Source organism: Stegodyphus dumicola, chromosome 5 (genome assembly GCF_044657685.1).
Source record: "Stegodyphus dumicola isolate Sdum_Otavi_A_Nest chromosome 5, ASM4465768v1".
Taxonomy (NCBI): Eukaryota; Metazoa; Arthropoda; class Arachnida; order Araneae; family Eresidae; genus Stegodyphus; species Stegodyphus dumicola.
In genome coordinates, this window is record NC_140772.1 from 55,552,178 (window position 1) to 55,619,583 (window position 67,406).

A 67,406-nucleotide genomic window follows, 5' to 3' on the forward strand; every position below is an offset into this window, starting at 1 on the left:
GCTTTTACTACTTAGATTGATATTGTGTCTTTGCAAACGTATGAGTTCTGGGAAAACACCAGCATCGACATCGAACAGTCTCCAGACCTACCCGGTCTTCAATTTTTAGAAGCAAAACCCTACAACCGTTCCCTCCCCGTCAAGTACTTATCTATTTTGGAGAATAGTCTTTACGGTTGTATCACAAGTCAGGCCTTAATGGGACTCTTTCAATAACTGACAAGAGTAGGGATCAATATCACCTGCTCCAAGCCAGTAAACTGACCATGCATCAAAGAATCGAATGAATCATTTTTTGTTTGTATTTTCACCAAACTTGCATTGTGATTACATTTAGAAGTTGTTAATTTGCCTAATATTGCAAAAGGTTGGGATAATTTTTAATTTTAACCCGTTATGTTGTGTGTTTACAGTTTCACAGAATTTATTATCATTGTAAAGAGGTTTACCCAAGCGAATATGGTTTGCAATTAGACTCCCTTACATTTTCTGCTATCTGAGGTTAAAAATAGAATGTGATTTCCGAGTTGATCATGCAACTTATTAGACTGAAACTTTCCTAAAAATTAGCATTTCATAGGACGAAAAAGCACGAAGACTAAAAGCTAATGTTCTTAATCTAGAGGCCCTTGGTGACATTTTCACGACCAGTCAACACATTTTCCGTTAATTCGCATCATTATGATATTAAATATTATGACAATCATTTGTTGAAATTTTATGATTTTAATGGTTTTTAATCCTTTTCCACATTACTTTGGTTACCATTAAAATGAGGAATGCATCTGAAAATTTATACCTTATATTTAATTTAATATATTTATAAATTTATATCATTGTATTGTCGTTGTTAGTATACTTTATTTTCACAATTATATTTTATTTTTCTTTAGCTTCTATAACGATGACTGAAGTTTCAGTGTTTCTCCAGTAATAAATTGGTTCGCACATTGATTACAGACATGTTGTTTAAAAACATAAAATTTAAGGGGAGGAAAACCTTGTAAGAAAATGCAGATCAAATTTTTCTCACTGTGAGTCAAATTTTTATGCCTATTTGAGTCATGTAAATTATGTCAGACCTTGTATTGATTGATATTAAATCTGACGCTGGGTCAGGCAGAGAATCTCACAAATTCTAAAAAGTGTATTAATTATATACACTTTTTAGCAATGATGTATATGTTCATTGCTTTTGATCAATATCAGCATTTATATCTGATAACTTTTCATGAAAATTCTGCAGTAACCCTTTACTAGCTTTTAAACAAATGAATGCAGCTTATACATGTTGTGCTCTCAAGTACTTCGGAATTTATTAATTATTGTGTTCTTAAAATTATTTAAAATATTTCACATTTTTTTCATGAAATACGTCCGACATGGAAACAGGCTTCCATTCGATAATGGCATCGATATTTAAAAATGCATTTAGCCCTCGTGTGCTTTGCCATTAATTATTATGGTAAAAAATATAAGAAATTTGTTACTCACTAGTTTTCTCATATTTTGTTGCAATTTATGTAATTTAAAATTATAGATGGGTACGAAGAGTATGATTTTCCCAAACGTTTTTAATGAAACTGCTTTGCATATTTGAGGCGGAGCGGTGGCTTTGGAATAAAATTGTTTCTTTTGTTGTTATTCCCTGCAAAAACGTTCTGGATATTAGTTTAGATATGTGCTTTAGAAGCTGTGCGACGATGATTCTGCTCTTGATGTAAAGTAGAGGGAATTTTAAAGAAATTCTAAAAGTTCTTTTCTAAGGATGCATTCTTATTATTAAGCGTAAATGCACATACTTCAAGAAAAACCAAATTAAGAAATTATAGGTTTCAAGATTTTAAAATATTTAAAAAAGTGATTTTCGCTTAAAAAAGCTGAATTATTCAGGGGAGCTTTTCAAAATCTACACAAGAAGGATTTATCAGTTAAAGTTTTAAATAACCGTAAATCCTTTCTACAAACTTAAAATGCTAAAGCGTATATGTTAATCATTTATATAGTTTTCTCAGGGAAATGTCTAGATTTTTAAATTTTCACGAAGATTCACCTGATTCCTTCTCTTGATTCGGCCCACCAGCGGCCGAGCGGTAAAGTCGCTGAACACTGGTAGTTCGGTCCGAGGTTCGAATCCCGCGAACGGGCTGGCTGCATGGGCGTTTTCGTGGTTTTCCCTATGTGTAATGTGTATACGAGCCAGTTTTCCTTAGAAAGTCCTCCACGAAAGGCATCCCTCCCTTTAGGCAGATAGCCCTCGAGGCTTTGCCAAAATCACACACACACACACACCTTCTCTTGATTCGAGCTGATTCAAACTTGTAATATTCAGCAGTTTTACCCCTTGGCTGATGGTGGATCCTCTCATTATACAAATGTTGATTGAAAAAAATAAATTTAGGCACATATTCTTGTTACGAAATGCGGATCGATTTTTTAACACTCAGAATCAGTTTTCCTTAGTCGTGGAGGAAATCTCTCAAATACTTCAATTTTGTTTCTAGCCAAATGAATGGTGTTCTACTTATCAATTTTTATAATTTTTCTCTGAGAACGTTATAAGAAAGTCTGTGATAACACTTTATTAACTATTAAACAAATGAACGCTGCTTATGCAGGTTGAACTCTCAAATGCTTCAGAAATTTAGCTTTTCAAATTTGAAAGTATTTCAAATTTCTTCATGACATATGACATGGAACCAATTCGATGATGTCAAGGATCTTTAACCCCTTGCCAGTGTTGCCGGAGTACAGATGGGCGACTACTGTGGGCAGTATTTGTGCTGCCCTTAACTGACTTCGGTCACTAGATAAATTAGTGTTTCTATTTCGTAAAGATAGAATTGACTTAATAAGCACTTTTAGGATATTCAATTAAGACGTAATGCACTATTTTCATAACAGTTAGCGCTTATTGGTCCTACGTCTTCACCGATTTCATTTGGGGGAAGGCCTCGGCTTGTTCAACAGCTCAGCTAAACACAGACACGTGTTGGGAATAAAAGTTTCGCGTTCAGACATTTAGTTTCGACTCTTATTTCGGTTGTTTTTGCGTTAATTTGATACCAAAATTTGTCTTATTTTGCAATATCTGATTCAAACGTCGCTGAAGAATATAGTTTAGCTCCTTCTGGATCGGAGGACGATATATCTACAGACGATCATACGGAAAGTGATGGTCATAGTGATATTTTTTACTGTAGAAATTGGAAGCCGTTTTTTTAGATAAACTTCCTTCTGTCTCTGGAAGGTTTCCGTTCAGGCCAACACAAGTAGGTGCAGTAGTTGATACCTCAAATATTTCACACAAGAAAGGGAATATAATGAGTTGTTTTTTTATAACAATTTTTGCACTTTTTTACCACAGAAATTAATAGATATGCCCAACAATGCATTCAAAGCCGAACTCTAAAATAAAACAGCAGAGCAAAAATGTGGGTTCCAACGAATGAAAACGAAATAAAAATTTATCTTTCCTTGCATATTTTTTTGAGAAATCTCAAGAAAGCCTCTTTGGTAATATTTATAAATAGAATTCCTTCTATATTAAAATATTTATAGGTTTTAGAACTGAAATTTGCAGTTTAGTGAACAAACAACACTCTATTTTTGTACAAGAATTATTGTACTAAAAACAAATGTTGATATTTGGAGCCACATTTATTTGTTTGTTTTTATCGTACGTTAGCTGTTTCTCATTTCCTATACACGTAAATATACAAATCCATTATAATGTAAACTTATCAGCCAGGTTTTAATAAAAATATATGCTTGAAAATTCGGTGTAGCGGATTTTTATATTGCGACATATCGACGATTTTTTGTTCGAGCATTAGTTGGTTTTTAGAATATTCACGATTTACTGAATAAAAGAAATCAAGAAACTTTAAATGCAAGTTTTTAACGTGATCAAGCTACTGACTTCACAAAAGTCGACATCATGGAACTTGACTTCTAAGATCTTTTCCTTGTTGCGCAGTCTTCCTATGTATCTATACGAATCTTCTAATTATGAAATTGTGAAAGATGCGTTAATGGTAACAATGCTAACTCCGACTCGTATAGACCATAAGCTTTCCCAAACTGTGGAGGATAGTTATAAATGTTGATCATAATTATAACGGAATTATATCATCCTCCCATTATGCTTAACATGTAACTCACGCAATAATCTGTAAATTTATTTAGCTGACTGATGTCAGAAATTTTTTTAATATTTTCTGTTGATTCGCCTTTTGCCATAAATATAGGGAAGTCAGTCGAGACAGCCTCGGTTTCGTGCTCGAATCCTGAAGAAGGCATGGATGCTCGTTAAGTATATAGACTACTTGCATAACAGAGGGAACAGAACACTATTGTTTAAATTGGTTTTGTTTAGTTAATTATATCACAGTAGGGCTACCTAAGTGAAAGTACGCGTTCGTGGAAGACATTCTAAGGGAATCTGACTCATATACATGTTATTCTTAGGTAAAACCTAGTAAACGCCTATGCAGCCAGCCTGTTCGCCTGGAACTAACTCAGGTCGAAACTGCTAGTTTTCAGTGATTATACCGCTCGACCGCTGATGGGCGCTAAATGCTGTCGAAGCGAATGTCTTCGAAAGAGGATCCAATGTCCCATCATCGGACATGGGATGAGAGAGCTTTCCACCCTTTCCCTGAAATATTCTTCAGCAAAACAGGAGTAGAATTTGACCTTTATCGCGATTGAAATTCGCGCAGTCTGGTATTCCTTTGACAATGTTCTCGGTAATAAGAAAAAGCTGTAGGTTTGCGTATATCAAAACTTTAAAATATATTGAACTTTTCTATTACGATATATTAAAATATATCCTAATAGAAAAGATTGCAAACTTATCGAAAAACGAGCTCAAAAATTCTCTTAGTATTTTTGGGTTTCGCAGATTTTAGAGAATACCTGAGATTTCGCGAATGTAATTTCCTTTCACGGTCAAAAAATTCACAAATTTCCGATATATTTTTCATTATATTTTACTTTGCATCTTATATTCTGAGTCATACATTATCCTTAAAAGCATTTAAAACTTATATTCATTAAACTTACCGGATAATATATTTTAAATTTTATCTACTCTAATTCTGAACATTAACTCTGTTCAACCTTTGTCTTTGTTTTGAATAACAGAATTTACTCTTAATTGTTAACTCTCACGCAGACACCAATTTGTTCGAAACATATCGTGACTAATTTCATTTCCTGAGCTTTTCAAGTAACGACAACCATTCATTTCCATCTGGAATCTGGTGTTCAAAAATGAAAGCAAAGGAATTGTGTGCTTCGGACAAGCATAAAAGAATTTCATATTTACAGTGTTTATGAGTACTATTTATAACTTTCACTAACACTTGCATTTTGAGGTAGTTCTATCCTTCTTTGCTCATGCCACAGTTTTGGCACACCTCATATCAGAAAGTTATGCAAATGTATAAATATACCTTATATCAGAAAGTTATACAAACTTAACAATATGAGAAAACAGCCTCACCTTGGTCATTCTATCTTTATGCCACCCAACCGGAATATCGGCTAATTGCCTGGTGCGGCATGGGCCACTGTAAATATGTGGCGAGACGAAAGTCCTCTCCAGAAGTTTTTGGTAGTGGAAAAGAGATGGGAGACACTCAGACCTTTTCAAGGTATGCTACTTTACCATTTTGGCCGGAACTGAAGAAAGCTATACTGTCAACTGTATGAAACGCAACGTTGTTTGCAAACTAGGCTCCCATGCAGCTCGCGCTATCTCAGGTGAATATAATGAATTGGGTTTCTGAGCTGAGGGTGCAACATAGTAGCCACGATCTTCTAGACTAAACGTCTGCTAAAATTTAGCATTTCACAGCAGCAAAGGCACTAATCGTATATTTCAGTGGCCGGAAATTCGGAAGTCGTCGAAGCACTCTTACGCGGTCATTGAATACATTTTGGATTCAATTAACTAGAATTGTTATGATATTAGTTATTACGGCAAGCCTTTAGAGACATTTTAAGATTTTACTGGTTGCAAGTCCAATTTTACATTATTTTCATGATAATTAAAAACGAACAGGAGTAACTTCTTTGAAAATCTACAAACTCGGATATAAATCTTATTCAAAGGTTTGAAGTTACAGATTTGATTGCTTACACAAAATTGTATTGCAGTCATTGGTAACATATTTTAATTTCAAAATTATGCTTTTCTTGCAGCTTGAATAAAGAAGATTCAAGTCTCGAAATTTAAAAGAAAAAGACTAGTAATCAAATGCAGATCAACGTTTTTCCACAGGCAAGGGAATCAATTTTGCTGCCTATTAAGTCATGTAAATTGTACGAGACTTGTAGAGATTAATATAAACATATTGCTGCGTGCGTACGTGTTCGTTACGAAATGAATGCACAAGTCCGATGAAAAATAAACAAAAATTTATTATCATCACAACAAATATGATTAAATGTCCTCAAATAATAGTGCAGTATTACAATATCTCACAGTAGTTATCTTCTAACTACTCAAACGTTTAAAGAGAACTTAATTCAAAACAGCTAAAGAAAGCTAATCCGCGAATTCGCTACAGTCAAGAAGAGCAGTTTTCTAAACAACAACAACAAACTAAGTATCTATTACGAACTGAGAGGTTTTCCTCCTTTTATACAATTTTAAAATCGCGCGCGATAATTTTCTAGTACTTTCTCGAAATATAAAAAAACATGTGTATTGGTACATGCACGCGCACTTATATTTTCAATTTTCCGGCTTAGCTTTCTTTTAATAATCGTCACGCGCTGCACTGCGCGGGAAATAAAACCATTTAATTTACAATTCAACTAACATAAGCTATTTAAATATCAAATCCGTAACACTTCCCCCTTCCGGAGGACTGCACGTCCCGGGCAGTACAATCCCTGGACAGGAATCTAAACTTACAACTGTGGCATAAATGCAATAATAAGCATTACATTACAATAATAAACAACATGAACAATAAATGCAATAAATAAAACAAATTAAATGCTATCAAATACAAATCAAACACTAAATACACATTTAGAAACAAAAAGGACCATGGTCTTACACTATTTACAATTATTTACATTACGTACTATAGCCATAGTAATGAGCTAACCTGTCGTAATGAAAGACTTTAGGTTTTGTGTTCGAAGACATACGGATCCGAACCACGACGTCATTCAGTCTGTTCAGCACTGTATATGGACCATCCGAAGGTGACTGTAATTTAGGACTGACTCCTTTTCGTTGAATCGGGTTGGTTCCACAACCCCACCTTGTCTCCTTTGTTGGATTTATGTCTAGAGGCGCTCGTGTTGTACCTGGACTTCCCTTTCTCCGTCGCCAGGTTGACTCGCTTTCGTGCGGAACGGTGCATCACTTCAAAACGGGCCTGGACATCTTGGATATATTCCTCAGGCGATGAAGGCGCATCCGTATGGCGATCAAACAGGCGGTCACAAGGCAGACGAATGTCACTACCGAAGAGCATTTGTGATGGGGAAAAGCTGGTAGTCTCGCGTTTCTTTTTGACCCTAGGCCCACCAGCGGCCGAGCGGTAAAGACGCTGAACACTGGTAGTTCGGTCCGAGGTTCGAATCCCGCGAACGGGCTGGCTGCATGGGCATTTTCGTGGTTTTCCCCATGTGTAACGTGTATACGAGCCAGTTTCCCTTAGAAAGTCCTCCACGAAAGACATCCCTCCCCTTAGGCAGATAGCCCTAGTGTGCTTTGCCATAATTAAATACACCACACACCACTTTTTGACCCTAGTATGATTTCAGCAGCTTCCCGAGCTGGGTCTTTCGGACAAGGCGTCCGCATTTCCAGGTGAGGATCCCTTCTGAGGATGGATAGTCATGTCACCAGATGCTGAAAGCGGTTTGTTGTTTTAGAAGTCTAAGGAAAAATTGTATTTTCTTAAAAAGTCCAATCCGAGTATGCATGGATCTGTAATATCCGCCACATATGCCGTGTGATGCTAGGCGGCACTTCCCAACGTGATGTTCACGTTTAACTTTCCAGCTATCTCGATCTTGTCACCAGACGCAGTCTGAAGGGTAACACAGGATGGCGTCCAAATAAGTTTATCTTTAAACTGTTCAGCTACATCTTTCCTAATGGTGGTAACATTAGCTCCTGTGTCAGTGATCATATTGTAAGCAACTCCATCGATGTGCCCATTGATGGGCAGTCCGTTACTGTTGCCACTCACTATAGAAATCTTGAGCGCTTTAAAACAAGGTAAATTATCTGGCAACCTCCGTTCCTCGATATGGCCATTCATTTGTTTCCTGCGTCGTTGCTGGGAAATGATCTTATTTTCCATACCCTAAGGTGTTCTGCAATTCTTTCGTACGTGGGGTTCAGCTCCACAGTACCAGCACTTTTGTTTCTTGTCACTCCTTTTCCGTTCCATGACATTTAATTGCCTGTTTAACCCGCCTTTCTTATTTTCGATGCTTTGGGGTGTTCTGCAGTTCCTTCCTATGTGGCCTTCAATACCGCAGTTCCAGCACTTTAGGGCTGATTTCTTCGCACTAGTATTCCATCTCAAGGCATTCACTGGTGTTATAAAATCATCCGCTTTATTATCCGTGCCCTGGGGTGTTCTGCAATGCCGTCGTATGTGCCCTTCAATACTACATTTCCAACATCTTATAGCCACGTTGTTCTCACTCCTACTCCCTATCAAAGCGTTGACTTCTCTGGCTAATTCATCTAAACGAGCCATCAGTTCATCCTGTGGCTCGTGGACTCGCACAGCTCTGACTGGGTAGCGATGTCTACGAGTTACATGCTGGGCTGCCTCCAATTTCACGGCGTACAACAGAGCGCCTTTTTACATCTTTAACATCCGCCATTCGCCGAGCTTTCTGTATTTCGGGATCCCGGATGTCATCGATAAAAGATTGCAGCGACAGGATTTCTCTTGTTTCTGTCAGGCACTCCGAAAAGGCGTGATGTGACACCCTTTCAACATCCGTGGCGAGCTCTTGAAGTGTTTCGGTTGGCTTCTGTTGGTGGGATTTTAATTGAAGCCTACTGTAGTCTTTCAGGCATTTCTCCCCAAAGCACAGCTCTAGTGCGCCGGATAGAGCTTCGAAGTCTAATCTCTGGTTTTCAGGAAGCGTCTTCAGGATATCCGCTGCGTCTGCTCTCAGGGAAGCGGCGAGATGACAAGCCTTAGCTTGGGAATCTCATCCATTCGCATCCGCAACTATAGAAAATTGGGTCTTATACACTTGCCAGGATGCCTTCCCATCATATGTGGATACCTTCAGAAATGGACGAGCAGGCATCGGTTAAGAATTTAAAATCATCACTCTTGCTCCCTGCTGTCCCTACGAATTTCCTTAAAGTATACACTTCTTTCGCAACGGCTGAAACCCTATCATCAATTTGTTGTTCGATGGCAAAAACTCTTTCTTCTACATGTTCTTTTACTGAAGAAACTCTTTCTTTTATTTCTACTTTCACCGAAGAAACTCTTTCTTCAATTTGATCTTTTACCGAAGAAACGTTTTCTTCAATTTGTCCAACTTTATTTTCAACTGCGTCAATTCTGCCGTCCATAACCTCTAATTTGTTTTCTAGTACGCTAGTAATTTCTCTTTTTATTTCGTCATGACCTGCTTCAGTCTTCTCTTGAACGGATTTCATCTCGTCTCTAACGGATTTCATCTCTTCCTTAACGGATTTTTGAACAGCATCCATTTTCTCTTTAATTACTTCTTTAAAAATGTTTGGTCAGCTTCCATCTTTTCTTGGAACGCAGCAAAAGCACTGATGAGCAGCCTCAATTGTTCTTCCATCGCTTTTGTTTTTGGCATTCAAACCTCACTCCTGACACCAAAAATTGTTGCGTCCGTACGGGTTCGTTACGAAATGAATGCACAAGTCCCATGAAAAATGAACAAAAATTTATTATTATCACAACGAATATGATTAAATGTCCTGAAATAATCGTGCAGTATCACAATATATCACAGTAGTTATCTTCTAACTACTCAAACGTTCAAGAGAACTTAATTCAAAACAGCTAAAGAAAGCTAATCCGCGAATTTGCTACAGTCAAGAAGAGCAGTTTTCTAAACAACAACAAAGTAACTACTACGAACTGGGTTTTCCTCCTTTTATACGGTTGTAAAATCATGTGCGAGAATTTTCTAGTACTTTCTCGAAATCAAAAAAAGATATTTATTGTTACATGCACGCGCTCTTGTATTTTCAGTTTTCCGGCTTAGCTTTCTTTTAATATTCGTCACGCGCTGCACTGCGCGGGAAATAAAACCATTTAATTTACAATTCAACTAACATAAGCTATTTAAATACCAAATCCGTAACACTATTATAACTGAGACATGGAGGAAATCTCACAATACTACCTTTCAGTTTCTAAACAAATGTATAATATTCTCTTTCATTGCTACCGATGAATATTAGCGACTTTTTAAGAAAATCTGCGAAAACATTAAAGAAATGAATGCAGCCCGTGAAATTACGCCTATTAATAAAAAAAAAATATATTTCCAACTTGTTACTTACTAGTTTTTTCATATACTCTTGCGGTATATGTGTTTTTAAATGACGGCTATCTACAGAGCGAAAGTGAATAATTTTACTTTTCTTTTAAATAAAACTGCCTGCCTATTTCAGGCTTAGTGGTGGCTGGGGGATAATTTGCAATTTCTTTGTTTTTACTGTTGGGTTTTGTATTTAAATTGCGTTTACCCGTTGTTGTTTCCCAGAAATGCAGTTTGAAATTATCCCGTTAACGCCCGGTGATCTAATTATGGATCAGTTGCTTTTTGCCTGCTCAATGAGAATAGTATCTTTGAATCACTTCTTGTCATTGTCTGGTTTCATTGCACATGTGGCCACCCCTAAAGTGGTACTTCAAAGCGCAGCTTTCCATTTTGTATGCAACGGGGGAACGTAAAAGTTAGTTATATACATTTTCAAAACCTCCGTAATTGTCCTACATTATTTAAATTAGAAACATAACTGTTCTTATAATTAATGTTTTAGATTAAACATGCTGATGTATAAATAGATCGCGGATGTTAATGGTGATGATGGTGAAATGATTATTCCATCGGTAAAAGACTTGTCAGGTAATGAAGAAATTTGTTTACCAGAGGAAGGAATAGAGGTAAAAAACAATGTGAATCAAAAAACATAAATGATTTTAGACCTAATATTATGGAGCATCTTCCATCTACATATAGCGTCAGTACTGAAAATGAAAATAAAAAACAAGTTAGGTTGAAATTATCAAAAAAAAAGTGCTTGAAAAAATTAAAACTGGAGCCAAAAGCTATTTGGACAGAAATAACTCTATTTATGCTTTTAACGAAGAAGGTAATTTCTAGTGAAAACCTTGAGAGCATTTCAAATCTTTAGAAAATTAGAATCTACATGAAATTTGTTAAGAATTTTTACTTCCCGAATTTTACGAATGTATAATAAATGAAACAAAAAGATATAAGACAGAGGGGAACAATAAACCAGAGTTTACAGTAACAAATGAAAGGTTTTAATGGTTTCTTGATTTTCTCCGGCTACTTTACTTTATGTAGTTAACATGATTACTGGTCAAAGGAAGATGTTATGGTACCGATAATAAAAAACGCAGTGCCTCGAAATAAATATTTAGAATTTAAATCTCTAATCCATTTTGCCAACTATAATTTTGCATGAATGCAGAAATCAGACAAGACAGTTACAAGACCGACCAGACAGACAAGACAAGACAATCAGACAAGACAAGACAGACCAGACAAGTAAGAACATTAATCACTGTTTTCAAAAATTTGGAATTTTCGATAAATTTATGTCTGTTGATGAAATTATGATTAGATATTACGGTTATCATGTTTTTAAAACAATTTTTTAATTCCAAACCCCTACGGTTTCGCTATAAATTTTGGGTCATGCTTGGAGTAGGCTAGTGTTATAACTTTGATTGTATTGTGATACGGAGAGTTTTGAGAATACTTCGAACGAACCGCTTGGAACACGAGCGGCGAAAAAAAAACGTGCTGCAACCAGTATTTGATCCCAATAGCATCATCAAATTTTTGACAATATTTTTTAAATTCTTATCATGCTGCTGCGAAGTATTCAGAACCACGGGCACAGTTAAAAACAACAGAACTGCTTCTTACTCTTTAATGGCTGATAAGACATTAGAATCATTGAATATTGCATTTCTGTCGTAGTTGTCATTGAATGTGCATTGTCTTGGATCCTTATGGAAAACTCTTCTCTCTCGTCACTTTTGAGAACATTTCAAATACTTTGGCCTTGTTGCCTTTTGGTACTTCTCTCCGTTTCTCCTTTACTCTCCTTTACTCCGTTTTCTCTTCGGAGATAGTCTCCACGTCCAGAATTATACCTGTCATGTGTCCTCGGGCTTGAAATCAAGAACCGGCAACGTTGTGCTGTGCAATAGTTCGATTATTATTTTAGTCTTAGTCTAACTTCATTTTTCGAACTTTTATATATGTCATGTCCCTAAGGGGATTCATTTAGGAATCTGGAAAGAGAAGGAGTAGTGCATCTCACGTTGCATGCACGAAAACTAGCCAGTGTCATATGAGTAACTTATATCCAGGTTAACGCGATCAACAAGAGCAATTTGCGTCTATACTGTATGTCAAAATAAGTTATCGGAGTACCGTGCGCAATTTCCTACCCATATTGCATTGAATTTTGCATCACATTCAATTAATAAATTATTCTACATTAAAGTAGATTATTTTGACAAGGCAAAGTACGCTAAGTCCATTATTCTAAGGGAAGAGGTGCTGTCAAGGACCAATTTCTAAAAACAACGGTTTACACATAGAGAAAACCGGCAATAAAGCTCCGTGGGAAACATTAGCTTCGATTCGAAATCAGAACAATTTACCAGTATTTTATGATCTTTGTCACTCGACAATGAGTGAGCACTACTTGCCAGCAATTCCTTTTCATATATACCACAATCCGCGCTATATTTTACCCATCAAAGCCATAATGCAACTGATGAACCTTTCATTGCAAAATACGGTAAATAATTTCAAAACCATGGCATACGAGAAAAATATCTAAGTAATGAACATAAATAGGAAAATTGCATAAATAATTAACTTGATGTAAACTACACATATATATTGTATTTTTTTAATAATTAATAATAATTTATATAAATTATAGGCTCATTGGTATATGGCGCTAAATCAGAGTGGAGTTAAGTTATGGGATCGCTAGAAAAAACCAATGACAATTTTTTTTATTGTTAAAAAAGATTTCCTTTCATTAAATAGCGGTGTAAATACCAGACATTAAAAATATTCATTAAATTAAAAGCGCTACATATTGGATGCACACAGAACCGATTATAGGTTGATAAAATTTATTTTACCCAATGAAATATTTTAGAGTTCTGGAAGTTTTCACAAAAATACTGGTAAGTCTCATTTAGTATCGCAGAGCAGAAGAGCAGTTACACTTGAGACTGCTAATAACATTAAGCATAAAGTAATGGAAAGTGGATCTAAAAGGCGAAATTTTGTCGGATATCTCAACACTCCGAATTCAGCTCTGAACTAAAACTACGACTCAGAACTCAAATCAGGCCGGAACTAACAATTAGTGAGAGCTAATGCTGTCTCCGGTTTTATATAGTTTTCATCCTGCCGCCGTGAAATCTCTTGTAAATTCCATTTCTCCAAATTACTGGAAAGTATATTCGGTTACGTTACATCTACAGCTGCATATATAAGATCAATTACAGTTATTCACTTCCAATAGCCCATTAGCGGTTCAGCCGGTCGGAGCAAAGTCTCTCCAAATCGTCGCCAATTTTTGCGACTATTGACGATTTCTCGGTAACTTTAAAGACAAAAATTAACTTGCAAAATTATCGTGAGCTTGGCGATATCTTGCCAATTTAGGGAGATAACCATTTACTCAGTGTTAAATAGACTTGCCCTGTATTGTTTTTTTTTTTCGGCAAAGCATCTTCGCTTTCGAACATTTCATATTACTTTACACAACAAATATGAAAATTCACATATAATGTCACTAAAATTGCTTACGTAATTTATAAATTCGTAAAAATATTGATTTTAATGCTACATACAAGATAAAACATGGTCCGTTGGACACCGCTGTCGTGTTGACCGGTAATCAATTTCGCAACACATATAATCGCAAACTGAAATAAGATCTTAAAACATGAGAACGGATATATTAAATTGTATTTTACACTGAGCTATGTATTTCCTGGAAAAAAGAGAAGTTCGCAAACATACGAAGTGGATACAATTTACATGTAATTTCTTCCATATAATTAATAAGATACAGCCAAAAAGCGCATTGTTCATGCAGGCGTAAAAATTTTCTTCAAAGCTCTAGCTAGAACTCTTGTTCCTACGAACTTGGGACTTTTCAGAACACCCAGTAAGATTCGGGACACTTATGTCAGGGACATACGAAAGAGGTTATTTAAAAAATTCTGTTCTCACTTGCATTAAATGTGTAGTAAATGAAAGTGCATTTACTGCAGAAATACTTTGCGGCGAACGGCACACAGAAAAACAGAACTACGAATCTAAAAGTTACATATAACATTCTCAACAACCACCACTTTACCTTATTTTAGTAAAACAGGTATTTCAAAACCTTTTCAGAATGCCACAATAATTTCGCTGGCGGCCGAAATAATTAAATCTTTTATAACACACTTGCTTAAGGAGAAACTGGTAGATTAAAAATTTTCAATTAGATTAAACTTTCAATTTTTCTGAACGGAATTGAATTATCCATGATTAGGGCGTTCCAATATGGAATTTTCTCCTTTCATACTGTTGCGATTTAAGACGATCGTATAAAATGTTAAATTTGAACTTTTTGTAAAATAAACTTGATGTACAATCTATTGAAAAAGAAATTTCTAGATTTCCAATTGGTAATTTTATGCTTTAATTGTTGAATTTCGAGTGTTTGTAGTAAAATTCGAGTTTTACGAATTAAATAATTTCTTATTAGGTTGAATTAATTAGAAATTAAGTTTTTTTTGTGTCTCTGGAAAGAAGTATTTATTCGTGTATATTTATTTTAAAGAGATTATTCTTTTTATTTTTTCACTTAATTCTTAATATGTTGGGATACAGTCTGTGAACCAGTGCCTCAAGTAAACTTTATGTAAATATGTAAAGTGAAAAAGAAGTATCTAATTAACTGTAATGGTTTAATAGTGAAATGTTAAGTTTGATTTAAAGAACTCTTCCTTTTTAAAAGAGCCAGTGCAATTGGTCACAAAGGCAAAATACTTGCGCATTATTTTAAATAAACGACTCACTTGGTCTAACCATATTAAAAATGGGAAAATCAATGCCATCGGATTCCTGTGTAGATTTCTTCCAGTCATAGAATAATACTCTAATCTCAGTCTGCAAACCAAGATACACATCTACACTACCTCCATTCGTCCAATACTCTGCTAGGCAGCTCCTGCATGGAATACGGCCACTCAAAATCAATTATACCAACTGCAAGTCATACACAATAAATTTTTTCGTATAATTACACATTACCACTATCTTATACGAAATAAACTTTTTCACAGACACTTAAAACTAGAGACTCTCCCCGAATACATCAAAAGATCCAATGAAAAATTCTTCACCAAAGCCAATCAATTATTCTTCATTATATTTCATATTTTTCATTATTAATCATTCTTCAATTATTTTTTTTTCTTCAATCTTCAAAGAAAACTTTGAAGATTGAAGCCTCCGGCCATTAGCAGCTCATACTTTCGTGGGTGGAGACAACAATTTTATCACTTGGCTCCTCAATTGGCAGCGATCTATACTTCCAATCCATCTGTTTATTGCTCTGTTGTTTCTAAGCTGTTTAGAAGTAGTTCTTTGGAAGTTGTATTGACTGAAGTTGTGTTGTATTGTACGAAGATGTGTTGCATTAATTGTGTTATATTTGCGTAGACCTGATTGCTGTAGAATTGTTGAATTGAAGCTGTGTTGTAGTTTTCGTACTATTGATTGCTGTAGAACTGTTGTATTGTAGTATAGTCATTGAAATCAGTTTTAGTATATTGTATTTCTCTTCTAGTTGTCATTGAACGTGCATTGTCTTGGATCCTTATGGAAAATTCTTCTCTCTCGTCACTTTTGAGAACATTTCAGATACATTGGCCTTCTACCTTTTTGGTACTTCTCTCCATTTCCTTTACTCCGTTTTCTCTTCAGAGATAGTCTTCACGTCCAGAATTATGCATGTCATGTGACCTAGGACTTGAAGTCAAGAACCGGCAACGCTGTGCTGTGCAATAGTTCAATTATAATTTTAGTCTAAGTCCAACATCAATTTTCGAACTTTTACATATGTCAGGACCATAAGGAGATTCATTCAGGAATCTGCAGAGAACAGGAGTAGTGCACCTCGCGCTGCATGCCAGAAAACCAACCAAAGTTTCAAATGAGTAAGTTATATCCGGGTTAACGCGATCAAAAAGCGCAATTTGTGTCTAGACTTTATGTCAAAATAAGTTATCGGAGTACCGTGCGCAATTTCCTACCCATATTGCATTAAATTTTGCGTCCCATTGAATTAATAAATTATTCTACATCAAAGTAGATTATTTTGACAAGGCAAAGCACGCTATGTCCATTATTCTAAGGGGAGAGGTGCCGTCAAGGACGAATTTCAAAAACCAACGCTTTACACATGGGGAAAACCGACAATAAACCTGGATGTTATGCATGGGGAACATCAGCCTGGATTCGAAATCAGACCAAAAATGACCAATATTTTATAGTCTTTATCACTCGACATTGAATGAGCACTACTTGCCAACAATTCGTTTTCATATATTCCATTCCGTGTTATATTTTACCCATCAAAGCCATAATGCAACTGATGAACCTCTCATTGCACAATACGGTAAATAATTTCAAAACCATGCATATCAGAAAAAATATCTAAGTAATGAGCATAAATAGGAAAATTGCATGAATAGTTAACTCGATGCAAACTATATATATATATTGCATTTTTATAATAATTAATAATAATTTATATAATTCATAGGCTCATTGGCATATGGCGCCAAATCAGCGTGGAGTTAATTTATGGAATCGCTAAAAAACACGAATGACAAAAAATATTTCTTATATTTAAAAAAAAAAAAAAAAAGATTTCCTTTCATTAAATAGCGGTGTAAATACCAGACATTAAAATATTCATTAAATTAAAAAAGCTACGTATTGGATGCACGCAGAACCGATGATAGATTGATAAAATTTACTCGTATTTTACCCAATGAAATATTTTAGAGTTCTTGACGTTTTCACAAAAATGCAGGTAAGCCTCATTAGTATTACACAGCAGAAGAGCAGTAACACTTGACACTACTATGAACGTTAAGTATAACGCAATGGAAAGCGCATCTAAAAGACAAAATTCTGTCGGATAACTCCGTACTCCGAATTCAGCTCTGAACTACGACTCAGAACTGAGTTACAGCTCAGGTCTGAACTAACCATTACTGAGAGCTTATCCTCTCTCCAGTTTTAGAAAGTTTTCACCCGGCCGCTGAGAAATTTTTAGTAAAGGCCACTTTTCGAAATTACTGGAAGGTATATTCGGTTAAAGTTACATCTACAGCCTCACATACTATTAGATAAATTACAGTTACTCACAATACCCCATTAGCGGTTCAGCCATCGCACCAAAATCTCTCCAAATCGTCGCCAGTTTTGGCAACTATTGACGATTTCTCGGGAACCTTAACGACAAAAATTAACTTCCCAAACCATCGTGAGCTTGGCGATATCTTGCCAATTTAGGGAGATACCATTTACTCAGTCTTAAACAGACTTGCCCTGTATTGTTATTTTTTCGGAAGAGGATCTTCGCTTTGGAACATTTCATTTTACATTACACAACAAATATGAAAATTCACATATAATTTCACTAAAATTATTTACATATGTAAAAAATTCGCAAAAATATTGATTTTAATGCTACATACAATATATAATATGGTGCGTTGGATACGGATGTTGTGTTGACCGGTAATCAATTTCGCAACACTTATAATCGCAAACTGAAATAAGATCTTAAAACACACATGTGTGAGAATGGAGGTATTATTGTATTTTACACTGAGCTATGTGTTTCCTGGAAAAAAGCGAAGTCCGCAAACATACGAAGTGGATACAATTTATATATAATTTCTCCCGAGCTATTAAGAAGATACGACCAAAAAGCGCATTCTTCACGCAGGCTTAAAATTTTCTTCAAATCTCTAGCTAGAATTCTTGTTCCTGCGAACATGAGAATTTTCCAGAACACCCAGTAAGATTCGGCACACTTATGGGAGGATTCGGGACACTTATGGACATCGGGAACATGTTATTTGTTTGATGAACATGAACATCTTCTCACTTGCATTAAATATGTAGTAAATGAAAGTGCATTTATTTCAGAAACATTTTGGAACAAACGGCAGATGGAACAACACAACTGCGAATCTAATACGAGTAATTACAGCTTACATTCTCGACAACCACCCCTTTACCTGAATCTGGTAAAACATTTGTTGCAAAATTTCTTCAGTCCATGCAAGAAATTAAATTGAGAGAGGCATAATTAAATATTTTATAACCCATTCGCTTAAGGAGAAACTGGTAGATAAAATTTCGGTAGTATGTTTTTCTAAAATAAGTGTATTTGATCACTTTATGACGCATTTTTCTTCGAATCGATGCCTGTTACCAAAAATACTACGAACAAATGGAAAACCCAAAAGAAAGGTCAAAACTTAATGTAAAACTTAAATCCTAAATTTCTCAGTTTTTGCTGTGTGCAAGATTCATTAAAGTTTATCAGATGTATATTTTAGAACTACCAGCTATCAATGAAGATTATTTTATGAATATCGGTAAATATCTATTTCCTTAGATAGAGAAGCGAAATATTTGTAAGACTTTCTAATGCGCAGGCGAATAAATTCTTCTTTAATATTTTCATATCTAAATAACTTGGACTCAATTTATATGTCCTCCAATGGTGCGGATAATTACTATCCAATGAAACTGACAGATATTGGATATAACGCTACTAGTAAACATTCTCCTCTGTCGGAGACAGACTAGCAACAATATTTTCTTCTAATACAAAACAGGGGTTTTACACATTTTAAAAACGATTTCGATAAAGACTGACAAAAAGCAAATGCTTATAAATAAAAGGTTTGGGTATCAGTTTATTATTTCAGATAGGAAACATCTTCTGCTATTTTAAAATTTATTCTTATTTCAAAATGCGCACGCAAACCAGTTGTGGACTGAATGATACATTTGTGTGCTTTCGGAAGAGAAATACTCCCATACCTTAATCTGAAAATATCGGTAATTTTACAGACTCCTCTCTGATGTTTTAAAATTTAACTTCAAATAACAACTACTATTAACATTGATTAAGAAATTTCCCCTTTCTAATTAAATTTTATTCGAAACTTTTAAATTTGTACGACTTGTAATTCCATCTTTTTTGTGTAAGCGTAAAAGATTAATATGGATAATTTTTGTTGCAACGCGAAAAATATTTCTTGGAAAGCCATTTTTTTGGCTAATTGTAAAACAGTGGTGGATAAAATACGACTAACCAAAGGAAAAGGCAATGTGGAAAAACTAAAAAAAATAAAGCCCAAGGTAATATGGAATTCGTAAATGCCTTCAAGAGTCGAAGACTCTTAATTAAATCGCTCCTGTACAACGGTGTTTCAGACATCAGGGCATGGACATTATAAGATATAGACTAACCCAATGGGCGGGGCGCGCGTCACCGACATGTCGGCAAGAAAGAGTAGGGACGATCTGGTTTACTTTAACATCGAAACCTATGGGGTTTGTTATCACATAACCCTTTTTAATTATTAAATGTGATACGTTGTATATTGATGAGGTTATGAAAGCCACAGTTTTTTCCAAATAGGATTTAATATATCTCATTAAAGCACTTTTTACTGCAATTGGCGCATTTTTTTCACGCGTAATTTTTGTACAAACATATTTACTTTGGTAAAACGGTAAAAACTCTAAGCACAAAATTTATGAACTTAATTTTGCGTACAAATAACGTAAAATTAAATAAGATTGATAGTACGTGATCGTTGAAATAGATAAGGTAAAATTAAACAAAATCTGATATACACTGGTGTGCAAAAATTAAGGACGAAACGGTTTTTTCAATATAACTTTGTACAAAAAATTTCCAAATCAACACATTTAATACCGTAAGATCCCCAATACGTAAGGACATGAGTAATGTAAGCAACACTTACTAAAAGAGAAATCAGAGGGATAAAAAGAAGCTTTATTGAAAAAGTAGCATGGAGCGCAATGCGACTGAAGACCGAAACATCCCTGTGATGGGTGTCCAACAAGAAACATCCGGTCTTTAATAGGGGATATGATCTCCCCTGACTGCTAGGCAGGTTTCACAGCGTCTGCCCATGCTGAGAATGAGGGTGTCAATAAGTTGTTGAGGCATTGCTGCCGTCTTGCAGCGCCAATCGAAGCTCCCGAATCGTTACTGGTGGTAAGGTACGAGCTGCTAAGCGTCTGCCTAGAAAATCCCATACATGCTCGATGGGATTGAAATCCGGAGATCGTGCCGGCCAATCCATACGTTCAATATCCTCATGAAAGGAACTGCGGACCCATAGCGCCTCTAAAAAGACGCACATATGGAAAAAGAATCTCGTTACAATAACGGGTCCCGTTGACTGAACCTGCGTCGAAGATGTGAAGGTCTGTACGACTACCAAGCATGATGCCTCCCCAAACGAGAACACCTCCACCTCCATACCTGTCCCTTTCAATGATGTTCGAGGGATGATTGCGGCTTCCCCGCTCTCTCCAGATGAGTATGCGATGAGATTCGCTACTCAGACTGAATCTGCTTTCATCTGTAAAGAGTACTCGTCCCCATTCATTGTCTCTCCAATTCCGGTGTTCCCGGCACCACAGAGAACGCCTTCTCCGATGGGTAGGCGTTAGAGGTACACACCGTACAGGGCGTCGTGCAAACAGACCACCACCGTGCAGTCTTCTGGCCACGGTAAAACGCGATATCGGTCGTCCAGTCGCCTGTGTCGTGTGTCTAGCGATTTCTCCCGCTGTCTGCCGCCTGTTTCTTCTGGCCTGTAAGGGAATATACCGGTCATCTGCGGGTGTGGTTCCTCGTGGACGACCCCAGGACTAAACCCCAGGATAGCTGTTCCTGTAGTTTGAAATTGTCTCCAAAGTCGTGAAACGATGTTGTGAGCAATTCCGAACTCTGCAGCCACACTTTTCACACTGCGGCCTTCCTCCAACTTCCCAATGATTCGACCTCGGGCAAAAGCATCCAGATGTCGTCTAACAGATTGATTATTCGCCATTTCTCGCTGAGGCAGCAACTCGGTGTGATTTTAACTGCTATACGGCGTGCAATCTCTTTGCCACCGACAACATGCTTTATACTACTCAGACACTCCCCCATTACGTCTGCCTGCATATCTGCGCATGTGCTACCGTACATCACCTTACTTAATCTCCTGATTGGTCTTTCTGTCCGCTCTGCCTCTTCGTTCAGCTGATATGCTAATTTTTCGACTTCGTCCTTAATTTTTGCACACCAGTGTATATTTATTCATCATATTTTCTGTACTTTTCAGTATAATTAAAAAAACTTAGAGGGACTCCGTCTTCACGGATTTAAACATAAGATTTAGGTTTAAAAATTTCATTACAAATTTTGCTATAGTAATAAATCGTGAATACTGAATGAAATATACAGGAAATAAGCATGAGTTAAGTAAATAAACACGCGAAGGAAGGTATGAAAAGGAACAGAGCCATGAGCAACCGTTTTTCTGCTGTGACGTCATGCCGTCGTACTCAGACCTTTTGTAAATGTCTCGAAGGTATTGGTTCTGCCTCTTGAAGGCCATGTTAGTTGCTTTCATTCTCTAGCAGTTAGAATTCTGCGGCGTTGAGTTAATCTTGTCATTAGGCGTGTTTACTGCGAGCTCGAGTCAGAGCCATCTTGCGTGATAGTTAAACTTTTATGCCGTTAAGTTCAATTTAAGTTCTTCATTACCTTTTGGGCCCACCAGCGGCCGAGGGGTAAAGTCGCTGAACACTGGTAGTTCATTTCGAGGTTCGAATCCCGCGAACAGGCTGGCTGCATGGGCGTTTTCGTGGTTTTCCCATGTGTAACGTATATACGAGCCAGTTTCCCTTAGTCCTCCACGAAGGCATCTCTCCCCTTAGACAGATAGCCCTCGAGGCTTTGCCATAATCACACACACACACACACACACACATTACCTTTGGTTTAATCCAAAAGTGTTGGCTTTTGTAAGCACGAGTTGGTGTCAACGGTTACACTTTATTTGACTTTCCTATACACCCTTCTCTTGACTTTGTAATACATTAAAAGCTTGGCGATAATTCACCAAACAGTTTTCAACGTTACGTATATTTTATGATAGATAAGAATGCACGATGTTGCAATGCATAAAAAATAAACATTGCTTCTATAAAGGTTAAAAAATTGTAGACTGCTGAAACAGATTGCTTTCACAATGAGTTTGGTTTTCAGGAAAAGGGATTCCAGTATTTGATAGAAAGCGATTTCCCAGGTATTGGTCGATAATGGCATTTTCTGGCTAAATTTGTCTGTCTCTTTGCCATCTTATATAGAGAACGCTGCTCATCAATCCATGTCTCATTCAAGATCTGAACTTCATCCCATAAATATAACAGTTAGCCTTCTTTAACCATCTTTTTGTTTTCAGATATTCAATACATTATTTTCCGACATTACTAATAACAGTATAAATACTAAACATCGGATAATCAACTTATACTTGAATGATAAACAATTTCCTTTCGAAAGACACCAAACGAAAATCGCATTCTGTGAAAACGATAAACCTGACGTGATTCGTATTTATATATGAAACATTATCACTTCTGAATTTGTTTCATCCTTGTTGACTTTCTTAAAAAACTAGGCTCACGCGGTTCATTTCCTGAACTAGCGACGATGCAGAGTTTCTGTTAATCCTGTTAGCAATTTCAACAGTCTACCGCTAGATGGCGCCATGATATTAAAAGATATTCAAAGCTAAAATACTAAAAAAATAACGAGAGATAAGGAATGCAACCACGGCGGCAGACGATATTAATGACTCATGCACTTTTTAAAAGAGCAGTAGAATAAAGTATTGTAATGATGTTGGTTGTGAATTTCTGCCCTGTTAAATAATAACGCAAAATCAAAATGATACGCATAGTGGATGTAATAGAAAAATTTTGACGCTAACAATCCCTAGTTATGCGTAGTCACGAACTACACGGATAAACTCGTATCGAAATGTTTCTTCGCCCATATCACTGCGCTCAGGCACTTCCTTCTGACTCGGATCCCATTGGCTCGCCATGCACCTCCTATGATTGCAAGAGAAACTGACACAAGAGAAATATTTAGCAGAGAGTTCTATCCATTGGGATAAAAAGAGAGAAAATGATGCGACACGGAAACCTAAGGTCAGTTCCTCACATTTTCTTAACCGGACATACAAGCTCCTACCTCCGTGATAAATTCGAGAAATTTATGCAAAATTTGTTTCAGCAATTGTAAGGTTTTCGAGTATGAAAATTAATTTTTCGCAGATAGGATGATAATTTTTCAATTCAATTTTTAATCTTTTCTGTAATAACAATTTTTTCCCCGTATATAACCTTTCAGCTTGTATTTTCTATTACATTAATTTTCTAAAAGTAACACTTTTCTAGAAGTTATTAAATTCTTACTCAGTATTAAAAAAAAATTATAAAAATTTTAAATGATTAGGTTTGATGGATAATGAAGAATAGGAACATGTACCTCGAAAAATCAGTCTTAAGGGGGAAAAAGTCAGCATTTTTACGGAAAAAATTAATAAATTAATTTAACTAGATAGTGAAAGTTATGTATTTCTTCATCATCGTATGCGTCTTTGATTCTTTTTTTTCGGCCAATTTTAATACTTTGCATCGCATTTTTAATAATACTTATCATTCACCCTCTCCGTCGTCTCCACGCCTTTCGAACTGTTGTTTTTTCATTTTCATAAACTGGAAGGGTGGATTGATTAGTTAACTATGTAGTACTTTAGTAGTTTAAGTATGAGATATCGTTACAGTTCTTCATTGAAGCATAAAACAACATCTAAGCCTCCAAAGCCTAAGGCCCATATCAAACGGCGTTTGTTTCACACGAACATCTGTTTCGGACAATTTTTCTGCCTGGTTTACTATTGAAAGAAAGACGCGAGACTTTTTCCTTCCTTTCAAAAAAAATTGCAGGTTGTTCGTTTTCAACCAATCAGCTATCAGCTTCGAATGCTATCAGCTTGTTTGTAATGGGGACCAGTTTCTCCTGCGTTAACCCCAAAGCGATCTGTGTTGATTGGCTGTTGTGACAAAGCAGAAAAATTGTTCCAAACAGTTGTTCTTCGGAAACAAACCGACGTGTGATAGCAGCCTAACGCGTTAAGCCGCTGAACACTGGTAATTCGGTTTGGAATTCGAATCCTGACGAACGGGCTAGCTTCTTGGGCGTTTTCGCATTTTCCCCGTCTGTAACGTACAGACGAGCCAGTTTCTCTTAGAAAGTTCTCCAAGGAGACATTCCTCCCCTTAGGCAGCTAGCCCTCGAGTGCTTTGCCATAATGAAATAAACCAAAACTAAAGCTTAATATTGTTAACTAACGATAAATTCTGTTCAACAATGAGTTAAATTTATGCCATAAAAACGTGTTTCGTGCTATGAGACCAAAAACATTTTTCATTGCATCAACTCTAGGTCTCACTTTCTTTTTCTCGAAAAACGTGTTACTGTTTTTATTTTACGAAGTTCGTAAATTTTCAAAATTGATTTTGTTGCTCCTTCATTTGCAGAAAAAAAAATTGGGCGAATCTTGCGTGCAAGCTATCCAGTGAAAAAAATTACTCAATTATGTCTTCGAAAATGAAGTCTTTTATTTCTTAAACAAATGTCTTCCACATTGATTTGATTTAGGGTAGAATAATGTCAAGTTTCTTTCATACTGCCTGGCATCGTTTGTTTGAATAGCTTGTTTAACATATGCGATCTTAGGCTCTGTATTTTAAATTTCTGCATATTAATTATTTAACTTATGAGTTTGTCGTAACCGGTTAGTTTGAAACTGCTTAGATGTTAACCCGAATACGAAGATTATACTGCAATTTTTAGTGATTTTTAATTTTGAGATTTTAACTGCGAAATCTTCTTTAATGTATTAAATTATAATTTGAAATTTTCAGAATACAGTTTTTATTAGCACAAAGGGGCCTTAGATACAATGGGCTATTAATCTCAAAACGGCATTTTGCCTCATTCCACTTTTTTGCATTGACTCTCTTTTTAAATTGTTGCCACCAAGTATTATCCCCATATATTTAAAGGAAATAAATAATGCATAAATGCTTGCCTCTGCATAAATGCTTGCATCTGCATAAATGCGCGAATGTTTCTTGCATTGTGAAAAAACAACGGCATCTAGATCCATTAAATTTTGAATAAGGTAGTCCTCCAACCGAACATGGGCACTTGGAAACCCAAATTTTGAATTTTGAATTTGTTTTATTATCTATTTTAGATTTTGTGACACTCAAACGAATTTTTGATGAATAAACTCAAAAATTTGAAAGCGATCAATGGCAAAACGGTACGGAAAATGACGTTTTATCTTCCGCGAACGAGACTGTCTATCCGAAATTCTAAAGATATGCTGTTTTGCTGTTTTTAAATATTTTGTGGTATTGCTGTTGAATTGAATTTTATGTGGTTTAAATGCTGAGAATATGATATTTAATAAACAAAGGCCACACACAAACCGTTGAAAAACGCCCTTTTTGGCATAATATAAAATCTGAAAGCTTTCAGATTTTTTTTTTTATTTTTATTTAACGCTTACAAGATATGTTTATTATTCTCAGTAAGCAGATTTTACGTCTGATCAAAATATATATCAAAATATACCTATTACTACATAAGGTACGGAAGCCTCGCGCGCAAGTCATCCAAAAAAAAAAAAAAAAAAAAAAATCCACAACCTCGTTTTGAATAATGAAATTGTTACTTTCCTTTTAAATAAGTGAACATGTCTCGATTTACGCAATAATTTATGATGAAATAATGAAATTGTTACTTTTCTTTTAAGTAATTGAACATGTCTTGATTTGGCAATAATTTATGAGGAAATAATATTGTAGTTAAAGTTTTGCTTACCATTTGCATCGGTAATAATAGTTCGTGTTAAATATGCGATGACTGCTTTAAATTTTGAAACCCGCGGTAGGGTTACTTCTTAACTTGATTGATTTTAAAAAAATTGTAAATTTTATATTTTGAAAATTTGTAAATTTTATATTTTTAAAATTTGTAAATATAATTCTAAATTTTTGAAACATTAACTAAAAACTCTTTGATATACTATTCTTTAACGTGGAATTTTCAGATGCGAGTCCAATTTATTTATTTATTTAATCTATCATGATAAGTAAATGACATCATCAAGTAAATGCTGTCAGATGACTGAGTTTCATCTCACAATATATTATTACTTTAAAATATTCTGAAGCATATTCTTGTAGCAGTACCAATTCGTTTCAAGAAATGTTCTTTCACATGCCCGCATTTTAAATAAAAAGCTTATAAAACGTTAACCGAGTTATCTTAAATTATACATTACATTTAATTGCAAAATGATAAAGTAGTCAAAGCACATATGAATGTCAATTTGGTGAATTCGCAATTAATAAAATATAATTCAGAATAATTTTAAACTAATAAAAAGATCTAACTAAAAATCTAACTCTTGAACTGTAAATCTAACTCTTGAACGTTTGTTGAAATATATGTAATAATGAGAAATACTCAAGAGAAGTAATAACAATAACTCCGTTCGTGAAACTCGTCTTTAAATGCCATGTCAACTAGTGCTTCAAAGTAATTCCCAAAATTTATAAACTTTCATTTCTTCAATTGACTGGCGTTGCATAACGAAGACAAAATAAATTGTTTTTTTTAATGTAATAGTATAGATTAAAATCGATGTCAGCTTTTCAGAATTACTTATAGTTTACTAATAACTCATAATTAATATAACATTCAGTTTAACCGCATTATAATACCATCTGTTATTTCTCAAATTTTCATTTTCCATGTCAAGCCAAGAAAACAGTATGATTAAATATATTCATTAAACTCTATTTATAGGTCGTAATTAGTTGAGAAAAAAATGAAATATGAAAAAGTATTTCTTAATGCTAATCTTACATAACAATATTTTAAAGTTTGTTTACGTTTTCGTGTTTTTGTTTGCGTATTTTTAATGTTGTCTTTCTTTAATTTGTCGCAATTCGTTTTGTGATAAATTAAAATATTTGTTAAATATTATGCATTAGATGGTCTAAAACAGTGTTTCTTAACTGGGTTTACTCCAAGAACCGGTAAGATATTTTGGTACATTCTTGCAGACCGGTAAGTTTAATAATTCGACCCATTGGCACATTTTTGGACAGATAGCTGGATATTTCGCGGATCGGCAAATATTTCTTACGGACCGGCACCGGTTCGCAGACTGGCGGTTGAGAAAGACTGGTCTAAAAGACTTTTTAAAAAAATGCTTCAATTCAATTGCTATTATTGGATTCATGTTTCTGACCTATAATTTAACAGAATCTTAAAACATTGCTTCAATTTTCATGCATTTCACAGTAATGTCATTTGCAGAAGGCTTTGATAGTTAGTAATTGAGGACACTTTTCATTATTTCTTTTATTTTCGAATTTCTTATCGTTTGGTGCTTTTTAAAAATATCTTCAAGGAATAAATGTACACCGTTTTACTTTTAGGTGTTAAATAGATTCCTTTCTTCTAAACATCCATGTATACTATCTCTTTACTGACTGTTAACTAGATTGAACTTCTATGCGATGAGGGTTGTATAAAGCCTGTTAACATTAAAATCTCTAAATTAACTTGCCCTATGAAAATTTGCTTTAAATGCAGAACATTTTCTAATAATTTGTCTTTAAATTTTATTCTTTTCATTTTGAAACAATCAAGACAATCAGATACGTCATGCCAGTTCCAAGTAAACTAACACCTTTATAATTAGTTATCTTAAAACAAAAATTAGTAAACCACAAGAGTTATATAAGAAGTTATCGCTCTTATCCCTTAAAATTGTGCCCTGTCTAACTAATTCTCAGATTAAATTTAAATGTTACCTTAGAGCGCAGATTATGCGGATCAAAAGATGAACGTGATATGTCTAATATCAAATAGGTCGTATTTATTTCGACTCTTCAGATTGAAATTTGAAGATAAGCAAAATCCTGCGATTTCACAGAAATATTCCTCCTGACTTTTTTTACTTTCTGGTGAAAGAAAAATTCATCACCATACTATAAATGTATCTTATGAGAAATATGTGTACATCGTGCATGTCAGCCTACCTAAATAAAAAAAAATAACCTCTGTTTATTACAGGTCTTCCATGCGTTCCAGAATTTCAATACGTGAATAGTAGTTACCCTAGTTAATATATATATATATCATTACAACGAAAGAGAATTGCGCTAGAATTTTTACATAGAAGACATTTGCTCTATCTATTCTCTTCTCTTATTAAAGAATGAAGAATGTGTATGTTTGTATATTCCGCGTGTTGTGCAAAACCAGCGAAACCTTAGAGCTACCAAATTTCGAACACACGTAATCCCCCACGCAAACGTGTGCTCCTCGAAGTTTGAATTTTGGATTTAAAATGTTTTTTCTTACTTTGTGCTAATTTAAGAAACTTTTCATTCAAAATTCAAAGTTTTGTTTTGAAACTCTGCAAAGCGTAAGCTGTTTACGTTTCAAATTTAATCAGAAAACTCAGAGATATAAAATAAGTGTGTTGCCCCCTGGCAAAAGACAGTATATCGCATTGTGAACGGCGACACCTAGAGCTACACAATTTTGAACACGCATAACATTCCAACTGAACATATACACATTAAGTCAGAATTCTGAATTTAGTTTTTTGTTCTTTTTAATTTCGTTTCTCTGCGAATTTAAGGAAGTTTAGATCAAAATTTCAACGATATACGAGCTTTGTGTTACCACTTGTCAAAGCGTAAAATATTTATGTTGCAAGTGCAATCATAAAACTCAAGGATGTCTAAGAAATATATTACCTCTCCGCAAAACGCGATATATTTGTTCGCACAATCAACAAATTCAGCCGTTTAAAAGGAATGTAATAGAGCTTTCTTCGGAATATACCTTTATATTCTTATTTATTCATATATGCGTGAAATAGAGGATTTAGATATGTGTTTAATATCCATACATTAATGAAATCACGTCTGCAAAAACTTCACCTGAATCATTCCGCGTGTTATAGGCAAGGTGGCGAAACATACCTACAAACAGAAAAAGATTTATTTATCATAGATAACTGTTCAGTATAATATTAATATTGATAGCAATCCGTTCATTCAGAGCAGCATTTATAAAATGCATTTAGAATAACCCTAAATGTGTATGCACACTCGAATACATTAAATCGTTTTCTTGGGGAAAACTTCTTTTTAATCCGTAAATTTTCTGATTAAGTTTGAGAAACATAAATATCTTAAGATTCGCCAAATGGCAACAAAACTGAACCATTGAAATAAATAACCAGCTAAAGCTTTTAACACTTACAAATATATTCTTTGCAATTTCAAACTCAAAATACAAATAATATGACTTAAATATTGATTAATTAAATAATACGAACACACTTAGATAAATCGTGACACAACAGTCGAGATTAAAATAAATAAAAATATTCTAGTTAATGTACTAGAAGTCAAAGTCGTTTCACCATTCTTAATCTAATTAACAGTAACAAAAGCTTTCTCTTATAACTTCTTTCTCAATAATAATAATTTTGATGGCAAAAATAGGATTCAAAAGCTAGAGCTTTCGTCTTAAGTAGTAGTGGATTTTCTCACATAATACATTTATGCGTAAATCATTCATTAATTAATTCAATAAAGCATTACAAGAGTTGAAACAGATGACCCGATAAAGCTACTAGGGCCATATGCCTAAGAGTAGGAATGCCTTCGATGGAGGACTGGCAAAGGGAAACTGGTTCGTTTTCACGTTACCCATAAGCAAAACCACGAAAACGAAACATGCGGCCAGCCTTTTGGCCTGAGATCGATAAGCAAAGCCAGGTCAAACGACCAACATTCAGCGGCCTTAATTATTCGGTCACTAGCGCAGCAAAGGCAAGAGTTAAAACATAAGATGTTAAATGGTAAATTTTGTTACTGATCTTACAATAAGAATGATAAAAATAATTAAATTTTATGATCTTAATTTTTTTATTAATTGATCTTAATTTATAAGGCTTTACTTTTACTATTACAGCTATATTCGTCACTTTCTACCAGAATGCAATCTAGTTAATATATAAAAGCGCTGAGTTCTTGGGTTTGAGACACATGATTTGTCTGATATTGCTAACAGTTACTATGTTGCATCTCACTGCTACTTAATTGTCTCATTGGATTTAGCTTCGCAAGCCGCATTTCCTTAATGTATATTTAGGGCCCGAGTCAAAGCTTAATTACATACGTGTTACTTATACTTCATATTTTAATTTCACTTTGAACGTTTGTCTACGGCTCCCACTAATAACGGATATTAAGCTTCTGTTATTGGGTCCCGGTGAGAGGTCCAGAGTTCCGGTCCCGGCGAAGGTACTGCGCATTTTTCGCGTTACTGCATCGATATTATCTAATGACTTTACAATCATTTTTAGTTAGCTGCTGTTTGATCCTAAACTTCTAAACTTCTGGAAAGCAATTTATTAGTGAAAATTATTTTGCACTTCTAATATTATGCTTGAGAATATTTTGAAACATAAAAACGCCTTTCAAGAGGTTTGGTTTGTGAACATAAATCGAAATGTTGTGACAGTCTTTCTATCCTGTTTTTTTAAACTCATTGCCGTAACATGCATTTTGAAATATAAACAAAGATGCATTGTGAAAATGTACCCTACAATCGAACGATTAGAGGAAGTGGATTGTTCTACGTCCAGCCGGAAGTTCTTGCACCGTATCTCTACATCCGTCATCTCAAACGGAGCATTTTCAAGGTCAGACGAAAATAGAATTTTAGATATTTAAATATGCTCTTTTCATATTGCTTTGCTAGATGCTTTGTTTTGAAGTGGAGTTTTAATCCATCATGAAATGTTAAGTAATCTCCTTGTAACGTTCAAAATATACTGTTGTTGATCATGAGTTTTGCTTTCCATGCAGTTTAAAGGCGGAATTTTTTCCAAATGAGATTTGCCGAATGTCAAGTGTTCTGCAGGATATCACTAAGGCTTCCACAAGAAGTGGTAATTCATGGTCTAAACGTATAAACTGATAAATATTAATTTTTATGTTGGAGTTGTCTGAAACAAAGGGTTCTGAAAGGAAAAGAATGGTCAGAAAAGCTGGTTTAAAAATCATGATATTGATTATAAAATACTGTGAATTATACATTTACTTTAAACTGATTTTCTTTCTTCATTTGTGCAAAAAATGCACCTTTTACAGTAAATAACTTATTATAAGTGACTAATGAACAATAAATAAAATAAAGCGCATCAACTAAAGTTCATAGGGGTATTGTTTTCACTGCTTTAAACATAGGCTTGTATAATCGCTCAAAATGATATAATAAAATGATTAGTTACTCAGTATTAATTACTGAGTACAATGGCCGAACTATTTAAACAGAAGACATCCTGGGAAAATTTAAAGAGTATGAATTTCGAATTAAAGCTATAATTTACTAAAACAAGCACAACTAAAGTGCCGAGTTATTTCCACAAAATTAAAAACATGTTGTGGTACTGAATTATGTATCTCTTATTGGTGGAAATAATTAAGCAGTTATAACGATGCCTTTATAGAGAGGTCTGCTTTCTTTCCTTTCTTTATTCAATTGCTAAATATTTCTCATTTTCTTTCGGAAAAGAGATACGCACAGACATGTACATAAAATATGGTGAGAGCAAGAAACGTCCCTACATGTGTAAGCACATAGCCCTCTTTTCAAACAGTTCACGTAAAAACATAAAACTTGCAGTAGCTTTCAGTAGCTAAATTTTAAGTTGTTATAAACCGTATTTTTATTATAATGCTTTAGCATGTCCTATATAAGAGAAATGTATGAAATGGCTTTATTCGGGACTGCATAGTTGCAGCGCAAATGTGAGTAAAATCGGTGATAGGTGAAATTATCGCGAAGAAAACAATGCAAGTTGAAAACATCGTCATATAAACATCGTTAGGAAAAAGACAGCAAAGAAGGAATAATCGCAGTTCAAAAACATCGTCGTTCAAAATAAAGGGGTTCGCAAAGTTCACAGTTTTAAAATTTTATTGTAAAAAATATCGTAGCATGGCAAGCGGAAATATCGTAGGAAAAACATCACGGACGAAATCGTCGTGGAGGAAAGAACGCAAGGTGAAAACATGGTCGTATAAACATCGTGACGAAAAGGAAAGCGAACGGGAAAGATCGCAGTTCAAACACATCGTGGTCTAAAACACCGTCGTTGAAAATAAAATGGTTCAAAAACATCACAGTTTTAAAATATCATCATAACAAATATCGCCCTTACATTGTTCCTTCCACGGCGTTTTCGTCCGCGATGATTTCGTCTAACATCTTAAAATCATCATCTGATCTCTCGGTCGTATGCATCATTTTGAGCAAAAGGTGTTTAAGCAAATAATCTTGAGTTTTATAGACAAGGAACATATTCTCAAGTATAACCAATTACTTGGCAGCCTCTTATTCCTCTACGTTCTCTCAACAAAACGGTTTTAAAAGATTAACTCTTTGCACAGTTCAAGATATTTAAAACCAAGAGACTTCAAATTTAAACAAATACCAAAAATGTGTTCTGACAATGCATGCAGGAATGGCAGAGCGCTAAAATAATTGTCTGTGCCTCCTAAAGAAATTGTTTTTCAATTTTGAAATAGAACTGCCCAATGATATACATACCCGACAAGATTTTTCTGTGAGCTCTTGAAACATAAAATATCCATAGAAATTATATATATATGTAATAAAAAGGACTTTGCAATATTGATGATGTAGGAGGTAGACCAGACTGTTGATTTCTTAATGTAGAGCAAACATTTTGATGCCGTAGATTGCTGAGTTAGGTTTGGTCCACAATGCATTTTGATTAGTTATTTATTACTGTTGCAAAATTATTATCGGCTGTTTGAGTTTTAGTTTCATTTACATCATTAGAATTATGTAAGAGTCTTATGACAAGGATTAGTCTCGAAATGATGCAATGCAAAGAAAAATTACTATTTTTAGTGAAGAGAAAGAAAATTAATTTACACAGCTAATTAAGACACAATAACACGCCGAATAAATACTAATTCAGAAGTCAAACAACAAAAATCAGCGTTATACCTACAAAATTTTCACAGGACTAGTTTCGATGGTTTTACCGAACCATCATCTTCAGCTGCAAAACCGCAAATGAACAAGGTAGGAAATAATGATTAGATAAGATAAGAAAGCCTGAACAAGAATAAGCAAGTGGCGCCATCTGTTGGCGAAACCAGAACTAAAACATAATTTCTCTAAAAGCCGAAGGCACAGCTAATTTTAATTTTATCTTTTACATATTCTTTATTTTTCTTACATATGTAAGACGAAAAATATGTAAATCAGCTTTATAATTTCATTTAGCAATAGCCTTTTGATTGCTCTTTTGTAATTTGGCAATTTCCTCTTTATTCTAAAAATAATTATAACGATTCTGGACTGCGTCATTTCTAGATTAATCTACGCCACAAAGCTTGAGTTATGCTGATGATGTAGTTATTTAGGAACCTAAACTCTGAGAACTGAAACCTTTGTAAATCCAAAAATCTTTCTCTTTGGTGAGCTGCCATATTTGATAAATGCTTACTTTTTGTAAATATGTTGCTGCTTGGACGTTATTTCGCTGTGCTCTTTTCCTGTGGCAATTGTATTCAAAAAAGAAAATTTTCTGAAAATAGGCACGGTGTGCCAACCTCTCAATGTGAATTTAAATAAAACTGGAATTAAAACCACCTCAACTGCTAAGTTTCTTGGTCATTAAGAATTCTACATTCTAAGTATCATGTATCTATGCCATCAGTATTTCTGAGTTTGTACGTCACAGTGTTCACTACTTCTAAATATTGCTTTTATCACATATATATAGATATATGTATATACGTTGTAGAATCTCCGTGTTCTTTTTGGTAGCATACATACAACGTAGACTCTACGTAGAAGACAAAGTAGCAAATACTCGCTATTTCTTGAAGAATAAATACTGCAGAAGGTTTTAAAGAACCCTTTATTTTAACTAAAATGAACGCACAGATGTACGCACTTGGTGCTCACAGTTCACAATCACATGTGGCTAACACTCATATAAACAGAAAATAAATTCTAACAAATCGCTAATACATTTAAAAGGTTAGCGACTGACTCCTTAACTTAACTAAACGCTAATCGATTGCATTTAGCAATGCCGAGTCTAGAAATATTTGTATACACTGAAAGGTGGATAACATCGACTAAAGTACTAACTTCAAACACGCAGCATAAATTAGCATTAAATACGCAGCTACTAATCTTCACTAACTCTCGAAACGCAGCTTAAATACTGCTTCTGAAGCACGTTTAGAATAGCATGCTACTTCATTTAAAATTTACATTCCAGCAGGAAACTGAAATCAGGAGGGAAAGTAAAACTAAAAATAATTGGTTAGAACAAAATAAAGGCCATTCAAAGTTATATACAAAATCTTTTAAAATTTTGATTTGAATATGATGAAAAATATAATCCTAAATTAACAATTTTTACAGAAGCTATTCACTTTTTTCTAATATTGACAAATCTAAAATATGACAAAATGTTACATGCGATTAGAATTTTATTCATATATTTTCTTTTCCAGGCAATGTTTTTCAACTTGTATTTTCATAGTGGTGCTAAACAGCTTCTCTGTAGTGTTCACATTTGCACAGGTAAGTTTAACTTATTCATCTTCACTAAAGCAATTCTTTATAGTATATAAGAGAAATAATTATCTGAAAAGTCTGGTTAGTACAGTATCCCAATTTAAGAAGTGTTTTATCAACGGATGTCCAAAAAGGAAATAAATTTCAATTTGAAAATTCAGTTTTGATTATTTTCATATTCATTTATAAGATATTTCGTTGCTACGTGAATAATTTTCGCTGCATTGGCAATGTACCTCAATAAGCAATATGAACACAAATTTGTGAGCAATAAGGTTTATTCCATAGCTTGCAAGGGTCAGAATACAACGTACTAATGTCTTACGAATGTTCTGTAGATATGTATATAATCATCTTTATTACTTCAACTTTTGTTTATTGTACCCGTTTGCACTTCACATTTACTGACCCAAGCAGCAATGCCCAGAGCCTGGACTCGGGAAGGTGGCCTCCCACCAGTTGACTTTCCATATTTCTGTATTCCTGTGTTACCATGCGTTGTAATCATATTTACCAGATGATCTACCACTTATAATTTACGAGAAAATTATGTATTTGTTCCTAACATTGCATATATTTTTGTTACTATCATGTTTTTGTAGCATTTCTACGCTTATCTCCTCGGCCTATCAGAAGTCTTGAACGAACCACGTGACCACTTTTCATCCTGTCTTCGAGACTTACCATGACATTTCTCTCTCTGTATCGCTCTATGCAGCATTAACTGATGCCGGCACAAAGCTTGCAACTAGGAGGACCGGCACATAGAAAATAGAAATGCAATGGTACTAAGTTATATTAATATACAAATACAGTGGCACATACTAAAATATACTGTACATAAAAGAGTACTGCATATGCTACTATACATAAATGTTTCTCGGCTATCCGGATCAAAAGAAATTTTTCAACATATTCTAGCGTCTGTGATCTGTGTTTGGTAATTGATTCCCTCTCCCCTCAGCAGCAACCTAAGCCGATTTAATAGTGTCTTTTGTTTTTTACAATCGTAGACATCATTGTACTTGGCATGCGAGATGTAATTGCCAAATCCCGGGTAATGCTATCTTCATTCAGCAACCTCTTTTTCTCAACTCCATGGTGTGATCCTAACAATTTTATTCGCAGTTTGACTCTTCACATTAACTTTCCTAAACCTTGTTAATGAACTTCTGAAAAATTACGCGAAAACACACAAAATAATTTTAAAATTCAGACATACACCTTGGACTGTTCACTCAATAGTAGCAACAGGCATACTGACGCTTTTGAGCTGCCGTAAAATTGTCTCAAAAAAAGTAAGCAACGTTATTCATTGAACTTGAGTATTATTATAAAGAAATATTGTATACCAAAACAGAAACAGGGCGTGCAGGGAACGATTGTTAATGTGATAGCGGTTAATGTTATCATTCGGATTTTGTTTATACATTTTCTGAAGTCCAGCCCGTTTGTATACGAAAACATGGAAAATATATAGCAAACGGCGGCCACGTTATGCTTAGCGAAACCTAAGCAACTTTTAAATTGTTGATTATTCTACAACTGTTGCATGCAGATTAAATAATGCATAAAACCTTAACCCGGACATACGGATAACATATTTTGATCCCTTTTAAAGCAAAAAATGCCCAATTTACCAACATATAAGAAGAAAAGTACTGTGTTCAAAATGGATGATGTTTGAAATATTATTTCCTGAAATTTTTCGCAAATGCGATACTTCCTGCAAGGAAGTAAAAATCACACAAAAATTCATTTAACTATAATACTTTTAATTCATAATTTGTGTAAATTATATTACGAGTTCGCAGTATAAAAATACTGAAGCTTGCTAGTGTTTTCAAGCACAAAAATTCCATCAGGTTCTGTAAATAAGTTCTCCGTTTTCAAAAAAAGTACCTTAATCAATACTTTCTACAACAATCTGCATAGAAACGTTTACCATTCAATCTCTTAATATTCGAAACCATTTTCTAAATTGATACTTAATTTTAGTGACATACGAATGGAAGCATTAGCTCTTCAATTTGTATACTTTCTATATATACCCAACGGTCAGGATTTGTCGTACTGGAGTCACATGTTTTTTTTTTTTTTTTTTTTTTTTTTTTTTTTTTTTTTTTTTTTTATAATGAGTGTAACATTTTCGTATATATAAGTATAGGGCTGAAAGACAGCATAAAAAGTTAAGGTTTCGTAATTTTTACGTTACTGAATCGTTAATTGGTAATATCATTATTAATCCAGAGGGGCTTTGTCCCTGAGGGACTATTGTTTTTTGCGGTTTTGTGACGAATTACTCTGAGTGTCCGTTTCACTTTTCAAACTGTTGCCACCAAATATTATCTCCCTGTATTATATTTGACGAAATTAAATAACGAAGAATCTGCATAAATGTATGCATGTTTCTACCATTGTGACTGAACAACGGTACCTAGAGCCATTCAATTTTGAATGATGTAATCCTACCGCGAATATGGGCATTTGGAAGCCCGAATTAGAAATGTGGAATTTGTTTTATCATCAATTTCATATTTTGTAAAACTTTAACGAATTTTTGACTTACAAACTCAACGATTTCAAAGCGAGAAATGCAACACACTACGGGGAAAAACACCTTTTTAATCTCCAACGCCCGGAACTATCGGAAATTCTAAAGATATGCTCACTTTAAAATTATTTTGCAATATTGCTGTTGAACTGAATTTTATGGTTTAAGTGCGAAGAACCGGATATTTAATAAATAAAGGTAATACACAAAATGTTAAAAAAAGCCCCTTTGGACGTAATGTAAAATCTGAAACCTTTCACATTTTCTTTATTATTATTATTAGTAGTAGTATTATTTTAAATATCAAAATATAAAAAATTTGCTTTCATTAAAGAATTTTTGTATTTTGAATTATTTGTTTACGACTAACGGTTTCTTAAATTTAAAGCGGGCAAGGATTTGTGTGGACACATATCCACAATGCGTCCGATCTAATGTTTCCCTTTGTCCAGATTTATGTTTTTGTTTTCTTTCCCATTTTACTTATGCGGATTATGTAATCCTATTTATTTAACTTTAGTTCGAAATGAATCTTTTATTCATCTTAGTCTAAACTGGGGTGCATGTTTTATTCCTGTTTCATGAGATATATAATAATTATTTCATTTCGATTTGAGATTATTGATACAAATAGTTTCCTGCTTGTATGAATTAAAGGAAGTATTGTAATCGAGAAAAATTTCAGGCATCATATTTCAACGGGAAATCCATTTCAGCCACTCTCGAAAGCATTTGAACGATGTTTTTGTGAGACATCTTTAGGTACGGACAGAATAAAGGGCTGTTTTTGCCCAAAAGGATTGTAAATTGTATTTAAAATGGATTCAGAACAGATTGTACCTATGAATGTATTTCGCATAACTCAAGAACGAGTAGCCATTGAAGGTTTGAATTTTGTGTTATGGGACTGTTATGCCATGCAGTTGTGCACCTCACTTTTCCTTTGCAATCGACTACATCAATCATATAAAAGATGTTTTGTGTTTTTATGTATTTTTGCTTTGCTGTGAAGTGAGAACTGAATTAATTGAATGAGAAATATGTCTCTGATGAAATCCGAGGAAGTAAGTTTAAATGAAATGCAGCAAAGTATGCGTATAATTTAATGGGCCATATAAGGAAGTCAATGTGGTGCCCACATCAGATTTTTTCAGTAATTATATGGTTTCCATGCATTTTCATCAAGCGATGAAAAAAGAGTTAATATTAAGATTTTCATTTATTAAATAGGAGGAGGGAAGATGTTTTTAAAGTTTTACTTGCGAATTAATGAATGTTTTTAACAGTTTTGAAAAAGAAATGTTTCATCAAAAGTCCATTTCTCTCCGATTAGAACACTGCCATCGTATAACAAGCTACTATTAAGAGTGTTCCTTTATAGCTTTATATTTTAACGCTTTCAACTGATGTATACGACCCCCCCCCCCAAAAAAAAATAATTCCATTTTTCAAAAATCTGCTGTGAGCTGCACGTGCTGGAATTAACTGAGAAATATGACGTATCCTCTTATAGAAACTCAAAAAGTGTGATAATGATCGTGGCACACACACCCCTCTCACCCATAACGTCTGACTCTTCCAGCTCCAGAAAACCCAATTCCCACGCCTGGAGCCTTCTGGAAAAAAAAATCGCTTATTTCCTCAACCCCCTCTAGACTTCCTTCGCACTTTGGCCTTGCGCTCAAAGACCTCTTTTGTAATTCATTGAGCCAATGAATATGTATTGCTAAGAAGGAAAACTTCGCAGCAGCAGGAGTGGCTCCCTTCCAACGAAAAGGGAAACAGCTGCATGAAATATCTGTCTCCAAAAAGCGCCAATGCTCGAAGCTGATGTCGAAGTTCGAACAGGTTCGACTGTCACGTTTATCAAGAGTTTAAAGCTGTGTGACTCTATTTTTCCCTCTCCATAATGACGGATATAAAAACAGACATCAAACTGCGATATGGATAATGCAAGTTCAACAGCCAGTGAAAGTGAAACTTCACCTAATTTTCTTATTCAGCTTAACCCGTGTTTCTCAATTTCCTGTACACGTGATGGAGGAGAAAAATCTCGGCCAGGTCCGGTACATCGCAGATGGAGAATTTCTCGCCAACAGGTTCCGTCGCCAAATCCCTTGGCAAATTTTCCCTCTTCTTTCTAGCGGCTTAGAAGACAAACTGGTTTACATTACGTCTATGGAGACTTTCCTTCTTTACACAGACGTTCTTTGACTGAGATCCCCCCTGCTTCTTTGAACTACGCGTAGCAGCTGTTTTCCAACGGTAAAATACTGTTATTTTGTTGACTACATAGGAAGATACGATAACCAGCGTTCTCTCTCGGCAGAGGTTTCCCTTTTTTTCGTCTGCCATTGCCACTATATATGTAGTGATTTTAGTGATTCTTATAAGCTATGTCAAAGACAGACAAAACCTTGGCTTCGCAGGAAATGCTGATGCAGTGAAAATCTCTGTTTACGAAATTAATTCGTTTCTGTGTTCTCAACAGAAACGTTTGTAAACCGAAATTTGAAGACCTGGAGGAAAAACAATTTATGTCCTTTGACATGAGCTTTGAAAAAATCTTCAACGATAAGGGGAAGGTTCCAGATTTTAAATTACTTCCAAGGGACCTTTCTAGAGACATTACGTTAATTGGAAAAGCCGGAGAGATGAAAAATTAGCAACCGCCTTCGCCGGGAATCGAATCACGGACCTCTGGAATACCGCCCAGCGTGCAGAACCACTACACCACGAAGGCACGCTAGGAAAGCGGGAGAGATACCTTACACCTTTATGTATTAAATGTCATGTTCTACGAACTCAAACAATGAAACTAAGTTCAACAGCAATATCGTAAATTAATTTTAAAATGAGCATTATCTTTAGAATTTCCGATACAGAGTCTCGCGCTGGATCTAAAAATGTTTTTTTTTTCGTACAATGTTGCCATTGCTCGTTTTGAAATCGTTTAGTTTTTTTAATACAAAATTCGTTGAAGTGTTACAAAATCTGAAATCGATAATAAAACAAATTTCACATTCAAATTAGGGCTTCCACTTGCCCATATTCCATGGAAAATTACATTATCCAAATTTTGGTGGCTTTAGGAACCGTTGTTTTATAACAATGCGAGAAACACATATACATTTATGCAGATTCTTCATTATTCAATTCCTTTAAATATAAGACAGGCCAGGCGATAATATATGGTGGCAATGATTTGAAAAGTGATACAGCCTTTTAAAGTTTTGACACAAAATTCCAAAGAGAAATTAATAGTCCTTCAAGACAAATCGCTCCTTTGGACTAAAAATAAAAAAAGTTTGAAAGTTTTCAGATATTATTTTCTTACGTCCAATTGTTGTGTTTTAGTGTTTTGTGCATTACCTTTATTTATTAAATATCCCGTTCTTTGCACTTAAACCATAAAATTCAATTCAACAGCAATATCGCAAAATAATTTTAAAATGAGCATGCAGTAAAGTTAACAAAATAAATGGAGTTATGAAATTTATCAAAAACTTCACTGTACACACTACTTCGGGTCAACATATTTTTAAACACTTTTAAACGTTGTTAAACATTAATAAACACTGATCAACAGAGCGCTTTAAAGCTACACACGTTTTTCAACCCCTCTTCGCCTTTTCTAATGTAAGATGCTAATGGTATAAATTTTAATTAATCGCTTTACAATAGAAAAGTACCAAATTAACGTTGAGAAATATAGTTAATTTTAAAATGTCTGGTTTGTGTTTCATAGAAAAGAAATTTACTGCTATACTTTACAAAATATATGAATGATATGGCTTAGTGGACTGGCAACGGTTTCTTTTTTCAACAGGTCTGGTAAGGACATTAAAACTTCACTAGTGGTTTTACAATTGTATTCCCACTACACTTACTGTTTAGCTCTACTCCAATTTTGGCGGAAAAAAGTGTGGGGCATAGATCTGATGCTCTTCTAACCCTTGTACCTTACCACTAACCTCTCTGCAGGACTTTTGGCTATCCAATATTTAAAGTGCCCCTTACCAAACATATATTGTAGGCCCACTCAATGTTATCGTTTTCAACGATACCGCCATGCACATTCCGAATTGCAGTCCTCCTTCCCGCACCTGCAAATGTACTGTGGACCACGAAAGCCGTGATTGTCCCAAACTTGAGGAAATGGAGCCAAAATGTTGTAACTGCTTAGGAAAACATACAAGCAACTGGAGGGGTTATGACGCATATCCTAAGAAAAAACTTGCTGCAAACCCTATCCCTAAAATAGAGGACCGATTTGTCGTTAACAAATCATACGCCCAGCAATGAAATCGGACATTTTTGCCGATAAAATTGTCAAAGCCGTTACTGAGGCCCAAACAGTTATGAAAAATCTACAGGATAACCATTTCACTCCTACATAATTCTCAACACTTTGTCGCAGACCCAAAATTAGTGAGGCTCATAAACAATGAAGCTTTTGAACCTTAGGCCGCAGCAAAAAATTAATCCGGTGACAGTTTTGATATGGAATGCTCTAAACCCACTGACAAAATGGGAGAATTACAAGACTTTATGCACGCACATAACATCGACATTGCCCTCATCACAGAAACACACGCTACACCGGCACATTCACTTCATATGCCAAATTATCGCAGCTTCAAATGCGTTAGAATTAGACATAGAGGAGGAACAGCACTCATTTATTTAAAAAAGCAGTTTCAACTCAAGCTTCCATCACGCTGACAATAGCAATGGATTTGAAGAGATTAGGGCCATTGTGCACATTCCAAACTGAGGCGACGTGACTGTGTGCCCCCTTTATAATCCCCCTCACTTAACCTCCAAGACCAACAAATTATTAATCTTCTAAGCAATCCCCTTCCCACATTATTAGGTGGCGACATAAACGCCAAGCACACAAGCTGGGGATGTCGTAAGACAAACAAAAACGGCGACATTTTGTACAACTTCCTTTTCAACAATCCATTTTATCTGCACCCACCTAATGACTTCACAATTTCGCCCCACTAATATTAGACAATATCCAGACATCCTAGACCTTTTTCTCTCCTCTACAAACCGTCCTATCAGCGCAGAAGTGATAGATGATCAATCATCAGATCATGTACCAGTCTTTGTGCACTTGGAAGTCTATAAATTTGAAAAGGAACATAACATTAAAATTACGGATTCGCCAAAATTCCAAAACCTCGCAAATAATCAAATCCCATGTACCCCCCTCAAAACCACAGAGGATATTGATACAGTTATTCAAAATATTACTAATCAAATAAATAGCGCCTATGGAAATGCTACTGCGCAAATAATCATAAAAAAAATCATTTAAAACTTCCCCACGACATCAAAAATATGATACGTGAACGCAACAGACTCCATAAGCTTTACATGTATTCACGTGACCCAACAGTAAAGTCATTAATCAATAGAATGAACAGGCAGATCAAAAAACTAATTGATGAACACTGCATCGCCATGTGAAATAACAAGATTGATAACCTTAACATAGAGGATGGCACAATTTAGAAATTTATCAGAAATCAGAAAGCAAACAGAACTAAGAATGTGCCCCTGAGGAATAACACAGAACACTTATACACGGATGAGGAGAAGGCAAACGCTTTTGCTAAATATTTAACCGAACAATTCACATCCGACACAAATCCTTCTGATCCGAACTTCATTGAACATGTGAATAACGCGATTCAAAGATGGCTTTTTCAACCCAGCACCAAGAATTTACCAAATTTTACCGCCTCAACTGAAGTTAGTAACATTTTCTGAAAATTTCACAAACGTATAGCCCCGGGTAAAGATAATATCTCAAATAAAATGGTCAAAAATCTACCCAGAACACAGATTCTCAAACTAAGTGGGATTTTCAATGAATGCCTCTTTATGAGCCATTTTCCAAAATCATGGAAACATGCTACTAGAGTTCTCCTCCCCAAGCCAGGAAAGGATTATACACCGGTAGAAAATTACCGTCTGATATGTCTACTACCAACGCTAAGCAAAATCTTCGAAAAATCACTTGCAAACGCCTGGATTCAGTACTGAGCTCGCTGCCCGAACAGCAATACGGTTTTCGAAAGGGGCTTTCCACATCCATGCAGTTGGTCAGGATAGTAGAGTTCATAAGTGCAGCAATTCATAAACATCAAACGACGGCTTTCCTTATGCTAGACGTGGCCATAGCTTTTGACCGCGTCTGGTATAACGGACTCATATATAAAATGATCCCTCTCAAGGTCACCAAAGAGATGCTTATCTTTATTTATTAATTCATCACAACTAGGTTCGCTTTAATTCCACCCTGACCCCACATATTTCCACAGTCATCGGGAAAGCAACTGGGGTTGCTCGAAAGCTTAGCCCATCGTCATTAGACCTAGCAAGTGGAAGGAGATTTATACAAGTATTATTCAGCCTTTTCTGACATACGCTTCACCGGTTTGGTGTACTGCCTCCAAAACTGACTTTCTCAAACTACAGACATTTCAAAACAACTTCTTACGAAAAATGAGAAGTGCACCTTGGTTTATTCGTAAGGAAGATTTGCATATAGACCTCAAAATTGAAGATACATCTCACACCAGATAGATAACTAATAATTTTTTCACTAAAGCAGTCACTAACAACACCATACACTACGCAGACAACTTTAAATATGCATTGCTTGACGAATATTTCAACTTAAGACCATATGCCACTCATCTATTTACATTTGACATTTAGTCTTACCATAATATCATATCTCAGTGCAACCAACACCAACACATATCATACAGGCATGGGCCTTATTTTTATACGCGTCCTCAGAAAATTCACCCATTATCGGCAATAAGGTTATACACGCGGTGGTATACCCATTATAGGGCAAATGAGGTGTTGGTAAGACTGTGATGAAATTCGCGCCAACACCAGCCTAAAAGACTATATCACACATATATCATATAATGTGTTTGTAAATTATATGATATATATAGTATCACATATATCATATAATTTACAAACATGCACGCCTGTTCCGAGTTTCGAGTCCAGGCCCAACGATAGGGCAGGCAGCAGCATTAACACTATACTGATCAAGAAAGCTTTTTGGCTTAATACAACAACAATAATTCTAGGTGCTACGAAGCTAAAGGCTTCTGAGTCAGACTATTAGAAGCAGGCATTATTAATTAAAGCTGCATGAAATAATGCTGCAAGCAATGATGCTACATTTTAATAAAAATCGATTATGTATATTATTTAAAAATAAAAGATCTAAATTATTAACAAGTAGCTCTTTTTCGCTTTTAAATCGCTAAATTTGTTAAGAAATTATAGGCTGACTTAATTCAAAATTAAATATATTATATTTTGCCGAACGGCAACATTGTGAGAGATCGTTAAGCACGAGGACGCTTGGTTGACAAATTTGGGATTTTTTTTCCGGAAGTGGCAAAGTCTGACAACGCAAGAGAATCATATATATCTTGGAAGTTAGAATAGATGGAGTAAGGATGACATCACAAAATTGAAGCCAAGGATAAGTTAGTAACGTGACGTCAAGACTTATCAGGGCATCCGTACAGCGTACGGGTAAGACTACGATATATGTTAAATATTTTTTCTTTTTTTAATGGCGCTTTATTTATTCTCACTTCAAAACGTTGAGCACGAAAGTGTAAAATGCAAAAAAATCAACAAATACTGCTTTGATTGACACAAATTTCGGCAGGAACGTAGCATATATATGTGTGCATAAAATAAAATCAATAATTATATACAGAAATCAAAAGAATATTAAATTTTTGTAAGTTATCAGATAATGACTAACTGGAGACTTAAACAGAATTATGTATAAAGTGAAAATAAACAGCATAAAATTTATAAAAGGACATTAATAGGGTATATGGTCCCCCACTCACAAGCTTTGTATACACTTTGTATACACAAGGTCAATCAGAATACTTTGTATACACAAGATGTATACAAAGTTTACACCTTGTGACCATGCTTTCAATTAGGTGGTCAACCACCGCAGAATTAAGCAATCGCCATTCTTCTTGTAGAGTTGTTTCCAGCTCAATAAGAGGGGCTGGAGGTGGGAAACGTGAAGATATCACAGCCGAGAGCATCCAAAGATTTTCAATGGGATTAAGTTCGGGCGAATATGCTGGCCACGCCATACGCGCAATCCCTTCACTCTCCAGGTGGTCATCAAGGATGTCAGCTCTATGGGGACGTGCGTTATCAGCCATTAAAACAAAGTAGGGCCTACTGCTGCAGTATACAATCTCACAATGGGTTTTGGACTTAATCACGATACCGGACAGCCGTCAAAGAACCCCGTTTAAAGATGTGCAGTTCAGTGCGGTATCCTAATGAAATCCCTACCCACACCATAATGCTTCCGCCTCGGAATGGGTGATGTTTTGGGATTGATTGCGTGTTCGTTGTTCACGCCATATCCTTATACTCTTGTCATCTGGCTCCAGAGCAAATCTTGATTCATCAATAAACATGACATTGTCCCAGTCAGACACATTCCAATTGACATTTCCCAGCACCACTGTAATCGTGCCCCTCCTGATTGGACGAATAGAGCAACACAAACTCGAGGTATCCGGGCGTACACTCCACTCATATGTAATCTTCGGCGTATAATAGCTGCAGATATCGCCTTACTAATGGACGCTGTAACCATAGATGTCACACGTGTGGAGTTTGCTCTGCGATTCCGCTTGGCTACGATAGCAATATATCGATCTTCCGCGGGGTTTGTAACCCTTGGGCGACCGGCTACGAGCCTTCGGACAACTGTCTGTGTGGTTTGGAATTGTTTCCATAAACGTGAAATTACAGAATGATAAACACCAAAGAAAAGAGCAACATCTGTGATCGACTGTCTAGCTTCAATACGCCCCACAGCCCGCCAGCTCTCAATATCTTCCATTCGTCTTCTGGAAGTCATAGAAACACATATGTCTTGAAAACAAATTGTACGAAAGTTTTGAATACCTTCTATCAGCACTTACAATCAATTTCTGTAATCCTTCATTAAGCTGGCTTCTTGTAAGTCTGCCTTTTTTGCATATTTGTTGACATGAAAGCGCGACTGGCTGTTACCTAACATGTTTGCAAACTTCCATCTACCTCTGCAGCTAATTGCATCCTCTTCAATTCTGATTGTCTTCCGGAAAATAGCATTTTCCTCTCCGTGCTTAACTTTTTGAAGTGAGTGTTTATGAACATTTTATTGAATGCACAAAATACTCATTTTTATTGATCTAAATATTATTTTTGCCTGGGCTAAAATTTTTGTAGTCTTAGAATTTTTTTGCTGTGGTGAAATCTAGTTCGTAAAGGTATGTACTGGAATATGAGAAATATAGAGGCGCTAGAAACAACACAACTCGTTGAATTCAGTATATTGTTCGTGCATATGGTGACAGGCAGAAATATGTGCTTCTTGTACTTTGCCTCGACAGTGCCGTGCATGAACAGTATTTGCAGCCGTCCTTACAATTTCATCTGTAGGCTAAAAGGTAACTCTAGAAAACACTCTGATGGTATTTAAATCTTTGTAATTAACATGCGAAAGTATAAGATGCGTAGAAGTGAATAAGAAATTAAGATTAATTCCAAGTTAAAGCTTAAGCCTTCCTTTCGTATCGTTGACGCAGAATAGCTTGAATTAAAAGTATTACACTGCCCTCTCGCACTTTCACAGATCTTGATTTTTTCCTGTGTTTTCTTCCTTTTGTATAGCTTCACTTAAATAATGCAGAAGAGATGCGTTAGCACACAGAAATAAATTTGGAGATCTGTGTTGCCACAATACCTTCGAAATGATACGGCTGCCTTTTATTCTGTCATTCTAAGCTATTCGTTATGCACGAAACACAATCTTGGTTTCTACACATTATGTATATATTGAATGTATAGGCACTGGTTTTATGAACACTCTGTTAAAAAGGTTCATTACATTATATTCCTTTGCAGAGCTTCGCAAGTCTGCCTCAGTATCCACCACAACAACCTTATTGGTACGCGTCTGCTATTGGACAACAAGAATCGGGACCTTGGGGTCCGTGGACACAAAATAGTGAATGCTCGAGAACCTGCGGTGGAGGAATAGCTTACCAAACTAGGATATGCAAGGATATCAGGTGAGTTCTAATTTAAGTTTCCATTCCTGTGTGCACAAACATTTTTGTAAAAATGATTAGATACGACTTCCGTTAGTTATTATATTTTTTTTATGTCCTGAACGGGGACAAGGATTCAAAATATGATTTTAACCTAAGGCTATAAGGTATTTCTCCCGCCTTCTTAGCATGCCTTCGTAGTGTGCATCGTGGTCCTGCACGCTGGGCGCGTATTTCAGAGGTTCGCGGTTCGATTCCCGGCAAAAACGTTGCATATGTTTCATCTCTCCTGCTTCCGAAATAAACCAAATGACTTTGCAAGTGGCATTTGAACTAAAAGGATGGTGGATGATGATTCTCCCACCCAGAATTTGGCAATTGGGTTCCCTAAAAAACCTCAGTCGTCCTTTAAAAGGGGGAGCGTATAAGGTATTTCTCCATCCTACTTGTCATGCCTTCCTGGTGTGGTGGTCTGCCCGCTGGTCGCGTATTCCAGAGGTCCGCTGTTCGATTCTCGGCAAAAACGTTGCATATTTTTCATCTCTCCTGCTTCCGAAATAAACCTAATGACTCTACAAGGCAACGAAAGTTTTGGTCTAATAACTGAGCTTCCAAGTTGATTTCAATTTATTGTGAAATAATAATTTTATGTTACTTGTTTTGACTACAGTAATTCCTCTGTCTGAAACTTGGATCTGAACTGATTCTTAAAGAAATATGTTACGTTGTTTTCAGTTTACGTTATTTCTTCTTGAAGAAGTATGTAATGCTGTTTCTTCATCTGAGCTTGCTGCTTAAAATGCATTTACTTTTAGAAATGTTTATCTGCGTAACTAGGTTTCTGCTGTTACGGTTCTGAGTGATACCACAATTCCACAGGAATCGGGCAGGTGAATTTGCAGCTATTTGCTTCATGTTTTTTGCATAATATAATTTGATTCGCCTAGAGCCTCTGGATAAAGTTATAATTATATCAATTATTAATGATTAGTTTTATGCAGATCAGCTTGCGTTAATGAAAACATAATTGCTAGTACGTTCGTTTTACACCGGCATACACTACAATGCTTGAATGATCAAGTTTTCATCAAGAGTTTCGGTATGAATGACCAAGATTATATTATCGAAAAATCATATGTAAGTCACCTGTAATGATACATAAGGTGTTGACCAATCGGTGAATCACTTTATTGTATCGGATCGGTGATCGCTTTACTGTAGATCACTTTATTTACCTAATAGGTGGGCCACAATTTCCTCCTATAAAGGAGCAGACAATTTACATCCACGCCTTGTCCGGGATTCGAAACTAGGCTGTTACGTACGGCAGTCTGATTTGATGCAGTACATCCATCTTTTCTCGTGTAAAAGGTAGTTATTTTAAAGTCGATGATTTTTGTTACTTATGATTTTTACACTAAATTCTCTTAATCATATTTACGACATCGCTTTATTTAAACACCTTCAGTTCTTTATTTAAGTAAAAGAGATAACCACTTTGAAAATTAAGAAAAGAATGTGATTTGAATAAGCAAATACATTTATATATTGTAAAAGATACCAAAATATTTCTGGTACTGTAATACTACTAAAATGAACAAATTCTTTGATTTACTACCGGCTGACGGTACCGTGTGGAATTTTTCATACGGCATTCTGTCATCAGAATTTGCCCCCCAGTGGTACCTCAAATTGTTGATTACAGCAGTATAGTTGTCCTTGTGTGGCGTGATGACGTGCAGACCATTAAGTATTCATATCGGAGATAGAACAATGTTCAGACATTAAGATTTGTGGAAACCTAGACCATTTCACGACATTTACAAATGAATCGTCAGGTGTGTAGGGATGCAGTTGTGACATCATCTCAAATAACACCTTTTGCTTGTTAAAGAAGAGGAAGCGGAATTCGTTGAGAAAGACATGCAATGCTGGATGTTATAATGTTAGATATGAATCTGAAGTAGGCACAAAATTAGAGAAATTCAATAGACTGTCCCTGAAAATCGTTGCTATGCAGCTGACGATATTATAGAGAATTACACGAATTAGCTTTGTTTTCGTATGGACAAAACTGAGCATACTATGTTCGTAAAAAGTAATCTTCCAGAGCGTAAACCAGTAGCACATCTACTATCCTCAATAGGGCGTCGAAAGAATCTTTTCCGAGAATTTTCGCTTTAGTGATACCTAATAGATCGAATTACGTGAAAACGAATTATTTGGGGGAACCTAAGAGGGAAAGAGATTTAAGCGAAACATTTTCATTTGAAATGCAAAATGTCCCATGTAACTAGCTGGGACATCGACTCTAGCAAAATATTTTGGCAAGAATGTTTCCAGTGGCAGGAAACGGAGACTCTCTAGATGGGATAACTTCATATGAATGATGTTCTGACCGATCCTCGTACTCTCTCAATCTCCGTTCTTCCGAGTTTTGTTTTCTTTTCATTAGCGTTAGTAATAACTGAATGGCATGCAGTTGATTCCAGTTATCTTCGAGAAACTTTATGGATTCGGCAGCATTATATTGCAATACATGGATAATATTTCAAAAGAGGTGGGCATGACACGAACATAGTAACAAATATATACTTAAAATTATTTATTATTAGAATTTTCTAGCTACAGTAAGAAGCAAGTGTCATCAGTTGCTAACAAAAATTAGACGAAACCTTAGATTTTGTGTAATGAAAGAAAATGCGCTATTAGAAACCTAGATAGAGAAAAATTTGTAACCCAGTGGTCATCAAACATTGTCGACTCTCGGAACTCTTAGAGCTATAAGATATATTTTGGGACTCCATCCTCCTTAAGAAAAATATGTCTTAAAATAATATTTAAAGTAGATCAATATGTTACAGGTACTTTTTGTAAAGGCAACTAAAGAAAAGCATTGTATTTTTTACTAAAACATTTTAACACAAAATTAATATAATTTACTCATTCATTGTATTAACTCGTGCTCCAAGTCCACCTGCCTTGCATTATATTTAATGAAAGAGGATTTTGCTTGCAATGTTTCACACAAACTGTCGAAATCTCTTTTTCATGATGTTATTTACAGTCATATTTCATATTCTGCATGTAATTTGGTTCTATATTTTGTTTTTGTTGCTACAAATTTAAAAAAAAAATATTTTACTTTAATAGGTTTTACTGAGTGACATTAATGTGGTTGGGAAGTTGAAGATGATATGCTTAAGTAAATAACACTTCCACACGTCTTCCACACCACAAAACATTTAATGAATAAGGATAATAGAAAACGTACAGATTTTAAATTAAATAACGGTACTGTTGGGCGTTCTCGCGGTTGTTAGATACAAATACAGTTCTTCATGACTTTAAGTATTTGAATAGCTACTCAGCGTCTACTCGCACTTGCTATTTGAGTTCTTTTGTTACCACCTTCGCTTGGAATCAACGTCTATTTGACATCATCGTCTTTCACCTCGCTCTCGCGGTCGGCGCCTAGGTGATGCCCTCTGGTGGCTATGTAGAACTAACGGTTACCACATTCATAGGGTTTGTAGCAGTTGGGAAACTTCTAGGTATGCATGTATCTATAGCTAAAAATGTAGATGCTCCGCTTGCTTAAATTTATATTTTAATATCGAATCTGTTGATACGTCCACAAGCTGTTCCCTTTCCTTCTGATTTGTCGAAGTATATGAACAGAATTTTTATCCAGACATATTCAGTTTTTTTTTTTTTTTTTTTTTCTTCTGGGAAATATTTTCTTATGGTTTTCTTCAATTCAAAAAGCTGCTCTATTATATAATGTTGTTGGGACTTAGCTCACTTGTCTGAAAATAACATCAGAACAAGCCAACGAAATTCATCATGACAAGTAGTGCAAGACTGCGTCTGTTGTTGGCAGAGCCTTGCATTCCTTGTCATGTGACAGTACGACTTTGCTCAGTTCAGCCCCCAATTTTGATGGAGAGCACCCTAAAGGGACGGTCCGAAGGTCTCCCATCTCTCTTTTCCTACCAACTACCTCTCGACAGTACTTCCGGCTCGCCGTATATTTAGAGTTCCCCCATGCCAATTCAGTCTCCATTACAAAACTGTTTAATTTTGCAAAGCGTTCCATGTTATCCCCTTTGACATATGATAACTAGATGTTAAGCTTTAAACACCAATGCATTATTTTTCTTTAATTTCATAATATGTATATTCAGCCTTTGAATTTAAAACGTCGGCAACCAAGCTTCTGGTTAGTTTTCCAGCTAATTAAATGTATATTTAGTTAACAGACACTAGTCAGCTAGTATAAATGCTTTATAATTTACTTTTTGAATTTTTCTATTGATTCTTAAAACCATGGGGTTTAATTCGCGAAACCCCTGGATTTCGAGGACCAGTGTTTAAAGTCCACTGCTGTAGCGTAATTAACTATCTCTTTTTTTCTGTGGCTTAATCAAAAATCATACGTTCTTAGGTTAGAAAGTAATGCGAACACCTTTATGTGGTATGTAATTTTAATATTTGTGATGTTTAAGAAAAGGATGCGTTAAATTCATAGTTTTCTTTCTAGCAAAAAGTCCATTTCTAGCAAAAAATTTCTAGCAAAAAATCCATGCTCATCATTAAATACAGCATAAAAAGCATTATGTATTATCTACTAATTGTTTAAAACATTTTGCAGGTAAATAATACATGGACCAAATATTATTTTTTTTTTTTAAATTTAACACCAATCCAATTTTATATTTAGCAATCAATTATCTCTTTTATGACAACCACTGACAGTTTAATCTTGATTTTTTCCTTTCAAGAGCCGATGGAAAATATTCCTGTATAGGTTCCCGGACAAGATACTTCTTATGCAATTTTCAAGTAAGGAATTTGTTTTCATGTGTTCTAATGAGTTTATTAGTATTTAGGTGACAAAAGTTTATTATTTCATTTATTTTCCTTAGGAATGTCCGCCTGGTTCAAAAGACTTCAGAGCTGAACAATGTGCCAGGTTCAATTTAGTTTTAGTCACAGGAAAGTATTACAGTTGGCTTCCTTATTATAATGGTAATATATTTTTACTGTATTCCTGTATTATCACTTTGTAATGTTCCAACATAGAATTTACAGCTAAATGCCCGGAATCTTGAGAACTGGTAAGCGAATGAACGCTTTTGTTCAGGAGAGAGACCTTCAGGAAGGGTTGATTACCCTTTATTACTCAAAATAAAGTTCATAGTCGGTCCTAACTCAAGGCATAAAAAAGCCTCTGCTTGGGCTTGAACTGGAGAATACTAAGAAATACACTTAACTAAAAAGATATAGCCGAAGCTATCAAAATTCTAGAGGAGTTGGCCTCTTGAATGCAATCTAAACCGCGACGCTATCAAGTGTTCGAAATACGGCTGAGCGTAGAAATAGCTTTAGAGAGGGTATAGACAAAAGGCAAACGCGCGCTGGTTAGAATCTCTGACTCTCTAACGAAGTCAGTGGAACTTCAACTTTAAGTACCGCTCTTCCTTCATCTGCATTTTACCGCGATTCTGAAAATACATTCTGGCAGAAAAATTATAAGCTGAAGTTAGAAGCGACGGGAAAGTGGTTTTAACTAAAAATTAACTGTTAAAAATTTAGGATAAACCGTAAAATTTCTTTTATTAAAAAAATCTGATGTGTACACCTCATGACATCCTTGTACGGAATATTAAATTATACGCCATTTTTTCTAGATTTCATTTAAGCTTATTTTCTCAATATTCATTAGAGCTATATTTCTCATCCAAACAATTCAAGTTCTCACTTAGCAACAAAGCAAAAATACATGAAACTCCAAAATGTCTTTAAATAAAATTGAAGAATATAGAAAATTATAAAACATCAAATAAGCTCAGATTTGTAACATGTTATTGGCGAAATCTATCAACACATTATCAACAGGACAGTAATTTTATTGTGGGAGTGCTGCAAAATTTCGCATTTCTTATTACTGGCGTTATACCATCAATAATTATAACCACAATTAGAACTTCAAATTTAGCTTTGCGAAATTTACGTTACTTTTCCCGGTGTAGTTTAAAGTTCACTAACTGAGCATCTTTGCAGACTATTTGTAGGAACTGAAAAGAATATATATAGCATATATATTTTTTAAATGCTTACAATTTTACTGCGGAGTATTATTTTCATTTAATAATTAAAGTCAAGGATTTTTTGAACGATATTTGCTTCATTTCTTGTATTCATTCAGAACGAATGTTACTCTTTCGCTTTCAGCTCAAAAGCCATGTGAACTGAATTGCATGCCTTCTGACGGAAATTTCTATATCAGGTTGGATCGGAAGGTGATAGATGGCACCAGATGTCGGAATAACGGCTCTCTGGATGTTTGTGTAGAAGGACTGTGTTTGGTAAAACAATCTTTCTGAACGTTTTATTCCTAAAATACCTTCTTACCTTGCAGATTACTCCTAGAAAATTTTACAAATATTTAGAAAAACTGAAAATATTTAGAAAAGTAGGTCATGAATTTATTCAGTAATAGGCGTTTTGTAGAATCATTAGGTTATTTTGATGACGCAGATGTGAAACATGAGCAAAGCCCTCGTTTGGTCTCGAACCTGGACCTCACGAATACGCCCTGAGTGTGCTACCGTTACACCCCGAAGACATGCTGAAAGGAAGGAAAAATAGCTTATATGTTCCCCCTTTTAAAGGGCGACTGGGGATTAGGGGACCCAGTCGCTATATCACGGTGGTGAAGAGTCATCAACCCCCCCCTTTTAGTTCAGGCGCCACTCATTATGTTATTCTTAACACTAGAAGCGCCAGAGCAGTCATTTTGACTGCTTTCGTTATTTGACCTTGGATGCCTTAAAAACCCTTTATCTTAAGAAGTCACAAATTTTGGTATTTTCTAAAATATGTCGAAAATTATTGGTACCAAATATAAATCGAATGAAATTAAAATTAACGGAGATATTATTAGTTATACCTAAAAGCGCCACGAACAGTTATAATGAATGCTAGTAATACTGGATAGATTTATATGGTATTCTCGCTCAGAAAATATTTTTCTTGGAAAAACATCTGGCGTACATATACATTCCTTTCATTCACTGATTATTTACAGAAGGATATACTTCCCTTCCGCTCAGAAAATCCCTTTTGTTGGGAAAACATCTGGCCTACACATTCCTTTTCACTCTTTATTTACAACATCAAATACTTCCTCACCTCCTTGTCAACGGTCCTCCCCTTTTTGGCGAAATGATATAGTCCTTAGTTTGCAGTAGTTCAGTCAGTTTGTTTCATGACATTTCATTCTTTCAAGCGCACGGTAATGGCAGCTCGAAGACCTATAAACCAGGAGGAAATCTAGTTGCGGATGAGCAGTTATTTCCATCCAAAGCCAGGTGTAAGTTTATAGAGTATATGCCGAATTAACCGAATAAATTCGGTATCAAATTTTGGATGTTAGTCGATGTAGACCCGAAGTATATGTGCAATGCTTTTCCATATCTTAGAAAAAATACATCGAGAAGTGAAACTGAAAGTCTTCCTGAAAATGTAGTAATGCGGTCTTCTAAGCCATTATCTGAATTCAGGTTGAACGGACAATTATTTTTCCTCACTATAATTAGCTAGAAGTCTTAAAATGAAAAACACAAGTTTTGTCGGCACAGTAAGAAGACATCGACAAGAAATTCCGCATGAAGTAAGGAAATCAAAAACCCGGCTATTTGAAACAGTTTTGCTAAAGAATGGTGAAACTACGCTCACACTGTCTATCAGGGAAAAAGGAATAAAAATGTCCTACTACTAAGTACCTTACATCCAAAAGTGTAAATATAGATTCACAAAATAAGAAAAAGCTTCCAGAAACAGTAGAGTTCTACAACTAAACCAAATGTGGTGTTGATATCGTTGACAAGATGACACGTAAATATTCTGTTCGGGCTGCTTCACGTAGATGGCCTGTGCATGTTTTCTATAATATGCTGGATTTAGCAGGGAAGAATGCCTACATTATCTACCATAAATTGAGTGATAAAAATATTACAAGGCACGACTTCCTATTTCATTTAGCAGAGGAATTAAAAGAGCTTTATTTAAATAGAAGAAAAACCGCAAAATTGCCCCAGGAAATTTCCAAATCTAGCAATAGACTCTCGAAGAAAATACATCAATGCCAGATTGGACTTTGTAAAAAGAACAAAACAAGTGATGTGTGTAAAAAATGTTCACATTATGTGTGTGGAAAATGCATTTCCAATATTGAAAAAGCAGTGTTTTGTAAAAATTGCGAAAAGCTGTAAAATGTGTTTTATTAAGGGTAGGCTGAAATTTATAATAAAATATCCTCTATTTTTTATTAAAATAATCTGTTATTCTTTAAAGTTCTTCAACAACTCTAATTAATATTCTTAAAAGCATTATAAAGCATTTACATTTGAATATATACATTAATTCGTTGAGCAGTCATTTTGACTGCCGTTGGCGCTTCTAGTTAGGGAGAAAGCTTGGCGCTTCTAGTGTTAAGCAGGAGACCTGAAAATTGAGCAATGCCTTCGCCGGAAATCGAATCTGGACCTCACGAATATGCGCCGAGTGTACTAACCATTACGACACGAAGGCATGGAGAAAGAAGGGCGAAAATAAGAGATACAACTAAACAATTATACAGAGTGTTATTCAGTAGCAGAATACTGAACAGATATAAGCAAATAAGAAAGAAAAGAAAATATAAAACCTAATGTCAAAAATTAAATATTTTCAACAGATTTTCTATCACAAAGTGCTTTAAAAATGATCCACGTAGTTTAGAATGATCCATCTTGTAGCAGACTACAAGATGTAAAACAGCAAAGTCTCGATCTCTCAACGTCCACCGAGACTTTCGGAATAAAACAGCATGCCCTTGATTCTGATGAGTTTTGACACACATGCCACTCGAATGTCTAAAGAAAAGCAATTTTGCTTTCAGAAAATAAGTCCGTGTATCAACATCGTGATGTGGGCGTAAAACAAGGTATCATGTTTTTAGCAGGTGTATGTTCTTTCGCTTCCCATTATATTTCCATGGGTACACACATCGATCGATCCCGTAACATGCTGTCTTCGTAATGAACTTATTAATGTGGTATTGCTTTCTATTGCATCCACACCTTTAGAAACACCATGGTATTATTGCAGTTTTCTGTTAAATTGGATTTAGCGACAGGATTTAGACATCCTTTAGAGCTTTGGTATTCAACTTATGGGGTAGCGAACCAATTTGGAGAGCAAAAATTTTAGTTTGGTTTCACAAACTGGCTGAAAACGCTATAAATAAATTTAACTGAATACAAATGCACCATTGATAAACATAATTCAGAAAAAAATAGTTTTTATAAGGAAAAATGTTATTAATTGATAGAGAGATTAATCTGTTTTCAGAACAACGATTTCAAAGAGATAGGCTCTGTTTGTTTAAAATCGTTATTTTAAAATCTAATTTGGATATGCCATCATGTATTGTGTGTCCGTCACAAGAACAATTTTTGAACACCTCTGTATGTTGCCATTGGAGCAAGTCTGAACCCATTTTTATTAGGGGGGTGGTCACAAATAATTGCTTTTTAGTTTCCTACCTTCGAGCACTTAATGATAAATTGACTTTCTCTTTCCCTGTCCAACATGCGCTAAAAACAAAATAACAATAAAACATTTACTTAGCTCACCTCTATTTGAAATATACTTTCCTTGCTGCTGTAGCGATCTCTATCAACTAGTACAAAATACAATAGCGAGACAGTTCTGGTGGTAGGCAAACAGTACCATCGCATTCGTTTTCAAAGGATATGCACGTAAGCAAATCATGAGAACCCAGATTCTAAGTACCGCCAATTGGACATCTGTCGGATTAAGTATTATTTTGGCGTAAAATACCTTAACGGAATACTTTTTAAGTTAAAACGTTTATGTTTCTTCATAAATAAGTGACAGAGAATTGGTAGGCTAGTTGAAAAAACAGACTGTTAAGGAAAAATGGACGGGAAGAGAGCTTCGATTTCGCCTACTTTAACTTCCAACGCCGGCAAAATAGATTTTCCTGTGCAGAGTCGAGACATAAAAAATGAACGCCTTGATAAGTTTGGACAACTAATTTATAAAGTTTGCTTTTTTATATACTGAACATGATGAACCAAAGGCTGGATAACTTCTGTGCCTGCTCTAACTGGCAAATGATTCACTGAAACCAAATAAAGAGCAGAGGCATCTATCTACACGTCAAAAACCCAAAATCCAAAGTCAAAAATATATAATTTTTTCAGAAAAAATAGGGCATTTGAAATAACAAAACTTTAACCGATATTAATAAACAAGCATTGCAGTTTTCTTAGCTAGTGAGCTATCGAATAGGTAAAACTAGCAAGCCGTCAACGACAACTAAAGAGTTAATTGTTAAAGCATCCCAGGATATTATGTAGGCACTAAATTTGATGAAAATGAAAGGCAACAGATATATCAAATGCCACTCTCTGTGACAACAATTTTTCGCAGAATGTGCGGAATAAGAATTAATGTGAGAAGCGATTTTTTTATCACACTTGAAAAAAGTTAATTTTTTCTGCCTTCAGTTGGATGAATCCACTGATTTCCTAAACTAATTTGTCTCGCAAAATATGGATAGAAAAACGAGTCTTTTGAAAACTTCATTTTTTTGAAAAAAATTCAAAGGCCTACGGGAGAAGTATTGGTGTATTTAATTATGGCAAAGCACACGAGGGCTATCTGCCTAAGGGAAGGGATGCCTTTGTGGAGGACTTTCTAAGGTAAACTGGGTCGTATACACGTTACACATAAAGAAAAGCACAAAAACGCCCATGCAGCCAGCCCGTTCGCGGGATTCGAAACTTGGTCCGAACTACCAGTGTTCAGAGACATTACCGCTCGTCTGCCAGTGGGCTGCCAACGGGAGAAGAAATCTTTAAATTAGTAAATTCTTGCTTCATATGCAGCAATATTTCTTAAACCAGTGTTGGGTACAATGATGGAGATCATATCCTGGTAGCCCGAATTAAAGAAATCTCTCCCAGTGCAATATGCGTTCACTGTATGATTCATAAAGAAGCGTTGGTATCTTAAATCATGCCATATCTGTTACATGCCATGTCTCCGATGTATGTCTGTAAATTGTCTTAGACTTTGAAGTTAAATAAAAATTTTATAAAAGAATGTTCCTTGAATTCAAGGATTCTTCTTCAGGTATGTGGAGAAATGCGCAGTGAACATGAGCAGCTTCTTTTACATGAAGAAGTGCGTTGGCGTTCGATGGGTAATGTCCTAACTAGATTGTTTGGGCATAAAGATGAAGTGTTTGTGTTTTTGAATGACAAAAACATTGATAAAAAATTTTACGCTTTTTAACTGATGAAGAATGGCTATCTAGGTTAGCTTACTGAAACGCTATTTTTCTAAAAATGAACAAATTAAGTCTTCAATGTGAATACTCGTATTATTTCTAGCTAATGATGAATCCTTTACAAAGACAACTGATTTATGGTGTTCATGCTGCAAGGATATTAATTTTGCAGTATTCCTACTTTAGAAATTTGTATAGAAAACAAACTTAAAGTTGTTCAGTCAGGTAATGAAAATATCAGATCTCATTTGACAGATCTTAATTGTCAGCTGGAAGATTTTTCTGATTCTGCGTGAATCCGGAATTCCTTTCAGTGTATGTTAGCGAAACATTTATCATCTCAGTTAAGCGAAAAACCAACTGAGTTATCATATGATGATGAATTAAAATTTCTTTTCAAAGAACATGAATGGAGCAGATTTTAGCTTAAAGTTCGAAATAAGTATCCAGAATGATCTGGTGGAATTCTAAAAGTGTTAATTACCCTCTTATGTGTCATATGTGTGTGTGCAAGATGGAATTTTTCCAATTTCTCTAATTAAAATCCAAGTATCGAAACAAATTAGCAGTCCAGCCCCCTTTGAGACTTAAATTGAGCAAAATAGGTTCAGAAATATCACTGCTAGTAAACAAAAAAGAAGTTAATTTTTATGTTGGTAACTATAGAGTATAGTTTAGAGTATTTGTTATGATACTACAGTTTATTTTGTATGAAATTAGAAAAAATAGATTAACATCTTCCTGATTTATAATATTACATAGTGCTAGTTTTTGAGGGATTAGAATCAGATTATTGATTCCTTTAACTATTGGGTAGGCATATTACCTCGATGACGCAAGTAGAGTCTCACTACCAGAATGCTTGAATAACATTTTTTTAAGGTAAAATCTTTGAGGTAATAATTTTCCTCCTCAGTTACGACGTTTAACCAGTTCACAAAAGGTTAAACGGGAAAGAGTAAAAATAATTTGAAATTGCATAAACGGAAATATTAAATGATTATTTATTTCTTCTTTCAGTTTCGTTGCAAATGGTAATTAATTTATTCCTGATCTATTAAACTTTAAAGTTGATCCATTTACTTATGAACACTTTTTGAATGTAGACGTAAACTTGCATTTTTCGACTTTCATACAGTTAGTGATAGTTTATAATTAATCATTTTAGGATTATGGTCTGTAAGCAATTAATGAAGATAGATTTACAGGCATTGTTAAAAATCTCTTAAAAATATGAAAAAATGTATTTCAAAAAGATTTTTACGGTATTTAACGCATGCTTTAATTACGTAGACAAGTATGAAACCAATGTCAGCACAGGTTTATTTCTAATTATTAAATTACGGTATTCAGCACAGGTTTATTTCGTGTTCATGCGATGCGTGCGTTGTTATACAACAATTTCAAATTAACTAGAAGTGGACTGTACTAAATATTTTATTCAACAACTTTAATCAAATGCGTGCCATCTTTCAAGCGATGACTTACTACTAATAACAACAGCAATAAAAAAAACTGAGTAAGCGTTTACAGGGTTGCTGTAATGAACATCTGCGCCATGCAAGGCGCCAAGAAGAGAAAAAAATGACGTAATCTTACAGTTAAATAGTCTTAATGACTTAACATACCCCCGGCATTGAAGGGTTACTTCAATAATTTCGTGCGATAATACTCATAATAACCCACAAAATTGTACAATTACTACCTTATACAATAATGCAATACGAATAACATCTCTTAATTCAATATAATAATATTCAATTTTCAATAAAAAAATTATACACAATACAATGTACAATACAAGTTTTATAATAATAAGCTAACACTTAACTAACTTAGGAAGCTTCTTCTTGGGGTGAAATTGCATTTTTGTAATTCCACGCTTAATGATGCTCTTTGCTGTCTGTATTTCTACTACTCTAACCTTACCGTCAACTCCAGGAAAAATTCTTGTAATGCGCCCTAACACCCATCTACAAACAGGAAGCTCATCCTCCTTAACTAGTACTAGCATACTTATTTTAATATTTGTTTGTTCTACCTTCCATTTTGAACGCTGTTGTAGTGTGTTTGAATAGTCCCTATGCCAACGATTCCATATCAACTGGACAAATCTGGTAGTTCGTTTCCATCTTGAGAGTCTGTTTTCAGGTATATCAATTAATTCGGGTTCTACTATAGCATTCAAGGGTCTTCCAATGAGAAAATGACCTGGTGTTAATGCCTCTAAATCATTTACATCGGAAGATAAGGGAGTAATAGGGCGAGAATTTAAAACAGACTCTATCTGAGTTACTACAGTTAATAACTCCTCGAAAGTCAACCTTGCATTACCTACACTCCGCTTTAAGTGATATTTCACGGATTTTATTCCAGATTCCCATAGTCCACCAAAATTAGGTGTCCGTGGGGGAATAAACTTCCATACTATTCCTTCTTCACTTAAATAATCTGCTAATTTTTTGTCAGGATTTCTAATTAAATTGTTAATTCTTTGCAATTCGGCATTTGCGCCAACGAAGTTTTTTGCATTGTCTGAGAAAATGATTGAGCATTTTCCGCGCCTAGCAATAAATCTCTTTAAGGTGGCAATAAATGCGTCAGTGGTGAGTTCACTCACTAGTTCGAGATGCACTGCCTTTGTTATAAGGCAAATGAAAAGAGCTAAATATATCTTATGAAGAGTTCCTTTCCTCTTTCCCTTGTATCTAATAAAAAAGGCACCGCAAAAATCGGTGCCGACATGATTAAAGAGTGAGCTTGGATTTACGCGCTCTGCAGGTAATGACCCCATAATTTGTTTGATAATGACTGGTTTATTTTTACTACAAATTATACATTCATGGGTAATCTTTCTAGTTAAATTCCTACCTTGTAATGGCCAAAATTTCTGTCTCATAAAACACAATGCTTGCGAACCTACGTGTAAATATTTCTGATGATAATGCTCAGCAATCAACTTACTTAGTTTGCATTTAACAGGCAAAATTATTTGATGTTTTTGTGAAAACATTACATTGGCCCCTTGTAATCGGCCTCCTACTCTCATTACATTATTTGCATCCAAAAAAGGGTTCAAAGAAAGTAAATTACTTTTATTATTAATGGGTTTACCTTGTGCGAGGGAGTTGTATTCTGAATAAAAACTACATTTTTGAACCTCTCTTATTAAAAAGGATTCTGCCTCATTTAACTCCTTTGAACTTACTCCTCCTGTTCTTCTCTGTGCTCCTTTCTGTTTTGCACACCTAGAGTTCCAAACTAACAATACGTAATAATTTTAAATAATTGTTAGTGATATCTAGGACATTATCAATAAATTTTGAAGGCAAAGTGCATAAAGAAGCAATGTCAGTTCTTTTTCTCAGTTCATTAGAAAATGTCTCTGTTTTTTCTAATTGTTCAAAGTCAATGTTCTTAATCAATGTTCTTGTTAGGCAATGAGTTCACCCAACATTATTAATCAAGCAGTTAAAAAAAAAAAAAAAAAAAAATTGTCATCTCAACACACTAAAAGCCACACTCTTATTTTAGGAGATTATAAAAATTCTGTTGTCATTCCCTTCTTTCCATCAATTAGCTATAAAGTTGCACATATTTTGCAGAAATTTAACTTTCGGGTTGTTTATTCTCCCATCAATAAAATTCCAATTTCTATACTCAAGGACCCCATTCCGGATATGAATTCCTGGGGTATTTATAGGATTCCTTGCCAGTGTGGTTTAATTTACATTGGTCAAACTAAGAGAGCCTTAAAATTTCGCGTCAAAGAACATGAGGCATATGTTAGAAAAAAGGAAACACAGAAGTCTTCTGTTGCTCAACATTGTTGGTCCGAAAATCACACTTTCAATTTTTCTGCTGCCAAAATTATTCAAAAAACATCTTCCATTGGAGAACTGGATTTTCTAGAGGCATTTCACATTCATAAAAATCTTTCTGTTCTAGTTAACGATCCTAATTCCAATCCAAATTTGCCTTCGGCTTTTAGAGAAATTATGTTTTAGTTCTGGTTTCGCCAACAGATGGCGCCACTTGCTTATTCTTGTCCAGGCTTTCTTATCTTATCTAATTATTATTTCCTATCTTGTTCATTTGCGGTTTTGCAGCTGAAGATGATGGTTCGGTAAAACCATCGAAACTAGTCCTGTGAAAATTTTGTGAATTAACGCTGATTTTTGTTGTTTGACTTCTGAATTAGTATTTATTCGGCGTGTTATTGTGTCTTAATAATAGTGATGGTTTTAAACATTTACCCATGCCTGCTCGTCCCTCTCTGAGGTTATCCACTTATGATGGGAAGACCTCCTGGCAAGTGTATAAAACACAATTTTCTATAGTGGCGGATGCGAATGGATGGGATTCCCAAACTAAGGCCTGTCATCTCGCCGCTTCGCTGAGAGCAGACGCAGCGGATATCCTGCAGACGCTTCCTGAAAACCAAAGACTTGACTTCGAAGCTCTATCCGACGCATTGGAGCTGCGCTTTGGGGAGAAGTGTTTAAAAGACTACAGCAGGCTCCAATTAAAATCTCGTCCACAGAAGCCTACCGAAACACTTCAGGAGCTCGCCACGGATGTTGAAAGGCTGTCCCATCTCGCCTTTTCGGAATGCCCGACAGAAACAAGGGAAATCCTGTCCTTGCAATACTTTATCGATGGCATCCGGGATACTGAAATACAAAAAGCTCTACGAATGGCGGATGTAAAAGATTTAAAAAGCGCTTTAGTGTACGCCATGAAATTCGAGGCAGCCCAGCAAGCAACTAGTAGAGATCGCTATCCAGTTAGAGCTGTGCGAGTCCATGAGCCAGTGAATCAACTGATGGCTCGTTTAGATGATTTAGCCAGACAAGTCGACGCTTTGATACAGAATAGCAGCCAGAAGAAAGTGGCTCTAAGCTGTTGGAGATGTGGTAGTGAAGGTCACCTACGACGGCATTGCAGAACACCCTAGGGCACGGATCATAAAATGAATGAGTTGAAAAGCCCAGTTAATGCTTTAAGACGGAATAGTGGAGAAAGGAAACCGACGCTAAAGTGCTGGAACTGCGGTGTTGAAGGCCACCTAAGAAGGAACTGCAGAACATCCCAAGGGCACGGAAACTAAGGCATACGATTTAAGCAGACAATTAAATGCCACTGGAAAGAATAGGACTGACAAGAAACCAAAGTGCTGGAACTGTGGTGCTGAAGGCCCCGTACGAAAGAATTGCAGAACACCCCAAGGTACGAAGATTGAGACCATTTCTCAGCAACTACGCAGGAAACAAATGAAAGGCCATATCGAGGAACGGAGGTTGCCAGATAATGGAAAACCTTGTTTTAAAGCACTCAAGATTTCAATAGTGAGTGGCAACAGTAACGGACTGTCCATCAATGGGCACATCGATGGAGTTCCTTGCAATATGATCATTAACACAGGAGCTAATGTTACCATCATTAGGAAAGATGTAGCTGAACAGTTTAAAGATAAACGTATTTGGACGCCATCCTGTGTTACCCTTCAGACTGCGTCTGGTGACAAGATCGAGATAGCTGGAAAGTTAAACGTGAACATCACGTTTGGAAGTGCCGCCTACCATCAAACGGCATATGTGGCGGATATTACAGATCCATGCATACTCGGATTGGACGTTTTAAGAAAATACAATTTTTCCTTACACTTCAAAAACAACAAACTGCTTTCAGCATCAGGTGACATGACTATCCATCCTCAGAAGAGATCCTCACCTGGACAAGCCGACCCCTTGTCCGAAAGACCCAGCTCGGGAAGCCGCCGAAATCATGCTAGGGTCGAAAAGAAACGCAAGACTACCACCTATTCTCACTCTCAGAAGCTCTTCGGTCGAGACCTTCGTCTCCCTTGTGACCGCCTGTTTGATCGCCATACGGATGCGCCTTCATCGCCTGAGGAACACATCCAAAATGTCCAGGCCCGTTTTGAGGGGATACACCGTTCTGCACGAAAGCGAGTCAACTTGGCGACGGAGAAAGTGAAGACCAGATACGACACGCGAGCTGCTAGACATAGATCCAACAAAGGAGACAAGGTGTGGTTGTAGAACCCGATTCAGCGAAAAGGACTGAGTCCTAAATTACAGTCACCTTCGGATGATCCATATACAGTGCTGAACACGAATGACGTCGTGCTTCGGATCCGTAAGTCTTCGAACTCTAAACCTAAAGTCGTTCATTACGACAGGTTAGCTAATTACTATGGCCATAGTACATAATGTAAATAATTGTAAATAGTATAAGACCATGGTCCATTTTGTTTTTAAATGTGTCTTTGATTTGATTTGTATTTAGTATTTGATTTGCATTTAGTATTTGATTTGTATTTGATAGCATTTGATTTGTTTTATGTATTGCATTTATTGTTCATGTTGTTTATTATTGTAATGTAATGCTTATTAATGAATTTATGCCACAGTTGTAAGTTTAGCTTCCTGCCCACGGTTTGTAATGCCCGGGACGTGCAGTTCTTGGAAAAGATCCAAAATTTTTAAAGGACTTACTATAGTTGTCGTTGTTGAAGAAATGTAAATATATTTTTAAATAATAAATCTAAACAAATGTGACAAATTTATTTTCATGTATTTTTCCACTCATATTACTGTTCGGATATAATTCATTAAAGATTATCTCTCTATATATATTGTTACGAATTTGGTATTTAAAAAGCTAATGTTAGTTCAATTATAAATTAAATGGTTTTATTTCTCGCGCAGTGCAGCGCGTGACGAATATTAAAAGAAAGCCAAGCCGGAAAATTGAAACTACAAGAGCGCGTGCATTAAATAAATAAATATCTCTTTTTGATTTCCAGAAAGTACTGGAAAATTCTGGCGCGTGATTTTAAAAACTTATAAAAGGAGGAAAACTTCTCAGTTTGTAGTAGTTGCTTAGTTTGTTGTTGTTTAGAAAACTGCTCTTGTCGATTATAGCGAATTCGTGGATTAGCGTCCTTTAGCTGTTTTGAATTACGTTCTATTGGACATTTGAGTAGTTAAAAGATAACTACTGTGAGGTATTGTAATACTGCATGATAATTTGAGAAGATTTAAGCATTTTTTTGTGATAATAATAAATTTTTGTTCATTTTGCATCGGACTTGTGCATTCATTTCATAACGAACCCGTACGCACGCAACAATATTATATTAAATAATAATTTTTATAATACTTTTTCAAATGGCGAAAGTATCATTCACAGATTCTATCTATAACTGCACACAGAACAGGAAATCAGAGAGCTGAAAAATGTACTTCTCGATTTATTTAAGCAGAATCAAAAACAATGCCATACATGAATGCTTTCTTAAGCGCTTTCATTAAAGGATTATAAATGTTTCTGCTAAATCTAAAAACCCTGTTGGCTATAATGAAATCTTCCAAAATTTTTAAAGCTTCAAAATAACAATTTTGAACATCGTAGTGCCAAATTTTGGTTTTTAATGTATTTTTGAAATTTTCAACACTTTTATTTACATAATACTTATTGATTTTAGAAGTATTTAAAAATTTCTACGCAAACTTCCATTTTACTATTTACTTCCTTGTACGAAGCAAATGAAGTATTGTAAACACGAAAAAATTCCGCGTGTCATATTTAAACGAAAAAATTGATTTTCACCGCTATTGAATACAAGCTATCGATGTTTTTGAGCAACATCTGTACGTAAAGACAAAATAAAAGACTCTTTTTCCGCAAACGACTTATAGAACTGATTTAAAGTGGATTCAGAAAAGATTTTTCCGTGGTGTCTACAGGCACGTGTTTCGCATACCTCAAAAACGAGTAGCCTCAGAAGGTTGAAATTTTGTATATAGGATTGCTATAACACGTAGTTGTGCATCTACCGTTTTCGTTGCAATCGGCCTCACCAAAAGGGTATGTGCATATATGTATATATTCACTCTGTTACTCGGCTCAGTGAGCTCAGCCTTTTTTATTCTTAATTGTGCATTTTTTGCTTTAAAAAATGAATAAATTATGTTGTTCTTATCTTCTGGTTAAATATTTTATGCCTTACGTTAATGTGCATTTTATAGTTGCAGAATTATCAACAATTTAAAAGTTATTTAAGTGCGGCTAAATCTATTTTTTCTA

The 67,406-nt window shown here is 35.3% G+C and overlaps 1 protein-coding gene across 1 annotated transcript; it reads left to right on the top strand.

Annotated features, from left to right (window-relative positions):
• Positions 1–23,262: 23,262 nt before the first annotated feature.
• LOC146997108 (papilin-like) lies at positions 23,263–53,057 on the top strand. Its single transcript, XM_085816346.1, has 5 exons — positions 23,263–23,628; positions 35,167–35,236; positions 47,778–47,944; positions 52,708–52,768; positions 52,852–53,057. Exons 1-5 carry the CDS (start codon positions 23,606–23,608, stop codon positions 52,993–52,995), a joined length of 465 nt encoding a protein of 154 aa, XP_085672472.1. The 5' UTR covers positions 23,263–23,605; the 3' UTR covers positions 52,996–53,057.
• The last annotated feature ends 14,349 nt before the right edge of the window (positions 53,058–67,406 follow it).

What these genes read in the sequence shown, in the direction of transcription:
- LOC146997108 (XM_085816346.1), top strand. Translation starts at nt 23,606, where the DNA reads ATGATGCGACACGGAAACCTAAG. An exon ending in ATGCGACACGGAAACCTAAG is followed by an intron (nt 23,629 to 35,166) that starts GTCAGTTCCTCA and finishes TTTCTTTTCCAG; the next exon opens with GCAATGTTTTTCAACTTGTA. An exon ending in AGGATATGCAAGGATATCAG is followed by an intron (nt 47,945 to 52,707) that starts GTGAGTTCTAAT and finishes TTTCCTTTCAAG; the next exon opens with AGCCGATGGAAAATATTCCT.